This window comes from Lepus europaeus, chromosome 1 (assembly GCF_033115175.1).
Source record: "Lepus europaeus isolate LE1 chromosome 1, mLepTim1.pri, whole genome shotgun sequence".
NCBI classification, from domain to species: Eukaryota; Metazoa; Chordata; class Mammalia; order Lagomorpha; family Leporidae; genus Lepus; species Lepus europaeus.
Window position 1 is genome coordinate 95,204,215 of NC_084827.1, and position 72,089 is coordinate 95,276,303.

General features: G+C 39.0%; 1 pseudogene; it reads left to right on the plus strand.

Moving 5' to 3' along the window:
• Nucleotides 1–27,512: 27,512 nt before the first annotated feature.
• Nucleotides 27,513–28,064, plus strand: LOC133762968 (putative ribosomal protein uL13-like; annotated as a pseudogene).
• The last annotated feature ends 44,025 nt before the right edge of the window (nt 28,065–72,089 follow it).

Here is a 72,089-nt window from a genome sequence, read left to right on the forward strand (position 1 = left end):
TGACTCTGGGCTGTGTTAAAATAGAATACCAAACTTCTTATCAGGTACACATGACTATTTGTGATGTTATGCTATAGACTTTCTAGGCTCATCTCTTGCCATATTCCCCTCCAATCTCTAGAGCAAGCTTGTCCTGGCAATGAAGGGCTTTCCAGCGTTTTCTGAAAGGGCCATGTTTGATCATGCTGCTACTTCTCTATTCTCACTGACAAAGGCAAGGTTTAATAGCTATGGGGTCAGGGAAAATTTCCATTACGTGAAGGAGAAGAAAAGCTCTTACGAGGAGACTAAAGACAGAATTAAACACAGTCAACACTGACAGCTCTAACATTTAAGGGTTTACTTATAAATGGTCACACATTCTTTATTTTAAAAAACAATTATAGAAAGGAGTATTTGATCCCAGTCACTTTGATAAGAATCAGATGCTGCAATGGCTTCATTAATCCATATAATCAAAAAAGCTAGCATCGTAAGTTCAGGTTGGAAATCAGCCTGTTCAACATTCCTATTAGTAATTGTGTCTTACTTTTTCGATATAACCATGGCAACCGATTCTCTGCAAGTTACTTAGATATAGTTCACATAGGGTCTCTTTCATAGAAAAGCTTGAACCTTTCGTTTCCCTTAAAAAATGAACTGAGATAAATGAGATTATGCAATATGAATCTATCAAATTGTATTATGTAAATGAAAATAAAATAAAATATATTAGCTCTGAAGTGCCATTGGGTGTGAGAAAAGCCTAATGGGATTCACATGAACTTTCATAAATAAACCTCCTCAGGTTACTCCAGTACTCAGATATGAGGCAAAGGACAGCAAACTGCAGTCTTTGACATTTTATGAGAGCATAATCTTAAAATTATTTATACAGAATTCACTTAAAATTATTCTCATAAAATGGTAGAAAAATCTTAAAAGATTGTTGCTTCAGCTATCAATGTTTTGTTTTGCATATGAATTTTATTTGACCCAGTTGGATTTCACTGGTCAGGGCATATAGTGGGTCATTCCAAGGGCAGTGTTGAATAGTCAAATTGTGCCAGGTCCTGTCATTGAAAAATGATAGTAATATTGTCTCTCATTTAATTGAAAACTATGGATAAAATGTAATCCCACACAAATTAGAGGATCCATTGGATAAAAAAATTGCAATATGTAGCATTCTGTATTTTATTCAGTAGACAAGGTAGGAAAGTCATTCTGGCATTGGGATTCTGAATTTTGAATGCTGATTTCTGGAGTGACCTTTTCCCTTGAGTAATTTGGACAGTATAAATCATATGTGTGTGTGTATGTGTGTATTACATATCAGCTTTGTCATTTTGTTACAGTATATATGTATATATTATTAATTTATTTGAAAATTTATTTTCACTTTACTTGAAAGAGAGAGAGGTCTTCCATCTGCTACTTCACTCTCGAAAGGTCCACAAAACCCCAGGCTGAACCAGGAAGAAGCTAGTAGCCCAGAAACCAATTCTGATCTCTCTGAATTGGCAGGGACTGAGATACTTGAGGCTTCACCTCCTTTCTTTGATAAACTACATTTAGCAGGAAGCTGGATCAGAAGTAGAAGTAGGATTCGAACCAGACACTTTGATATGGGATGTAGGCATCCAAAATGGCTTCCTAACGGCTGATCCAAACACCCTATGTGTAGGCAGATAAGTAGAAAGACAGAGAAAGAGAGCCCTGCAACTGCTGGCTCACTCCCAAAATACAATATTTGGTTCTGGTCCAGGGCGGCTAAACCCAGGTCTCTTGTGTAGGTTGCAGGGACCCAAACACTTGAGCCATTACCTGCTATCTCCTAGTGTCTGCACTGATGAAAAGTTCAAATTGGGAGCTGGAGCCAGCACTTGAAACCAGGCAATCCACCGTGGGATTCCAGAGTCTTAATTGGCATCTTAACTGCTGAGCCAATGCTGGCCTGAAGGTCAGTGCTGAGATTTTTTATTGTTTTGTTCAGTTCTTTTTCAGTTGCGTTGTTTCTGCCTATTTAATCTGTGATCCATTACTTTTCTCTGTATTCATATAAATGAAAGTGTAATATGTATAAAGTAAAACTAGTCGATCAATTTACTCAAATTTTTAGTTTTTTTGTTATTGTAGACATTGTTTAATATGTTTCATAACATTTATGGGGGTGAAGGGAAGCCATAATTTTAATATTTGCCAATTTCCATGGTGTAAATACTTATCCATGCTGGTTTCAAGATTTCAAAGTGATATCATTGAATAAAGAATTGGAAAGAGAGGTACAGTAGCTCAACATTGTATCTGTCTGTCATACTGATATGATAGGCATAACTCTTGAGAGCAGATAATAATAAAATGTAATAGCAAAATTATAAGGTGATGTTTTTTGAATACTTATTACCTTTGTTTTGACAGAATCTTTTAAATTTCAAGTTAGTATAATTAAATTTTTAGTATTTTTAGTAATTAACTAGCTCATGAGATTCTTGTAATTTAGCAACCTGTTTGCATGTCTTTGTCAGAGCCTGGCTGTAATACACTGCTGATTATGGGCAGTGTACCATGGTCTTTCAGTGGTTAAGGTTTGAATATGTTTATCAACTTGTCTGTTCCTTTCAGAAATCAGAAAGCAAAAACTTAACTAGATGAAAGAGAACTGCCCTTAGTCTGGCTGAAACACCTAAATCTTGCATTATCATACTTTGATTCTTGGATATCTTCCCTATGCCGGTTGGAGAAATCTCTGAAATTGGGATGCATCTTATACTTGAACTGCACATTTTCTCATAGTTTACTTTGCAGAGGTTTTCTATGGTACCTAAAATAGTGCATCCTAAGAAGTGATGGCACCTTAAATTTGAAAATATTGCATTTTAACAGATGAGAAATGATTTGACTAATACACCATTACATTTTTTTTCTTATTAGTAAAAAAAAAAAATCTCTTCATGTTCCAGGGGATGGGTATCTAAACATTAATTCAAAATACCTAAGTACTGTTTTAGTAAGAACAAGAAAGGCTCAATCTATCAAATGAAGGGGGTTAACAATAAAATGTTCCAACTGGTAAATTAAAGTCAAAACTATCATGTTCTGTGTAGAAAATCTCTATTTTTCCCCTCATCATAGCTTCAATATTAGCATCCTTTGTGTGAAGAATGAAGCATGTGTTAAGCTATTTTTATAATTGTTCATATCTATTATGTATTTTAAAGGTGGTAAACAAGGAGCTGTTAATGTGGAAAAAAACTATTTGTGACATTTGAATCATTAATGAGGTATTAAGGCCCAGAGAGATAGAAAATTGCCTCCAGTTTAGTTCTGCTGCCAAATCATTTCGTCTTCTGATTTTAGTGAAAAATCATGTTGTATTCTTGTTTAAACAAGGAAGCAAACACTTGAACTTCTTCACTTGAACTGTGTGGCAAATTACTTTACCTGTGCTGTCCTCATAGCTGCCAATGGAATGAAGGCAGGACAAGCAAAGGCATGGTGCTTCTCTTGTGGAGATTTGTTGTTTGTTCCTGTTTTATCTCTTTTTTTTTCTTCATCAGATAACTTTTATTTAGTAAATAGAAATTTCCAAAGCACAGTTTATGGATTACAATGGCTTCCCCCGCCCCCATAACTTCCCTCCCACCCGCAACCATCCCATCTCCTGCTCCCTCTCCCATTCCATTCACATCAAGATTCATTTTCAATTATCTTTATATACAGAAGATCAATTATGTATATATTAAGTAAAGATTTCATCAGTTTGCACCCACACAGGACATAAAGTGTAAAATACGGTTTCAGTACTAGTAATAGCATTAATTCACATTGAAAAACACATGAAGGACAGAGATCCTCTACATAAGGAGTAAGTACAGAGTGACTCCTGTTGTTGACTTAACAATTTGACACTCCTGTTTATGGCGTCAGTAATCTCCCTAGGCTCTAGTCATGAGTTGCCAAGGCTATGGAAGCCTTTTGAGTTTGCCAACTTCGATCTTATTCCGACAGGGTCATAGTCAAAGTGGAAGTTCTCTCCTCCCTTCAGAGAAAGGTACCTCCTTCTTTGATGACCTGTTCTTTCCACTGGGATCTCACTCACAGAGATCTTTTATTTAGGGTTTTTTTTTTTTTTTTTTTTTTTTTTTTTTTTTTTTTTTTGCCAGAGTGTCTTGGCTTTCCATGCCTACAATACTCTCATAGGCTTTTCAGCTGGATCCGAATGCCTTAAGGGCTGATTCTGAGGCCAGAGTGCTATTTAGGACATCTGCCATTCTATGAGTCTGCTGTGTCTCCCACTTCCCATGTTGGATTGTTCTCTCCCTTTTTGATTTTATCAGTTAGTATTAGCAGACACTTGTCTTGTTTGTGTGATCCCTTTGACTCTTAGACCTATCAGTGTGATCAATTGTGAACTGAAATTGATCACATGGACTAGTGAGATGGCATTGGTACATGCCACCTTGATGGGATTGTATTGGAATCCCCTGGCACATTTCTAACTCCATCATTCGGAGCAAGTCTGATTGAGCATGTCCCAAATTGTACATCTCCTCCCTCTCTTATTCCCACTCTTATATTTAACAGGGATCACTTTTCAGTTAAAATTTAAACACCTAAGAATAATTGTGTGTTAATTACAGAGTTCAACCACTAGTACTAGAACAAAAAAATACTAAAAGGGATAAAGTATTAAATTGTACATCGATAGTCAGGACAAGGGCTGATCAAGTCATTGTTTCTCATAGTGTCCATTTCACTTCCACAGGTTTCCCCTTTGGTGCTCAGTTAGTTGTCACTGATCAGGGAGAAAATATGATATTTGTCTCTTTGGGACTGGCTTAATTCACTCAGCATAATGCTTTCCAGATTCCTCCATTTTGTTGCAAATGACTGGATTTCATTGTTTTTGACTGCTGTATAGTATTCTATAGAGTACATGTCCCATAATTTCTTTATCCAGTCTACTGTTGATGGGCATTTGAGTTGATTCCAGGTCTTAGCTATTGTGAATTGAGCTGCAATAAACATTAATGTGCAGACAGCTTTTCTGTTTGCCAAATTAATTTCCTTTGGGTAAATTCCAAGGAGTGGTATGGCTGGGTTGTATGGTAGGGTTATATTCAGGTTTCTGAGGAATCTCCAGACTGACTTCCATAGTGGATTTACCAGTTTGCATTCCCACCAACAGTGGGTTAGTGTCCCTTTTTCCTCACATCGTCTCCAGCATCTATTGTTGGTAGATTTCTGAATGTGAGCCATAAACAAAGCCGGAGGCATCACAATACCAGATTTCAGGACATACTACAGGGCAGTTGTTATCAAAACAGCATGGTACTGGTACAGAAACAGATGGATAGACCAATGGAACAGAATAGAAACACCAGAAATCAATCCAAACATCTACAGCCAACTTACATTTGATCAAGGATCCAAAACCAATCCCTGGAGCAAGGACAGTATATTCAATAAATGGTGCTGGGAAAATTGGATTTCCACGTGCAGAAGCATGAAGCAAGACCCCTACCTTTCACCTTACACAAAAATCCACTCAACATGGATTAAAGACTTAAATCTACGACCCGAAACCATCAAATTATTAGAGAGCATTGGAGAAACCCTGCAAGATATAGGTACTGGCAAAGACTTCTTGGAAAAGACCCCGGAAGCACAGGCAGTCAAAGCCAAAATTAACATTTGGGATTGCATCAAATTGAGAAGTTTCTGTACTGCAAATGAAACAGTCAGGATGTGAAGAGGCAACCGACAGAATGGGAAAAATATTTGCAAACTATGCAACAGGTAAAGGGTTAATAACCAGAATCTACAAAGAGATCAAGAAGCTCCACAACATTAAAACAAACAACCCACTTAAGAGATGGGCCAAAGACCTCAACAGACATTTTTCCAAAGAGGAAATCCAAATGGCCAACAGACACATGAAAAAAATGTTCAAGATCACTAGCAATCAGAGAAATGCAAATCAAAACCACAATGAGGTTTCACTCACCCCGGTTAGAATGTTCATGTTTTATCTCTTAAAATAGAAAATAACTTTTATGCTAGTTTTTTCTGTTTATAGTGGTTCTCCATATTTACTGAAAATTCTCAAAAACTACAGAAAATTATAAAAATCATGCATAATCCCATCACTGAGAAATAATAATTTCATTCAGAAGTTAAATAATAAAATGGACACCAGTTGTTAAATCAACAAGAGGAGTCACTGTGCACTTACTCCCCGTGTAGGACCTCTGTCCTTAATCAATTGTACTATGAGAATTAATGGTAAAATTTGTCTTAAACTGTACTTTATACTTTGTGTGTCTGTGTGGGTGCAAACTGTTGAAATCTTTACTTAGTATAGAGTTGATCTTCTGTTTTTAAAGATAATTAAAAATGAATCTTTATGAAGAATGTGATGGGAGAGAGAGTAGGAGGTGGAGATGGGGTGGGAGGGCAGGTATGGGGGGAAGAACTGCTATATTCCTAAAGCTGTACCTATGAAATTTGTATTTTTTTTTTAATTTGACAGAGTCAGACAGTGAGAGAGAGACAGAGAGAAAGGTCTTTCTTCTGTTGGTTCATCCCCCAAATGGCCGCTACGGTTGGCACACTGTGCCGATTCAAAGCCAGGAGCCAGGTGCTTCCTCCTGGTCTCCCATGTGGGTGCAGGAGCCCAAGCACTTGGGCCATCCTACTCTGCCTTCCTGGGCCACAGCAGAGAGCTGGACTGGACGAGGAGCAACCGGAACTAGAACCCGGCGCCCATATGGGATGCCGGTGCTGCAGGCGGAGGATTAACCAAGTGAGCCACGGCGCCGGCCCAAAATTTGTATGTATTTAATAAAAATATCCAAAAAAAGAAAATAATACAATGGACACAACTCTGCACTTTTGTGTAGAATTTTTGTGTCTCTGATTTTTCCAGTGAAAATTCCGTTGAGTTATGTCATCATGTCAAGACAATACACATTTATGAGGTTTTGTGAAAGGTTTTCAGGAAACTGCACCAGTTTACATTCCTAATAATAGTATGTGAGGGTACCTATTTCTCTGCACCAATTATAATTTAATTTGCCAATTTAATACCAAAAAATGGCACCTCATTGCTCTAATTTGTATCTATTTGAATACTGATATTCTTGTGCTTATCCTTTGAGATTAGGGTTGAATTGCCTTGCAGAAGTTAGTAGATGTTTATATTCGTTTCATTAATATCTTGTTTATGTCCTTTGTCCACTCTTATTTTCCAGTGTTTACATATTGTACATATTGATGTGAAAAAAGTCTCTATACAAAGGATAAGAATTTTGCCAGATATGAAGATACTTAAGATATTTTCCACTACTCAACTTAAATTTTTTTTCAAATTTCAAAAATAATAAAATACAAAATTATTAAAAATGAAAAAAGCTTAGAAATAATGAAATGTATAAAGATGAAAATAAAAATCATGATAATCCCTCCACTATGAAGAGATTGCTTGTGCTTCCCTTGCCTTCGTAAATTGAAATTCTAAACTCTAAGATGATGCCATTAGCAGGTAGGGCCTTGGGAGGTGGTGAGGTCATCAGGTGAAACCATGAAATGGGATTTGTGCTCTTATGAAAGTGTCCTGAGGGAGACCCTCTCCCTCTTCCACCATGTGAAGCCTCAGGGAAACCTCACCAGACACTGAATCTGTCAGTACCATGACCTTGGACTTCTAGCCTATGAATCATGAGGAATAAAGCTGTGTTGTTTATAAGCTACTCACTCTAAGGGGTTTTCTTATAGCAGTCACTAAGAAAGGCCTTTCAGGTGTAAGTAGTTTTTGCATTTTGGGAAGTTTTCCTTTTGCCCCTTCTCTTCTTTGTTTTCATGCCTTCACATATGAAATCATGCTCTATTTACAAATTCAAATTCATACAGTGTGCTATGTTTATATCTTCAATTTGTATTTAAAATCATAATGTGACATTGTAAAAGTGGTGTGCTCATATGTTTATCTTAGTTTTGGTTCCTCTAAATGCATGCCCAGTACAAGGACTTGGAGCAGGCATCAAACTGATATGTACAAAGCATAGTACAGCCAAAGCCTGATGGATTCAATGGTAAACATACAATGAACGACATTTAGATTTAGATAGTTCATTACTTACACAGTGAAAAGAACAGCAAGCCAAGGGGCCATCCCCTGATTCTTATCCCACACACTGAGGACTGAGGTCAAGGATGCAACACCACTTGAAAACTCAATCTAGATTAACATTGGTGCTTTTATGTTTTCAGCTCTGCTCTGATGGGGCACCTTATTAGAACTGGGGGGTGATGTGATATCACTCCATGATAGTCAACAGGGAGGCATGTCGGGATGATATTCCATGCCCCTAGTGTTATGATTGAGTTTTCAATGACTGTTCTCGCTTGTATAACTGCCCTGCCTCTTATTTTTCCTTTCTACACACTAAAACTTGTATGATGAAGGACCTCTTTAGCTTTAATATTTTCAAGTGAGAGATTATTGGACCGACTTTCTATACATATCTAAGTGGTAATACTTAAAGTAGATAATGTGCCACAAATAATATGATCAGTGGATTTGGGAATCTGGTATACACAGAGACACATGAGATGGATGTGATGAAAGGCTTCATCTGGAGGGGAAATGGAAACTGCTGAAGGAGACAGTTTGAGAGTTCACAAGTAAGTTGTCAGCTAACAAAGGATCTCAGATCCTGTAGGGAAAGGTTAATTAACCTGATTGTCTCAGCTTCAGTTAGAGCTTCTCATTCTGTCCTGCTATGTTTTTAATACTGCTGTTCCATCTATCTCTGAGGTGTACTATAAAACTTTCTTCAAATTTACCATCTCATGAATTCTGTTTAAACCACTACTGTGTTTTGCTTTAAACAATGAAGTAAAATTGTCAAAGTTTTACTGGGTTCTTTTTGAATTTGCTTCTTATTTCACACTTTTTCCCGTTCTATTTCTTTTCTATTTTTTTAGGTTTATTTTATTTTTTAATTTTTTTGAACTTTTATTTAGTGAATATAAATTTCCAAAGTACAGTTTATGGATTACAATGGCTTCCCCCCCATAACTTCCCTCCCACTCGCACCCCCCCCATCTCCCGCTCTCTCTCCCATTCCATTCACATCAAGATTCATTTTCAATTATCTTTAAATACAGAAGATTGATTTAGTATGTATTAAGTAAAGATTTCATCAGTTTGCACCCACACAGAAACACAAAGTGTAAAATACTGGTTCAGTACTAGTTATATCATTACTTCACATTGGACAACACATTAAGAACAGTACCCACATGAGAGGAAAGTACACAGTGACTCCTGTTGTTGACTTAACAATTTGACACTCTTGTTTATGGCGTCAGTAATCTCCCTAGGCTCTAGTCATGAGTTGCCAAGGCTATGGAAGCCTTTTGAGTTTGCCGACTTCGATCTTATTCCTTCCGACAGGGTCATAGTCAAAGTGGAAGTTCTTTCCTCCTTTCAGAGAAAGATAGCTCCTTCTTTGATGGCCCCGTTCTTTCCACTGGGATCTCACTCGCAGAGATCTTTTTCTTTCATTTAGGTTTTTTTTTTTTTTTTTTTTTTTTTTTGCCAGAGTGTTTTGGCTTTCCATGCCTACAATACTCTCATGGGCTCTTCAGCCAGATCCGAATGCCTTAAGGGCTGATTCTGAGGCCAGAGTGCTATTCAGGACATCTGCCATTCTATGAGTCTGCAGTGTCTCCCACTTCCCATGTTGGATCGTTCTCTCCCTTTTTGATTTTATCAGTTAGTATTAGCAGACACTAGTCTTGTTTGTGTGATCCCTTTGACTCTTAGACCTATCAGTGTGATCAATTGTGAACTAAAATTGATCACATGGACTAGTGAGATGGCATTGGTACATGCCACCTTGATGGGATTGTATTGAAATCCCCTGGCACATTTCTAACTCCATCATTCGGAGCAAGTCTGATTGAGCATGTCCCCAATTGTACATCTCCTCCCCCTCTTTTTCTCATTCTTATATTTAACAGGGATCACTTTTCAGTTAAAATTTAAACACCTAAGAATAATTGTGTGTTAATTACAGAGTTCAACCACTAGTACTAGAATAAAAAAAATACTGTAAGGGATAAAGTATTACATTGTACAACAACAGCACAAGAGCTGATCAAGTTACTGTTTCTCATAGTGTCCATTTCACTTCCACAGGTTTCCCCTTTGGTGCTCAGTTAGTTGTCGCCAATCAGGGAAAACAAATGATATTTGTCTCTTTGGGACTGGCTTAATTCACTCAGCATGATATTTTCCAGATTCCTCCATTTTGTTGCAAATGACTGGATTTCATTGTTTTTGACTGCTGTATAGTATTCTATAGAGTACATGTCCCATAATTTCTTTATCCAGTCTACTGTTGATGGGCATTTGAGTTGATTCCAGGTCTTAGCTATTGTGAATTGAGCTGCAATAAACATTAATGTGCAGACAGCTTTTCTGTTTGCCAAATTAATTTCCTTTGGGTAAATTCCAAGGAGTGGTATGGCTGGGTTGTATGGTAGGGTTATATTCAGGTTTCTGAGGAATCTCCAGACTGACTTCCATAGTGGATTTACCAGTTTGCATTCCCACCAACAGTGGGTTAGTGTCCCTTTTTCCCCACATCTTCTCCAGCATCTGTTGTTGGTAGATTTCTGAATGTGAGCCATTCTAACCGGGGTGAGGTGAAACCTCATTGTGTTTTTGATTTGCATTTCTCTGATTGCTAGTGATCTTGAACATTTTTTCATGTGTCTGTTGGCCATTTGGATTTCCTCTTTGGAAAGATGTCTGTTGAGGTCTTTGGCCCATCTCTTCAGTGGGTTGTTTGTTTTGATGTTGTGGAGTTTCTTGATTTCTTTGTAGATTCTGGTTATTAACCCTTTATCCGTTGCATAGTTTGCAAATATTTTTTCCCAAATAAAATGAATCTTAAAAAAAGAATGCAGGTGTTTTTACTAGTGAGGATTTATATCATTTTGAACAGACCATTTACCTTTGTTTATTAGATTGTCCATGTTTACCTTCAGTGTTGGGTTTTGTGGATTCTATATGCATTTGACACACTGCCCCATCTACTAGATAATTGCTGGGAGCTCTCCTGGATTTCTAAAGCATTGATTTTGTGTGTGTGTGTGTCTTCCGAAATATTCCAGACATAGACCCCAAAGGTAAAGCCTCTTTCTGATTTTTTAAAAAGTTATTTATTTATTTATTTGAAAGGCAGAGTTACAGAGAGGCAGAGGCAGAGAGAGAGAGAAAGGTCTTCTGTTCACTGGTTCACTCCCCAGAGAGCCGCAAATGCCAGAGCTGCGCTGATCTGAAGCCAGGATCTGGAAGCTTCTTCAAGGTCTCCCACGCGGATGCAGGGGCCCAAGGACTCCTGCCATTGTCCATTGCATTCCCAGGCTACAGCAGAGTGTTGTGAACCAGCACTCAAATTGGATGCCGGCATTGCAGGCAGAGGCTTTACCAGCTATGCCAGAGCGCCAGCCTCTCTTTCTGGTTTAATAGGGGTGTTTTGCTCAACCTGAACAGTTTGTTGTACTTCTGTTTTCATTTTTTTGTTGATGGTGTTCCTCCTTCATCACCAACAGATACATCAAAGAAAAAGGATTGATTTGGCGAAACGTAGTTAGCTTGGATTATCTGAATTAATTTCACATAGGGAGGAAGGCTCTTTGACTATTTGTCTCTCTGTGCAGCTGGTTACATCAGTGCTATTCTGTAGCTGGAGAGGTGGGAAGGGAAATTGGGTTTAAGCACATCTCAGCATTCAGCCAGAGCTATTGGGAAGCCCCCCTTCCCTTGCTGCTGTGAAAGATATTTAGGTTGTTTCCCCTTTGACCTTAAGCCTCAGGGAGGTGTGTGCTGCCTTTGAAACTCCTCTGCTGTCTTGGAAGCCGAGTGACTCACCGTGGGTTAGACACTGCTACCACCATGCTTTTCCTTTGAGAAAGGTTTGGGTCCTCTCTTATGATGCTTAACTACGTTTTTGTTTATAGGGCTTCCTTACTTAAACACATTCTCTATATGAGTCCTCCTTGACCCCATCTTACCTAGGAAGAGTGCTCAGGGTGGAAGTGGGGTGGTAAAGGAGTTAGGATGGGGAGCCAATCAAGGAATAATGTCATTATCATAGCAGCAACATAGTAAACCTTTTCAAGGTTTGAAAGCATTTCCTCATGGATTACCTTTATCTCATCTATCCAATTCAATCTCCTTTGACCCCCAGAATTATTCTTTGAGTCAGGAGGAGCAGTATTTTTTCAAAACTACAGAGGAAGAGTGACTCAGTGAAATCACAGAGCTATTAAGTGGCTGAACAGGGACTAGTGTCTTGCGCTTGTTCTAGCAATATTTGCTGAGATATGAGCTGTATAAAGTGAGCTCCATTATAAGAAGGTGATGTCCTGCAAATAGCACAGATATAATTGAGAATGGTCATTTTCTTATTTCCTGGAGTCCATTTGCAAATGAACACATCTTTGAAAATAGGCAGATAACATTTATTGCTTTTATGTTCCCCAGCCCTGGTGATGCAAGCATCTTAATCATAACCTGGAGTAAGAAATGATGAACATTAACTATATTTCCACCATTTTCTATTATCTTGTGGATGCTATTATGTTTGGAAATCCTACCAAGCAAAATTATGCAGTAACTTCTTATATGAAGAACCTGTAGAAATAACTTTTGACAGATAAATATTTACCCTGCTGGTAAACTCACTTTTAAAAAAAATATTTATTTATTTATTTATTTGGAAGTCAGAGTTACATAGAGAGAGAAGGAGAGGCAGAGAAAGAGGGAGAGATAGGTCTTCCATCCACTGATTCACTCCCCAATTGGCTGTAGCAGCCAGAGCTGTGGCAATCCAAAGCCAAGAGCCAGGAGCTTCTTCCGGGTCTCCCATGCGGGTGCAGGGGCCCAAGGACTTGGGCAATCTTCTACTGATTTCCCAGGCTATAGCAGAGAGTTGGACTGCAAGTGGAGCAGCCTGGACTTGAACCAGTGCCCATTGGGGATGCTGGCATTGCAGCCGGAGGCTTTACCCCCTACGCCACAGCACTGGCCCCTAAACTCACTTTTTCACTCTGGGTTATTTAACATCTTTTAAGAAATATCTTTTATGATTTTATAATTTTAAACATGGCAACTTAAAGTCTTTTGTCATCCACAGTTATATATGATTTGCTGCTCATAAAACTAAAGTGTTGTTGGTTCTGTGTTTAGCTGTCCTCCTATAGGTTCCTATGGACTTTTTCCAGCCGCTTCTATTGTATTCAGTACTTTGGGATGGCTCTGTAAACAGATGAAGCCAATAATGTATTAACAGTACCAACTGAGAGAAAGTATGGTTAACTGAGGTTACTAAAAACAAAAAGCAATTCAAATCAATTGGCAATCTACAAAAAGAGTTAAAGATTTTAAAAGCTATTATTAAAATTGCTATATTGGTCTATTATGTTATATGTGTGTACATATTGTATGTCCACATGGGAAAATTGATCTTCTGTACATAAAGATAATTGAAAATGAATCTTGATGTGAATGGAAGGGGAGAGGGAGCGGGAGAGGGGAGGGTTGCGGGTGGGAGGGAAGTTATGGGAGGGGGAAGCCATTGTAATCCATAAGCTCTACTTTTGAAATTTATATTCATTAAATAAAAGTTGAAAAAAAAGAAATATCTTTTAACAAATATCTTTTATAATTTAGAGAATTACCTCTTCTGCTCTTTAAAAAGAGCTAGACAGAGGCCGGCGCCGCGGCTCACTAGGCTAATCCTCCGCTTTGCGGCGCCGGCACACCGGGTTCTAGTCCCGGTCGCGGCGCCGGATTCTGTCCCGGTTGCCCCTCTTCCAGGCCAGCTCTCTGCTGTGGCCCGGGAAGGCAGTGGAGGATGGCCCAAGTGCTTGGGCCCTGTACCCCATGGGAGACCAGGAGAAGCACCTGGCTCCTGCCATCGGATCAGCGCGGTGCGCCGGCCGCAGCGTGCCTACCATGGCGGCCATTGGAGGGTGAGCCAACGGCAAAAGGAAGACCTTTCTCTCTGTCTCTCTCTCACTGTCCACTCTGCCTGTCAAAAATAAAAAAAAATAATAAAAATTAAAAAAATTAAAAAAAAGAGCCTGACAGAAATAATGGGCCATCAAAGAAGGAGGTACCTTTCTCTGGAGGGAGAACTTTTGCTTTGAATATTGCCTTGTCCAAATAAGATCAGAGTTGGTGAACTCAAGAGGCTTCCATAGCCTTGGCAGCTCATGACAAGAGCCTTGGGTGATTACTGACATCATAAACAAGAGTGTCAATTGTTAAATCAACAACAGGAGTCACTGTGCACCTGCTCCCCATGTAGGACCTCTGTCCTTAATGTGTTGTACTATGCAAATTAATGGTAAAACTACTACTCAAACAGTACTCTATACTTTGTGTGTCTGTGTGGGTGTAGTCTGTTGAAATCTTTACTTAGTATATACTAAGTTGATCTTCTGTATAAAGGATAATTGAAAATGAATCATGATGAAGAATGGGATGGGAGAGGGAATGGGAGATGAGATGGTTGCGGGTGGGAGGGAAGTTATGGGGGGAAAAGCTGCTATAATTCAAAAGTTGTACTTTGGAAATTTATATTTATTAAATAAAAGTTGGAAAAAATAAAAAAAATAAAAAGAGCTAGAGATAAGATGTTTTCAAGTCAGGAAAAAATACAGAGAAACCTTAAGTGAATATTGCTAAGTGAAAAAACTGGTATGAAAATATTTTATCATGATCCCAATCATGTAGCATCATGGAGAACGCAGAGCTATGGAATTAATAGAATGACTGTGGTTGCTACGGTTTCATGGGGAAAGAGGGTAGGACGATCAAGAGGAGCACAGACTCTTTGTATGACTGTAAAACATCTCTGCATGATATTGTAATGATGGATACCAGGTATTACTGATTTGTCAAAGCCACATAGAGTGGATTCTTTTTTTTTTTTTTTTTTGACAGGCAGAGTTAGAGAGAGAGAGACAAAGTTCTTCCTTTTTTCGTTGGTTCACCCCCCAAATGGCCACTACAGCCAGTGTGCTGTGCCAATCCGAAGCCAGGAGCCAAGTGCCTCTTCCTGGTCTCCCATGTGGGTGCAGGGCCCAAGGACTTGGGCCATCCTCCACTGTACTCCCGGGCCACAGCAGAGAGCTGGCCTGGAAGAGGAGCAACTGGGACAGAATCCAGTGCCCCAACCGGGACTAGAACCCGGGGTGCTGGGTGCCACAGGCAGAGGATTAGCCAAGTAAGCCACGGCACCGGCCAGTTCATTTGTTGTAACAAATGTAACACAAATGCAAGATGTTAATAACTGGCAAAACCAAGTGTTTGAAGGAGAGGAAGTTTGTGGGAATCTTCATACTTTGTCCTCAATTTTTGTTTAAGTCTAAAGCTTCTCTAAAGCCAAGTATGCATGTGTTTATATATTTGTGTGCATATGTGTGTGCGTGTGTGTGTGTGTGTAAGAGCTGGCTATTGTGAATGGTGCTATAATGAGCATGAGAATGTAGATGTCTCTTCCACAGGCTGATATCTTCCCCATGAATACACTCAGTAGTGGAAATACTGGATCCTATGGTAGTTCCATTTTTAGTTTTTTGAGGAGCCTCCATACTATTTTCCACAATGACTAATTTGTTTTCCCACCAACAGTGTGCAGAAGTTCCCTTTTTTTCTACTTTCTCACCAGTGCTTGTTATCTTTTGTCTTTTTTTTTTTTTTTTGACAGGCAGAGTGGACAGTGAGAGAGAGAGAGACAGAGAGAAAGGTCTTCCTTTTGCCGTTGGTTCACCCTCCAATGGCCACCGCGGTTGGCGAGCTGCGGCCGGCGCACCGCGCTGATCCGATGGCAGGAGCCAGGTGCTTCTCCTGGTCTCCCATGGGGTGCAGGGCCCAAACACTTGGGCCATCCTCCACTGCACTCCCGGGCCACAGCAGAGAGCTGGCCTGGAAGAGGGGCAACCGGGACAGGATCGGTGCCCCACCAGGACTAGAACCCGGTGTGCCGGCGCCGCAAGGCGGAGGATTAGCCTAGTGAGCCGCGGCGCCGGCTTCTTTTGTCTTTTTGATAGGCAGTCTCATTGGAGTCAGGTGACACCTCACTGAGATATTTCTTAACCCATATCACCTGATTTGATTGCAGCATTATTCAGAATAGCCAAGAAATGGGAACAACCTAAGTGTCCATCAACCAATGAATGGATAAAGAAAATGTGGTCCATTTATACAACTACTAGTCAGACATAGAAAAGATAACATCTTGTTTTGTTAAGTGACGAAAGCCAAGAGAAGACAAGAATCTTGTGATCTCACACATCAGTGAGGAAAAAATGATGATCTCATAGAAGTTAAAAGTACAATGGTGGTTAGCAGAGGCTGGGAATGAGAGGGAAGATGAGATGGAGAAAAGTTGATTAATGTGTACTAAGTTATAGCTAGGAAGGAGTAAGAAGTCCTGGGGTTCAGCTGCACAGTGCGATGACTAGAGAAACTGGCAGGGTACTGTACACTTCTCTATTAAAAGACATGATAATCAGAAGGTAGGCAGGATTTTAAAATGTTTTCATTATGAAAAATATTAAATATTTGAGGCAGTAAATATGTTTATCCTGAATGGACACTATACAATGTGTACATGTATTAAAACATCATAGTTCCCCTTAAATATGTGCAACTTTTATGTGTCTGTTTAAAATTTTTAAAAAAACTGGTATTTGTTGTCCTATAATACAATACAGACATTGGCAGCACTAAGGAGCCCTTCTCTGCAGTGGGCTTTTTGTCTCTTAAAGAGAACCTATACACAAAGGACTCTGTGTATATATATTAAGGTTACAAATGTTTCATGGTAGAAATCTCCTTTGTTCGTCTCTACTTATGAACAGCAGTTTCCCTTTCTTTAATCTGAAATATCTGTAATCTTGGTTTTAGCCCAAGGGTGAGTTTTTAAGGCAATGTAAAATTCAATTTCTCTGTATATGACTTACGAGACTGACTGAGGAATAAGAACACTGATATCTTTATTTTTTGTATTTAGCCCCTAGGCATTTCAACACTCATAAATCATAACTAGCCAGAGCTAAGTATCCCATTTTGTAGGGTTCAAGTCCCCTAGAAAGACTATGGCTGAGGAGAAAACAATTCACATCCTCTGGAACAGGTTTATCTGGTTCTTTGTTATCTATAGGTGGAAAGTATAGTTGTGTAAGAGATGAGACTACTTTAAAATTTCTGTGAATGAAAATACGAAGAATTTAATAGTTTACATCTGGCTTGATATCAAAATTTTATTTATATTAAACACATAGTTGGCAGAAGAAAATGTCATGTTTATGCTTTTCTGCATTTTCATCTCTTCTGTAGTATGTAGCCTTTTTTACTTTTAATTTGAACCAGTAGATAGATTAGAATTTTCACACAGCATATCACAGCACAGCACAGCACAGCACAACACCAGGTGCTGTGTGTTAGCCGTCACAAAACACACCGAACACCAGAGTGAGGGAAAGGGTTTATTGGGTAAAACTCAGTAGACCGGAGGGAAGGGGCGAAGAGGGAAAAAGAGAGGAGACTGTAAGAGAGACAGAGAGGAGAGAGAAGAGAGATGAGAGGAGGAGAGGAGCCAAGAGAGAGCCAAGAGAGGGAAGAGCCAAGAGAGAGAGCCAAGAGAGCAGGAGAGAAGAGCCAAGAGAGCACGTGTTCAGGAACAGGCCCTTTTAAAACTTTGCCCCAGGGAGGGCAGGGAAGCAGGAGCAGCGAATCTCATTAGGATGGGGGTGGAGCTTAACAATAGAGGTTGGGCCATGTGGCCACCTGGCTTCCAGCAATGGCGGCTGGGGCTAGAGCTTGGGATGTAAATCAGAGTATAGATCGCGCCATAGGTAAAACTGTGCCAGTTTCCTAACACTCTGTTTAGTAGGTAACAAAAGGGATGAAGATTTCCTAGCAGAGCAACGTGCACACACAGGCTGCCCGTATTCTTCATTAGATTGAGCAATTAGCAGTTTGGCTTTTACATGTATGTAGAGGCCTTGTAAGCATTGGAAGACTAACTCTATTACTAGTCAAGGGTCCTAGCTCTAGAATGCTTTTTAAGCAACTGTACTTATTGTAGAAATTGGCTAACTTGTGTTTACCGAAATTTATTTTGTAATTTTTGCATCAACATACTCTCTTGTTCATGTGCTGAACACACTTATTTTGACCCACGAATGGCTTTTAAACTTTTAAAGGGTTAAGAAATATAACAAGAACTGATGTGGTCCAGAAAGTCCAAATTATTACTGTATAGTCCTTTACAGAGGAAGTTTGCAAACCCGTACCTTAAAAGATAGAAAAAAGTAGGTCCAATCTATTATGCCTTCTTTCCTATAATAGGTTTGCTTAATTAGCTCTTATCTTTACTTCTTCCACACAAAACAGCTGGGGTAATTTACCTAAATCATTTGTATCTCCTCTATTGACAAATCTTTAGTATGTTTCTGATGCTTATATTCTTCTCAGTCTAAGTTCTGAACACAGTGGTCGGTAAAGCAGCTGGGTGGTAAATGAAGGCTTTCACCTACAGAGGTTGTTGGGAGCATAGCTTTGCGTGAGGGCGAAGGGGACCCTTACAACCCCAACACATTCTGGGACTTGCCCTACAGGTAGCCTCTCTCAAGCACAAATAAAAAGGGAGGGGGAGGACAGAACCGTGCTGAATATTCTCAATTTTTAATCTGCCAACTACATAGTTCACTCTCCTTCCAAAAGGAAGAACCAAATGCTAGGATGCTGTAAGGAGCAGAGAATTAAACAACTTCACCATAATAGTAACAATAAAAAGCAAGAGCCAAGCTGACTGCAGGAGATCTACATGGGCTTGATAAGAACCACCCATGGCCTGAGCACGCCTTTCTTGGGTCCTTATCAACCCTACACTGACGGTCCAAAAATATATAAAAACACAGACTGAGGAGGCCAGTGGGGACTCTGAACAGATTCTTCTGAGTATGGTTGAGCGGAAGCTCCTAGTTGACCCATTGCATTCAGATCTTCCTGTGAGAGTTCTCCCAGCCTGCCCTGCGATCCCCGGGGATGGAGGCTCTGCTTGCCCAGAGCTGAGATTCCTCCCGCTAGAAGCCCAACAACCAGCCAGATGCTGAGACTGGATCGCCCCTGAAAACCTGTGCTTTCTGGCTCAGAGGCACCACCCCTGCGGACGCCCTATAACTGCCCTCTGTAGCTAAGACACGTCAGGAGGAACACCTTGGGAACCTTGGGCGGTTGGTTTATCCAGTGTGTTGTATTATACAAATTAAAACGTGTGATTTCCCTATTGCATAATAAAAAAGGGATCAATGCTGCCTCTGTGCCATTACTATGCCCATGACAGATGCTTGACTCACTTTGGAGAACAACTCCAGGGGAGGGAAGTTACACATCTCACTAAATATTAATTTTCAGATGCATTGTTGGTAATGATTAGGTTACATGGATTTTACTGATATCTGGATTTTGTCACCTTGGTGTTCCCTTGGTGACATTTCGATAGGAAAGCACTAAACTATCAAAATAGATGCAAACTCCAGTGTTCATCACTGCATTATTCCCAATCATCAAGATATGTCTTATTCAGCCATAAAAAAGTGAAATTCTGTCATTTGCATGAACGTGGATGAAACTGAAGAATCTTATGTTAAGTGGTGGGAGGGGAAGGAGAGAGGGAGGGGGGTGGGTGGTTAACAAATACCTGGTACAGTTGGATATAAGAAATAACCTCTAATGGTCTGTAGCACAGCAAGGTGAACTATGGCTAATAACTCTTAACTGAATATTTCAAAATAGCTGTAGAGAGGATTTCAAACACTCCTGTAGAAACAAATGATCAGTGATAATGATGTTTGAAGTGATGGATGTGAATTAACCTGATCTGATCATTTTACATATTATATATATATGTATCAAAATATTCTGTACCCCAAAAATATGTACTATTTTGTACCAAATTAAAGTGAAAAATATCAAAAAAGATTACATAATCTCAATAAGTGTTATACTTTGGATTATTTAGGAACTTGAGCTACACATAGGTCAAAAGTTCTAAGGAGTCTTATGGAAATGTAGGATACAGAAGTAATTCAAAGATTTGTGGAAAGTGGAATTAAAAGATTATGGTACAGTATTTTCCCTACACTATGCATTTTCTTGAACTCTTTGAAGACCCTTTGTATATACAAATTTCAAAATTTTTTATGCCAAAATAAAGATATCTTTTAATTCAATGTTCCACAAGCTTTTTGACATACCCTCGTATTTTGTTCTGATAAGTTTGAATTGTTGAGAATAAGGTTGATTTGCCATTGTCCATTTTTTGATTATGGCAGGCAAATAAAACCTGGAGAAAGATAACATTTAAATGTTATAATTTAAGTATGCTGAAGGAAGAAACATTCTACTGGTTGATTGAGCATTTTATTTCATGTAAAGTACTACAATATGCAAAGATATAATTAGGAAGAACTCTAATGTTCAATGCTTTGCATTGTTCTTTGCTTATTTAATGTATTATCTATTTAAGAGATGAGATGTTGTAGATATATTAATTTTAGTTTCTGTTTACTCTTTTGTATAACACATAAATTAGGTAGTAGGTAATGATTACTGAATAATTCTTCCAATATGTTCCTATATTATACAGCAAATCTAAAGTCAAAACTGTGGGACTGACGAGGATTGGAGTTGAGCTTCACAAATATTTCTGAGGACAGTTGAAAAGGTTACAGAAGATATCTCAGTGATTAAGTGTAAGTTGAAGAAACATATTTTTATAACTGAATGCCTATTTTAAATGGAATTAGCTATTGGGAAAAGGAGAGCTACCATGGTAAAATTATCCTATGATACTCACTTATTATAAGCATACTTATAAATATAAACAGTAAATGGAAAATTTGAAAAAGGTTATTTTGAAGGAATCAAATGGTTTCTAGAAGTATGTCCTTATCATTTCAAATCCAAGTTCAATGAACAATGAAAAAATAGGCAAGTTTAAATAAATAAAAACTAAAACAAAAAATAAAGCTTCCAGACTCTGCTTTCTCCGCAGAAGACAGCAGAACTTAGTGTGTGGAGTTCCCAGCTGATGAGCACATGCTATTAATTGATGTGCCTCCTGCGCACAGAACCCACAATGAATGATGAGTAGAAAAGCATTCCTTTCTTATCAGGCCAGAGACAATAGCAGGTGTAATTACAGCATTCTGTCAGCTGTCCGTGGAAATGAATGTATACTTGGAGCTGTACAGAGAAGCCTATTGTGTCTGCTTGGGGACTCCTAGACAGGCGTACTTGGGGAAAATTGTTCTGGAGGAAATAAGGAATTACTCTTCTTAAATGTGACCCAAGAGGTTTGTGGTTCTTGTAGGACTATCAGTCTCATTATTTCATGCTCCACTGAAAATAAGAGTCTCTTCTTTGTTCACCTTCATTTTATTTTACTTATATAAATGTTTTTCTTAACAACTGAAGGGCAGGTACATCGACTAACCATTCCAAAAGGTTTGTAATATTTAATATTCATGTAATTTATTTATATTGATGTACATTCTATATAACATAATTTATGCATATTTGTGTAAAGTAGTCAGTGCAAATAATTATCTTCCCATCAACTCTTGCCTGTTTCCATGGTGTACCATAGCTATTCCAGCTACCAACACTCTTTTTTTTTACTGAATGTGGAGTCAAAAAAAGATGTTGCCTCCAGTATGCCTTTTATCCCTATTTTTTTAGAAAATTGAAACATAATGAAGGAATATGGCTTGCTAAAATAGTAGAGCTTATATGCTGAGGAATCTACTTGAGCTCTGATTATTTCCCCAAATACCTTTCTTTCCACTAAACTTCTGTGTAATTAGCTCATACAATAATTACTAGAGTAGAAAGATTGCACATTTACCTTCTTGGTATCATGATTCTCTCTCCCTCTTCCCTGTACAGACTTATCCTTTTAGTATAGGGATGTCCTGTGCAATATAATAAGCTGAACACAGTATTTGAGGTAGACAAATACTAAAAAAAATTGGCACTTAATAGAAATTCAGATTTAACTAGGTGCCCTGGTTTGTATCTGGTAACTCCGGGTACACCTGATAAAAGCAAAGTTTAACTTGGGATGAAAAGGGCCATGTTCATGATGAAAGAAGAGAATGGGTGAAGACTTAGAAGGAGAATTGAACATGATGTGCTCATGAAACCCCAAGAAAACTCTTGTGCCAGAATAGGACTCTCTAAATAGAGGAGCAGGAACTGTGTTTTATATACTGTCATAGCTCCTGAATCCAGCAAGGTGCCTGATTATCATAGACTGAGTAATCATAAATACTGTTCAATGCTTAAAAGCATAATTACTCTGCAGAAAAGAGAAATAACATGAATGGTGGAGTTAGACCAGATTGTAGATGAATTTGAAATCCAAGAAGTGGGCATTTCAGGGAGACAGAACTGAGGACCATGTTTGATTGGATTTGATCAGAATCTCAAATAGCCATGGATCAAGTAGAACCCTTAAAACGCATTCATACATTCACACCCAGGAAACAGCAAATTCTTTGATGACTTTATGTGGGCTTTGCTCATGTTACCAGAGAAAGAAACAGGAAAAAAGAAAGAACATTTTTAGGATAGTGAAAGAATATAGGAAGTTTTAAGAACTTTGTAGAATCAGTTCACAGGGTTTCTTTCAAAAGTGACTAATAAATGATATGGATGGGCTTCCTTTTACCTTAGATTTCCAATCTGTCTGAAAGATTGGTGAAACATTCCAAGAGCGTGAGCCATGCACCTGCGGAGGCTGAGGCTGGCTTGTATCTGACTTCAAAAAATCCTCAGGCCCTGTCCCAGGCACTTGAATGAAGCCTGGGAGGAAGAGGACAGGAATGAGAGGGGAGTAGGCTCTGAGATTTTGAAATTGAAGTTTACATTTTTGGTTGCCAGTGAGGGACAAAGATATCACGGCAGTTTATAGCTGTAACAGTTCATTGTGCATATTTATACATCACTTTTAGATGTGAGGTTGTTTATAGCTCTCTTTTATTTTTTTCAATTACAAGTATTGCTTGAATAAACATTTTTGTGCGTGTGCATATGTGAGAGTTCCTTGACGTCAGCCATGCCCTGGGTGTAGATGACATTCGCAGTGGTCTTGATGTGGCAAGTCCTGGACGTCAGCAGCAGAGGCACCTGCCTAGTTTGGTGGTGGTAGCAACAGCAGCCTTTCATGGCATTGTAACTGCTCGTTTGGAAATGAGCAGATACAAGAAGCATCACCACTGTGAGCTGGAGCAGGAAATGGGGAGAGCTGGGGTCTTGCAGAGAGGAACTGTGAAAGGTACAGAAAAATCTATTTTGTGTTTCGCTGACCCTGTCCTTTATCCCTTTCTTCTGAACCTGGCAGGGCTGCCATGTTCCGGGCAGCATCAGTGGTTTAGCCTGTGTTACTTATTATGTGTGTCCAAATTACAAGCATCTAAATAAATACAATGGTATTGCCCCCACTGAGGTCCACAGGATACTTATTCGTAGGGTAATCAGGAGGTTTTACCTATTACCCTCATAAAAATAATTACTGTTTAGATAAATTTGAGGATTCATGAGTTAAAACTAACAGTTTTCTCAATAGTAAGGCTTTTCAGAACCTTAAAAGGCTAAAATAATCATTATAAATGTCCAAGAGGCAGGTTTAGAATTTACATTTCCTGGATTTAATTGCCCACTGCAAATGGTATTTCTCTGCGGTCCATCTTTTAAGACCGGTGTTCCCAGGAACACACATTAGGAAAACGTTCTTTCTATTCCTAATGATGTGCAGGTTATAGGTTCATTGCAATATTACTCCAGAGGACATAATCACTTTCCTTGTGTAAATCTTACATTGGTAAGTTATTTTAGAGGGTTAGAGGGCAGCATCATTTAACCTATGCTTACAAACTGTGAAGTGCACCTACATTCTCCTGCGGCACTGTTTCATGAGCTAAAAGAGCGTCAGTCCACTTGCTGTTGGAAAACCGTGTTTCGCCAACATCAGATCCAAGATTCCACTTTTTATGGACATTTTTCGAGGTTGGCCATCAGTGGGGAATGTCAGACATAAACATTGGGTATTTGTTATCACCTGTTCTGATTTTACTGCTGGAGAGAGGATCTGACTTTTAGCACTTTGAGATATCATCCCCCTTGCCTTCCATTTTGTCAAATTTGATATACACCATTCTGGTTTTTTTTAGTCTCGAGACATTTGAGGATCAACAACGGAAGAGAGTGGGGAATTTTGCAACTGGCTCGCTACAGTTGAGACATTAGTCCCTTCCCAAACTCAAGATAAAATGTGTTTGCCATAGTGGAAGTATTATGAGGCGGTCTCTTTCAGAAATGAGGAGGACGAAGAGCTCCACCCTCATGAATGTATTGGTGCCCCTTCTTGTTCTCTTCCATCCTCTCTGTGCCCCTCTGCCATGGGATGCCTTCAAGTTACAACCCAGCAAGAAGATTTTGCCAGATGCCAACATTTTCCATGGATTTCCCAGCCTCTAGACCTGTAGGACATTTCTGTTCTTTATCAATTACCCATGTCAGGTATTCTATTGTAATAGCACAAAATGGACTCAGAGTTTCTTGTCAGACAACCAATAAATTCTTCAAAAGTATCCTAGCTACCCACTGGTTTTTCTTACTATCACCCCCCTCCCAAAAGATACAAAGAAGACTACCACAAAAATATAATAGCTCTATTTTCAACTATAAGTGTTGATAACATCTTAGTTTTTTTCCCCCCACACATACAGCATAACGTATATGTGCACATCTGTCTCCAGATAGAGAAAATGTTTACCTCAGCCATCCACCAATTTCATTCTTTTTTATTTTCAGAGGTAACCAAGTGTCAGGAATTTGGTGAGTATCCCTCCATTGTTATCTTCTTCTATGTATATATATATCCATCACATTTATCCCCAGGATCTTCAAAAAGTCCATGGAAGGTTTGTGTTATGAGAACACTGTACATAGTTTTCAAAATAAACTTACCTTTTAATTTCACATTCCATGAACTTTGTAAGTGCCTCTTAAAAAGGATGTATATGTATATGAACACCATATGTATATAAACAATCATACCTATTTTATGGTTTTACAGTAATTATTGTGAATATGTATCATATTTTCTTTTTATTCATTTATTTTAATCAGCACATAACATTTCATTATGCATATACATCACTTTGACCATGAAGCTGTTTGTACTTATTTTTTAATTACAAATATTACTTGAATAAACATTTTTCATGTGCATGCGTATGAGTTCCTTGAGGTCAAGCAGCCAGGACTGTGGACACTGGGGTATAGAGCAAGCACATCCCAAAGTAGCTGCGATAATGGGTATTTTTTTTTACTTCCCATTTTATTTAAATGAGAAGTGAAGAAAGAAAAAGCAAGAGAGTGAATGAGCACTTCTATCTACTCCCCAAGTGCCTGTATCAACCTAGCCTGGGCCAAGCTGAATCCAGGAACCCAGAACTCAGTTTGGGTCCCCATCATGAATGACAGGAACACAAATAATTGAGCCATCGCTGCTGCCTCCTAGGGTGCACATCAGCAGGAAGCTGATGTGAGTCTTCCGAAGTGGTATCAAATGCCCGCCGCAAGCTGCGTTAATTTTAGTTCCTCAGTCGTGTGTGAGAGTCCAGTTTCACCCACTTCTAGGCAACTTTCACCTGATGACTGCATAAAGAAGTTGTGGCACATATACATGATGGAAGTTAGAGATAATGTGGGCCTGGTAGAATGAGCCAGTCCCCAAATGACAAATATCGTATGTTTTCCCTGATTTGTGGTAACTAACATACAGAGTATAGAAAAATGTAATGTAAATGAGCAAAATTGACATTTTGAGATTTGGTCATTGTTCATAGCCCTTGTCTATACTCCTGAGGAACAGTGGTTTCTCTATGTGTTACTTGTTGAATTCTTTATTTACTGGAAGGTTAAGCTTATGATTATAAATTGAAAGTATGTCATTGCAAAAATTAGAAGAAAAATAGGAAAGGAAGGAGGTGGGAGGGAGGGTAGAAAAAAACCTTTTCTTAGTGTCATGGAAGAAAAATAACACTATTGTAATTTAATTTTTGTTTCCTTGACAACTGAGAGAGAACTAGCATATTTTTATATTTGCATTTGAGTTATATTTTATGAATTATTTGTTCTGATATTTTTGCCTATTTTATTCTGAGGTTTGACTTTTTCTCATTAGTTGAAGTCTTTTGTATAGTCAGGATACCATTTCTTTTTTGAATAATATACTTCAAAATATTCTTTTATCTGATTAATTTTTAACTTAATAATTGAAATTTGTTCATTTAAAATTTAAAATTATATGTACTTCATCTGTCTAATTTAGTTGATTATGATGTTCTAAATATATTTTCCCAAAAGCTTAGAGGTTTGCTTCTCACATCTAGATATTTAATTTAATTGGGGTTGAGCCTTGTTTATATTGTGAAAAAGTAAATTAAATTTTTCTTTTCCTTAGAAGCATTTCTTCTCCTAACATAATTCATTATAAACTCTGTTTTTTCCTCCCAGATTCACATACCAAATATATCATGCGCCATATTATTCTGTATTTATGAGTCAGTTTCTGGGCTCGCTCTGTCCATTGATTTATCTGACAATTCCGATATCAGTCCTGCACGTTTTAACTGACAGAGCACTACATTTGTTAGACAGGATTTCTCTCTCTTCCTTTTCTATATTTGCCTTGGTGGTTTTGATTCTTACTTTGCATACAAAGATTAGAATCAGTTAACACTGCATGAAAATGCCATTGCAATTTTAAGTGCAGTTGCATTAAATTTTAAATCAATTTTGAGAGAAAATATTTGTATTTTGCTGGGTCTTCTCAGTCATTCAGGTCTTTATGATTCTCAAAAATCTTCATTATTTTTTTTAAAGTAATTTTAGGAAGGATTATTTACAGGTTAATAATGCTGCTACTGTGAATGGTATCTTTTTTTCTTTGCATTTTTCTAAGCATAAACGTACTAGCATAAATGCAACACTATTGATTTTTTAATGCTTATCTTGTATCTAGAAGCCTTAATAAAACTTGCTCATTTTTTTTTTCAGAATTCTTGATTGCAGGAGTATGTATGTGTGTGTGTGGGGCGGGGGTTGGAGAGGTATCCAAAGAATGACAGTATTTAAAGTCTTTCTGTGACAGACAGAGACCAGTAGTATTCCCGTAACGTCCTTTTTTCCTCTAGAAGAAAAAAACTTGAATTTTAACTGGACACATGGCTATACCTGTTCTGCATGTCCTAGGTATTTTAGTGTTCGTGGTAGCCATGTGATGAAGTTTTAATCACGAGAATGCAACTTCAAGGAAGGATGTTTAACGAGAAAATCCAGTTTTCCAGGGCAGCTGCTGAAGATGGCGGACAGGCAGGCCCTGGTGCTGATGGCAGGGGCCTTTTCTTGAGTTGCCTCTCAGCCTTCGTGGCCAGGCAGGTCCTGCTGAGCCAGAAGGTGGTGATCATGTACTACATGCGCACTAATATTTCCAGCAATTTCTGCAGAAACAAGTTAAAGTACCTGGCCTTCTCTGCAAGTGGATGAACACCTACCCTACCACTAATGGGTCCCTAGCTGCATATTTTGTTGAGGCGTGTTGCTCCACAAGACCAAGTGGGGCCAGATTGCCCTAGACTGCCTCAAGATGTTCAATGGGATCCTGCTATCCTATGACAAAAAAATAAAACGGCAGATGATAGTTCCCGTGGCCCTCAAGGTTGTGTGTCTGAAATCTGCAGGAAAGTTTCCCTACCTGGGGTGCCTGAGGTTGGATGGAATTACCAGGCAGTGACAGCCATGCTGGAGAAAAAGGAAGAAGCCCAAGATCCATTACCAGAAGAAAAAGCAGCTGAAGAGGCTATGGGAACATGCCAAAAGGGACATGAAGAATTATTGTTTTATGTTTTTTTAATCTCAAGTATTGTATAATTATCTTATTGGCTACATTTGAAGTTACATTATTCTATTGAATAATCTTTATCCATTAGGGAAATGATATTTGCTGTATTAGGATTCTCCAATTTTCCCTTTAAAAATTAAGCTATTGCTACTTCCATGGAGGAACACACAATCTTCATTATAAAAACCACATGATAAAAATCTGGCTACAGTATGATGTGAATTGCTATGCATTTTATGCAATATTATTTAAATAGTCTGTAAGAAACCCAAAGGTGTTCATAGCAAGATTAGGGGCATCATATAATATCATCTCAATTTCTTGCTGTCCATTAACCATTCCCCCAGTCAGCCATTATCTTTTTTTGTTAACATCCTCAAATTAAGTCAGTTCCCTAACTTAGGGTTATCAGTTGGTATGCTGTGCCACATGGAACCAAAAACCCTTCACAAGCATGCCATCAGGTCTTCGTTATAGGAAAATGTACTGTTGCTAATATTCTTAGTGTCCTTCAGAGGGATCATTGAATATCAGTTAATATATAGTATAACACCATATGATAAGTGCTGGAGACAACCTCCTTTACATAACGGAGAGAGGCATAGCCCACTGGCAGGAGTGACGGCATGTTCACTAAAACACATTCCACCATCTTCACTGCTGAAACTCCTCCTGACTGGTACGCCTACATGCAGGCTTGTCCCTCCCTCTCCTCCATACATCTTAAAGACCAACTAGACTGACCATTCTAAAGCTTAAATCAGAGCATGTTACTTTCCTATTTAAATTCCGCCAGTGATTTTGTTGTGCAACCAGAGGAAAATCAAACTGCATACCATAACCTAAAATACTTGCTGCTGTCTGTTTCCCTGACCTCAACCTCTCTGTGCTACGTCTTGTTCATGGTTCTTGCCGTACTGGCCTTCTTTGTGTTCTTGAAACTAGACCTTCTCTGCCTAGTTCTCACTGTTTGTTCTGCATACCTTCCAGAACCACTAACGTCTGGCTTTCAACATCAACTGCAATTTCTCCAGAGACCTTTTTCCTCCCATCCTCCCTAGGCCTCTCAGTTCCTCTCTATCTCATTACCGCATGTGTGATTTTCATAGTGCTGTAGGTGTCATGGCAACAGACCATTTGAGAAGACAGATTTTCTTTGTGGTGAAGGATATTGAATTTTAAGGAGATTAACACAACCTGTATTCAGATGTTGGATTGGCTTTTCAGAGGCCAGGGGCTACACAGAGTGAATGATACCACCTCTAAACACGGATGAGGGAGGCCTGCTTTGGAATCTTCATGATTTTCTTCCTAGCGCTTTCTCTACTTGAGATAGAGTCTTTTTGTTTGCTTTCTTATATATTATTTGTGACTCCACATTAAAATCTGGGCTCTTTGGGGCAGGATGTGTTGTGCCTTATCCATCACTCTGTCTCATACTAGAGTCTGCCTGAGAGTGTGCATTCATAGGTATTTATCTGCCTTTGGCTAACAATCTGCTGCTTTCCAGTTCACTCACACTTCCAAAGAACTTTCTGTGTTTTCAATCCAAGTAGAAGTTCTCTTTTCTTTAAAACCTTACATCCACCCTCTAGTGACACGTCATACACTTCCCATATTCTTACTGTTTCTGTTAATTTCCTGCCCTCTGCACTAAAATTTAAATTCCTTTCTTCTATTAAAAAATGTTTATTTGAAAGGCAGTGTTGCAGAGAGAGGGATAGACAGAGAGATCTTTCATTTGCTGGTTCACTTCCCAAATGGCTGTGTTGGTTGGGGCTGGGCCAGACTGAAATCACGAGCCTGGAACTCCATCCAGGTCTCCCATGTGGGTGGCAGGTGCCCAAGCACTTGGGCCATCTTCTACTGCTTTTCCAGGCACATGAGCATGAACTGGATTAGAAGTGGAACAGATAAGACTTGAACTGGTGCTTATGTGAGTTGCTTGTGTCACAGGTGACAGCTTAACCTGTTGTACCACAATGCCAGCCCCTAAAGTTTAAAATTTATTTCTAAGGAGTTGGGACTGGTGCTGTGGTGTAACAGGTGAAGCCGCTGCCTACAGTACCAGCATCCCATATGGGCGCTGGTTCAAGTCTTGGCTGCTCTACTTCTGATCTAGCTCTCTGCTATGACCTGGGAAAGCAGTGGAGGATGGCCCAAGTCCTTGGGTCTCTGTACCCACATGGGAGACCTAGAAGAGGCTCCTGGCTTTGGATTGGCACAGCTCTATCCATTGCAGCCATCTGGGGAGTGAACCAGTGGATGGAGGACCTCTCTCTCTCTCTCTCTCTTTCTCTGCCTCTGCCTCTTTGTAACTCTGCCTTTCAAATAAAATAAAAAATAAATCTTTAATGAATAAATAAATTAATTAAAATTTCTAAGGATAATGTAAAATGCATCTTTATCTTTTTTATGACATTTATTTCAGTGCCTTGCACACTTTATTATTAGAGCATATTTATCAAATTAATGTGCTAATTTTCTATTATTTTGAGTTTTCAAAATTTGAAATGTAAAATTAATGCTGAAAATAAATGCTGAAAATGCTTGTCTTTGGGTCACCGTAGTTCTTCTGGTCTTGCCTCATTATTTGTAGTCCATGATTGGACTCTGCATTTGGAGTTTATGACTTTGGCTCTGTACTGTTCCTACAATGTTCATGTGGTTTCAGTTAGTAACAGTCCAATAATTAATTAAACTTAGCTATTACACTGCAGTCGCAATCTTTGTTATCTACTGTATTTGACTAAATCTATTAACATGCAAGACTCTACAAGAAAATGGAATTATATATCCTACAGAAGTTTCCATTTGCTTTCTAGTCCCAGTTGGGGTGCCAGATTCTGTTTCGGTTGCTCCTCTTCCTGTCCAGCTCTCTGCTGTGGCCTGAGAGTGCAGTAGAGGATGGGAGACCAGGAAAAGCACCTGGCTCCTGGCTTTGGATCAGCACAGTGCACCGGCCGCAGCGCGACGGCCACAGCGGCCAGTGCGGGGTGAACCAACGGAAAAGGAAGACTTTTCTCTCTGTCTCTCTCTCTCTCTCACTGTCCACTCTGCCTGTCAAAAAAAAAAAAAGTTTCCATTTGCTTAGAAGTGAGAAGAGGTAGATTTATAGAGAAATTAAAACGCTTCTATTAGCGCCCTTCACAGACTGATAGTCTGATCATTTCAACACTTTGGGCTATAGTTCTTCCTCTGCATAGTAGAAAAGATGTGTATTGATTCCTCAGATTACTTGTAGCTTTTATCATCTATGCTTTTTTGTTTTGGAAAAAGTTGCTAAATGTTTTCTTAATAGGTTGATTTCTGTTATTATCTATGGCATACACAAAGCTGACAAGTCTCTGTTCACTTGACATTTGTTCATAGGGCATTGTCTTTTCTGTGTTATGCACACCTGTTTGATGCTTTCTAGGCACCCCATGGATGCTCAGAAGTGCTAATTAAATTGAATGTCATTATTCAAATAGCTCCCCCAAAGATTACCTTTGACAGAGCTGAGCTACGTGATTACATTTCCCATGACATACACTTAGATTTTGAAATGAAAGGGGAAAGTTCATGGTGAAATGTGTTTTGGCTTTCAAAAAAATGATGATGAATTATGCATGGCTCCCAACCTGAACAGTTGGCATATCTCAGGATGCAGATCACTTGGCCTGTGCTCGGGAGGACTGTGGCCTTTTTATGAACTTAACCCATCTGAATTCCTCCTTGAATCATGGGTCATGTCCTCCCCTTCCCCTTCCCCATGTGGATCTCCATCAGGAATGAACAAGTGAGCCCTGTACCTTTATGGTTACTCCACAGAAGCACAGAGTAGCTAATCAGCAACCTCCAGCCTTCCTTGCTTCTTAGATAAATATTTCCTTAATAAAGAATCAAATCAAAGTACTCCACAGATTGGGTGTGAAAGAAATCTGAGATATCTTCTTACTTTTTAATGGTTAAGATAGAGATGATTATTAGCAGGTCCCTGTGTGAGGTGATGTGTACCCAAATATTTAACACCAAAGAAACGTAGGTCTGAACCTATAGGATTAGAAGGGAGGATGCAGGATATTTTTTCTTTAAATATTTATTGTATTTATTTGAAAGAGATACAGAGAGATGTAGACACACACACACACACATACCCAGAGGTCTTCCATTTGCTGGAACAGCTGGGACTCAAACCAGCACCCATATGGGAAGCTGGTGCTGCAGGCCAGGGCTTTAACCCTACACACCACAGAGCCAGCCCTGCAGGATATTCTTTATTAGCTGCAAATCAATGCTGAAAAAAATATATTCTTTTCCCATTGATGTGAGTCATGGAAATTACCGCTTACCTGCTATTTACAGAAACTCTTTTGTTAAAAGCGCTGGGATATTTTTTTTCCCTGAGAAAGACATTTGTAGGTATAATTAAGAAATCTGTTTAAATTGTGCTGATAATTATACTAATTGGCATGGAAATCTGATTGAATACTTAAAGAAATAAATTGTTGCTGCTGAGTTTTATAAAGCATTACACTTTTCAAAAGGGAGCTAAAGTAGGTAAATAGGTTTCAAAAAAGAAAGAGGCTGCTATCTGTAAATAGGTTACATTTAGAAGTGCTCTTTGTTGTCTGTTTATCTTAATTTGGGTAACTTGATGGCCTTGAAATATTTATATCCAGGGCTAAAATAAGTCCTAAGCAAAGTACAGTTGAATTACTTGAGATTTGAGACAAAAATTTCTCATTGGCAAGACGTAGACACTAATGGCTCCCTAACACACCACAGGGTTGACAATGTCCACCTGAATGCTCAGATTTAGAGATTCAAGTGTGGGTCTCTCTCTATCTGCTTGAGACAAGTGGTTTTCCAAATGTGCCAAAGGAACATCTGTAATATCCATTAAAATGTGTACCCCGAATCTTTTGTCTAGACACATATCTGGGAGAAAGACATGAGGATCTGTTTTCAAAACATGATCCTTAAGTGACTGTTTTTAATTCACTTTATGTTTGAGATGATCACTGTACTAATTTGGCCAAAATGTGTATACAATTCAAGCAACAGAAAAGAAGGCAAACTAAAGGCAAACACGTATGAACCAAAAGGATGAAGTAGATTAAATTCCTGGAGAAGAGTAGAGAAAGAGGTAAAAGTAGATGCCCTCAAATAATTTATATTTTCCTTTGGAAGGCATTTCATGTTTTGACAGAAGGTTTACTGTCATAACTTAGTTTTTCATAGGATAATAACAAATACACATTCAACATGTTTGTTGGTGAGGAAAAATTTCATTGCAAGGGAATGGCAAAGCCAGTTTATTTAAAGTTTGCCACAGAAAATCCACAAAATGAACAATAAAATATAGATTATTCAGTAGTATTTATTTATAGACTAAACACCCTCTCTAATACATACAATTATCCTAAAGTATACAGTCTTATATGTGGATCATAGCATTGTGACTTTTGGTACTACTACAACTACAACCAAATTAAATACAATAAATATCCATAAGAATTAAGTTTTTCATATGCTAGTTACTTTATAACAATGCACTCTGAACTGTATGCTATATTTATTACAATTGGGGAGAGGTGCTATGAACATGATGGACAATTTGATTTTTTGATAACTTTTAACTTTTTTTAAGAAAGTTTTTTTAAGATTTATTTTTATGTATTTGAAAGGCAGAGTGACAGAAAGAGGGACAGACAGAGGGGTCTTCCATCCCCTGGTTTACTCCTCAAACAATTGCAATGGCTGGGGATGGGCCAGGCTGAAACCAGGAGCCGGGAGCTTCTTTCAGGTCTCCTATGTTGGTGCAGAGGCCCAACTACTTGGGCCATCTTCCCCTGCTTTCCCAAGCCATCAGCAGGGAGTTGGATGGGAAGTGAAGCAACTGGGACTGGAACTGGCACTCATATGGGATGCTGGTGTCAGGCAGTAGCCTCATCTGCTATGTCACAATGCCAGTCCCTGTTTTTCAGCTCTTAATCTGTCTTCCTAATTTAGAAATACTATCACCTATTCATTCATCAATGCAAAACAAAGCATTCAGGAACTTGGGATAGGAAGGTGAAGACAAGGTTCCATTTTCTTTTACTTATTTTGCTTTAAACTTTGTGTAGAGCATTGCATTAAAGTTTTATACATGCCACTTTACATCAGTGACCCAAATCTACCTCTTTATCAGGCAGGAATGGATCCGTTACCTGAAGATACCCTCTAATTCCACAAGTGGCTTAGAAGCTTCAGCTTCAGATTGAGTAATTCCTAGTGGGAAAAAGGAATTCTAGAATCCAACATCTATCAGTTCTTAAAGCTGTAATCTGTATAACACTAAGCCAAAAAAAGTTATTTCTATTAATTTAATAAGTAAGAATGGAGAGGTTGTAGGCTTCCCTCTGTTTCATTTCTTGATGCTCCATGCTGACATATAATTTCTAGCAAAGTACCCACATTCAGACATTTTATTAGATAATGTAGTATATATGAGAGCCACAATTTTGAGCCAATTATAAATGCATTAATAGATATATTAAAATATATCTAGAACCATAAATGAAGTGGGTACTGTTTATTAGGTGATGAAAGCAAAATAATAACATGGTGATAAACTTTGGGTGTTCATGTCCTGTGGAATACTAGGGATTCCTAAATTTGACTTGCTATAGGATTATTTCTTAATTTATCTATTGTTATGTTTTATTCCCTTTTGTGTCATGGGATTTTGATAATTCATGCATGTCATTGACTGGCGGAATCAATTCTAAAGATGAGAAACCAAGACTCAGAGAGGAGACGTTTATATGACTATGCAATGGTCAAACCAAGGCTCGAAAGCAGATCCTCCTTCTCTACGCCCAGTGTCTCAGAAAGAACTTTCTTTCTTTAAGATTTTATTTGTTTATTTGAAAAGTAAAGTTACAGCTAGGGAGAGAGAGATCTTCCATCTGTTGATTCACTTTCCAAATGGCTGCAGTGGCAGGAGCTGGGCGGAACTGAAGCCAGGAGCCGGGAACTTCTTCCGGGTCTCCCACGCAGGTGCAGAGGCCCAGGCATTTGGTCCATCTTCCACTGCTTTCCCAGGCCATAGCAGAGAGCTGGATTGAAAGTGGAGCAGCCGGGACTCAAACCAGTGCCCATATAGGATGCCAGCGTTGCAGGCATAGGTTTAACCTACTGTGCCCCCAGAAGGAGCTTTAAGGTGATGTTTAATCATGCTCCTCATCATTATTGATCCACACACACGTTATTAATCCATACATTATTAATCCACACACAGGATCCACACACACATGAGTATTGACATCATTATTTTTGGAAGCAGGGAACTGGAATATCTGGTCTTGTTCTGATGTCAGATACACTATTATGGAAAACAGAACACAAGACTGTACAGAGTTCTATATGTTCTATCAACATTGAGGGAAAGGGAATTTCTTTTAGATTGAAAATTTTATTGAAGCATAATGTATCTATTTATGGAGTATGATATAATTAGATACATATATATATAATATATATATAGTGATCAAATAAGGATAACTGACATATTTTCTTAAACATTTATCTTTTTTTTTTGTTTTGGGAGCCTTTGAATTACTCTATTATGATTTTTTGTAAGATAATAGAAGTGTCCTTCAAAAACGTTAATGGAAAATATATATATATATATAGTGAAAAAACTATACAAGAGTTTTAAACATTTTGTGCTACAGTAAACATCACTAATTCCATTTTTCCATAAACTACTTGCAGTTCCCTGTATAACTGATTGTTGAAAGGTAGAATCCCCTTACTGTGATGTGGAAGACTAGAACTTACTCCTCCTTTCTCACTGTACTTTAGCACCCATTATCCAACCTCCCTTTCTTCTCTCTTCTCCAAAACCTTTCTAGCCTCTGGCAATCACTATGCTCTGAGAAAGAAACTTTCCAATCTACTCTTGAAGAAAAGGCCTTCCAGTGTTTCACAAATAATAGGGAGAAAGCGAAAGTCTGCCTGTAGGTGAGCTTGTGGAAGCAGCTCTGTCTTCAGACCACAAATTCTAACAGGCCTGCATTACTGATCCCTGTAAGCTGTGGCCTAGGGAGGTCAGTGAGTCTCACCGTCTGCTGACTCTGTTCCTCTCCTGCAGACCCTGCTGTTCACTGTCATCTCAGGACGATGAGCTGACATTTTTCAGTAATCCCCAATCAATTTTAATTCTTTCAAAGTGTTAGAAATAAAGGTTCAATGATGATGTATGTAGAAAGCAGGGTGGCTTGGGGCTGTATGAGGTTTGAAAGTTAAACCGTTTTATTTATAGACTTTTGTTCTGCATGAAATATTAAACTATAAAAGCACAAGTAAACAGATTTATTTTTAATTTGTGTATATGACATCCCAGACATCTTATCAAGCTTCAGAGTAGGCTGAACGATTCTGTGGCTTGGGGTTAAGTGTACATCTGCTTTCTCTCTGTGTTTAGGAGACAACTCATAAAAATTCATTTTCAACAGATGGTAGTAAATGAAGACAGAAGTACCTTATTTGGATTAATACACATTCATGAAGAGCCTGTTACTTTCCAATGAAACCAAATCATCCCATAAATCCTATCAATAAACCAATCTAGAATTGCCTTAAAATGTCCAAAACATAAGTAACGAGGAGATGGAATGTTTTGCTCCACCTTCTGTTCCTGTCCTTGGGCCTCAGGTTTCCCACATTTGGTCACTCTTAACTTTATAGTGGAGAGAAGACTTTGTTCTAAGTGATTTGGTATAGGCCTGCTTCACTGAGATTGGAAAAATGGAATCATACTATAGACATTTTCAGGTATCCAACAGCTACCATCCAAACATAAACTTGAAATCCTTGGTAAATGGCTGTTACTGGAAAAGCTGTTCTTGTGTCTATTTTTCTAGTGCTCAAACCTCAGCTCTTCGCTCCGGCCATTAAAATAAAAAAGGACACTGGATTTGAATCAAGAGCCCTGTATGGAGCTCTGGCTCTCACGGAGTTTGTGAACTCAGGCAGGAGAGCAGTGTCTGGGAACTTCGATTTCACATCTCTCAAGTGAGGGGCCAGGCTGCAGTCTACCACCACAGCCTTGATGTGCCACGGTTGTGTGTGGGATTGTAGCTGAAGGATGGGATTTCAGCCTTGCCTCCTTTAGATGTGTTCTACTTTCAACTTTGGAGCTGTCCTCAGTGAGACTACTGAATCATATGTAGGATCAATTAGAATTTTGGAAGAAATCACATTTCCTTCTGTTTCCTCAGCAAGAATCTTTTTCATGTATGTCCATGTTCTCAGGGTGCACCTGTTGCATCTGGAACCAGGGTGCACACTCACACCCCACCTGAGTTGTATATCTGATTGGGGTACCATTCCTTTCGTTATAAAAAGAAGTGGAGGTACTTGTAAGTACCACTCTCGTTTTCTCTCTTTCCATCCTGGTCTTGGATGGACCTCTCCTGCTCAGAGGTTCTGTTTTTGGTTCTTTCCTCCCTCCCTTGTTTACGGGCAACTCTTTGGCCCACTCATGTTGGGTATTTCTGCATGGGATGGCCACACTCGTGTATCAATGTGTATTTATTCCGTCACTGCTAAATAAATCCTGTTTCTATTTGTACACAAACACACACACACACACCACACACACACACCACACAAGAATCTTTCATGTAGTGTAGGGGAAGAAGCAACTGGTTAAAGCATGCATGTATACCTATGACTTTGAGATTGAAATGACCCAGTACAAGTTTGTGTCTTTTGCTCATCTACTCTACCTTCTTCCATAATTGATCCTTGATAACAGAGAGATAAAGATTAATGTAAATCTCCTTTATAAATGGCAGATTATTTACTTTCCACAATTTAATGGGGATTTCCAAATTTTTATTTCTTGTGATTAAAAGTATGCATTTTATGTTAAAGGAATCTATCTTTTAGGAGATCATGAACTATTATTTCTTATAAATCCTGGAGGAATATTAAGCAATAATATGTTAGAAATTCTTTTAAATATTTTTGGTAACAAATCAGAGATACTGGGATGGCAGTCAAAAACAAACTATTGTTTCTATTAAAATATAGCACCTGTCATAATGATGGGAACCCTCTTGATTGGAAATTCCATGTGAATTATCTGAAGAAGGTCTTGCAGATGAGTTTTGTTATATTAACAGGTAGGAAAGTGGCTATGACTAATTTAAGCCTAAATTATTTAAGAACAAAAATTCACCCACTGAGAGAGGAACAATTTGGAGAATCAACAGGATGAGGAAATGTGATTTTATAGCAGCATCTCTATGCATGGAAATTGTTTGTTACCCAGATTGCTAACATGAATAATTCTCAACTTTGGGCACAAGTCAACTTTCTCACAATCCACATGAGTATCATAGGGAAAAGAAGATAATTTTAGTAGGCTTTCCTAAGAATGTCTTTATCATCATGAAGCATTCTAACACTATCCTTTTCCCTGAAATTTGAGTCCTTCTTCTTTTTCCTTTTGGCCATCAGGTATATTGCCAACACAGACAATTGTAAACTTCTTCCCACACGTAAACACCCCCGATTTTATCTGCTTCTGAAAGTTGACCATTGTGTTCTGAGAAATCTAATGGTTATTATCTTAATTGGTAATTTACTTGGAATATTTTTCTCTTACTTGTTTGAAAGCTTGCACTAGACAGTAAAGAATATGAATTTGCTCCTTTCCCCCAGCCTCAAGCCAGGTGACTGCCTGATTAAGGAGCAACGCTTGCTCCCCATTCCTATACTTCCTTCCCCATGGAGGTGACAGAGTGTGATATTTGTAACCTCACTCTGCCTTTTCGCTGACCAGTTTCCAAGGGGAACTGAGTCCTTATATATTTGACAAGTATGGCTAGAATAAACTAGGCTTGCTTGAATCTGTTCTTTCTTGTATTGCCATTGGAAACTAACTGCATTCAAGCAGTTAATGTTGCAGTCTTCCCAATGAAGACATTTTTGCCTTCAGTGGTTGGGTATGAAACAAGAACCCTGTCTTGCCTAGCAGTGCCCAGTCTGGGTGTATTATCAGGAAACACTCTACTCTTGTGATCTAAGCAACATTTGCCTATGCAGTTATTTTAGTACAGATGATCCCATCTGCTTATTCTTTCACTTTATCTTTCAACTTCCTATTCAATGGAGAAGAGTAGTGTTTTTACTAGTCTCTAGAAAATACCAAGATTATGTACATAGATTCTGACCACATTAATCTTCTGTTCCCAAGCTAATGTTTTGTTAGAGAACAAATAAGCATTAGGATTTAGAAAATAAAAGAGAGTGTTGCATTAAGCTTACATTGACACTCTTAATTAGAAGAAGACATTTTAACACTTTCATTTGAAGTGTTAACTTCCCTTTTTAAAGACAAACAACTCATTTATTTGTTTGATCCAGCTGTACTTAGAATAGTTCTCACCACTAAGTTTTTAATGTGCTGTTCACTGTTAGAAGTTTGTTGACTGTGGCTTAGCTTTAATCTATGTACCTAAGCAGGGAAAAAATATACACAGAACAAGTTGTCAGCATCTAAACTTTTGCTCTCACAGGTTCCAATCAGATAATCTGCAGTTGAAAATAGGAGCTGGGAATGACACATTTCACTGAAATTTACATTCTTTCAGATCCAAATATGTTTTAAAATGCCAGAAGAGAAACTAATGCAGATGTTTGAACATCATGTTGGTATCTGTGTTCTTATTTTGATTCAATCTATCATGGAAATTTATGGTGCTTATGTATACTAAGAGACTATTTGTTGAGGAACTTAATGTGCCTCTCTGTTGTGGCAACACTGTTGACGTATTGGTGTTTTTGGTTTTGACTCTACCCTCTACTGCTTTCACAGAGTGTACGGGATTTTCAGTGTCCTTCAGATGGGAGATTCAGTGGCCTCTTTCCATCTAGGCAGGAGGAGAACTTCCAACTCTGTGTATTCTTGAAGGGTTTATGTTTGTGTGTGTGTATGTGTGTGTGTGTGTGTGTGTCCTTTCATACTGGATTCCATACAGCAAGCTTAAGATTTCCAAATCTTAGCAGAGGCTCCTAGGTTTTCTGTTTTTCCTATAAGTAGTGAGCTGTTAAAACATTTCAGCTCATGTACAGTCAAATAAGAGTATTTCATAATCTTATATTCCACCGTTTCATAACCTTTAGGCAAATATGAATGAAATATCAATGTTATATTGGCAGGATGGAATCCTATAGACTCAGAGCATCTGCAGTATTACAGGGACACTGATGGAGTTTTGAAGATAGCTGGCTACAGAGAGCATAAGATTTTAATAGAACTGTCCCTGTGTAATCCATCATTTTCTAATTAAAAGATTTGTGCTTTACATGCCAGGAAAATTGATTTTATAGTGGTCAAATACATGATATACATACCACTCAGAATAAAGCAAAATAAAAACATATCAAACACATCTTGAGAGGATCTAGGAAATCACTGTTACACTCCTCACGATATATTTGAGGAATAAATTGAGAAATAAGATATGTGGTTTTCCCAGGTTTGGGTGGTGGCCAATTCAGGATTAGAAATGTAGAATTCCGGTTCAATCCCTATGTTTTCCATTATGTTGCAATAAATATAAAGGGAAAACACTGCTATTTAGATGTGTTTTTGGACCAAGTTAAGAGGTTCTTTCCAAATTTTTTTTTTTCTGACCACCTTAGTTCATTTTTGCTGCTATGACAGAATACCTGAGACTTTATTGGGTAATTTATAAAGTGCTGAGATATATTTCTTATGGTTCTGGAGGTTGGCAAGTTTAAGATCAAGAAGCTGGGCTTTGATGTGCGCTTCTTGCTACCTGATCCCACTGCAGGACAAGAGAGAGATAGCAGGGATGAGGGGTAAGAAAGAAAGGGAAGAACTGAAATTGTTTTTATAATGAATCCACTCCTGTGTAATACATTGATACATTTATAAAGGTGGAGTCCTCATAGTCTAATCACCTTTCATTTGGCCCCACTTCCTAACACTTGCTTTGGGGATTAAGTTTTTATTTTAGTTTTTTTTTTTTTTAAATTTTTGACAGGCAGAGTGGACAGTGAGAGAGAGACAGAGAGAAAGGTCTTCCTTTTTGCCGTTGGTTCACCCTCCAATGGCCGCCGCGGTAGGCGTGCTGCGGCCGGTGCACCACGCTGATCCGATGGCAGGAGCCAGGTGCTTCTCCTGGTCTCCCATGGGGTGCAGGGCCCATTGTCTTGGGCCATCCTCCACTGCACTCCCGGGCCACAGCAGAGAGCTGGCCTGGAAGAGGGGCAACCGGGACAGGATCGGTGCCCCGACCGGGACTAGAACCCAGTGTGCCGGCGCCGCAAGGCGGAGGATTAGCCTAGTGAGCCGCGGTGCCGGCCTTTTATTTTAGTTTTTAAAAGATTTATTTATTTGACAGGCAGAGTTACAGATAGAGGGAGGGAGAGACAGAGAGAGAGGTCTGCCATCCACTGGTTTACTCTTCAAATGGCTGCAACAGCTGGAGCTGAGCTGATCCGAAGCCAGGAACAAGGAGCTTCTGGGTCTCCCACACAGGTGCAGGGGCCGCTTGGGCCATCTTCCACTGCTTTTCCAGGCCATTAGCAGGGAACTGGACTGGAAGTGGAAGAGCAGGGACTCCAGTTGGTGCCCATATGGGATGCCAGCACTTCAGGCAGAGACTTAACCTACTATGCCACAGTGCTGGCGCCTTGGGTTAAGTTTTCAACACATGTATTTTGGTGGACATATTTAAACAATAGCACTGCTTCTTGTGCTTATCTCAAGTGGAGACAGCAGTAGGCAGGCACGATAGAGAAATAGTGTTTGTCTTATAGTGAAGAAAAAATGTACTTGTCACTAGGTTCATGACTGAAGTCTCTAAGAAGGAGGGAAACCTGAATATTTTTATGCTAAGTTTTATTGAGTGGATAGTCATGGAAAAGCAGGATTGGACAAAAGAGTTATGGTCCATTGATAATAAGCCAGGAAAAACTTAGCAAGCCTGGTTGTTGGGATTCTTTTTAGCATTTCTAAGTCTTCGGTTTCTTCTGTCCAGGTATTGTGTACTTTTGAATGAGGGTCTCCTGACCTGCTTTAATGGAGAAAGTATGAGGGGAATGTGAGAGTGAACTTCTTGTTTCTGTTGTTTTCTCAGGTTCCAGTGTTTCATATTCTGGGGTAGCATGTCTTGAACTTAAATTGCCTATTGAAAAAGATGAAATACGTAACCCTTCTCATGGTGTACTACTCTTACCTTTGTGTCCCTTCCTAACACTTAGTGCTGCTAAGGCATTTTGTGGGCAAAGTTCAAGTGCTTAAGCATGTAAAATAGTAGACCAGATCCTCTGGATTATTATCTTAGCTGTGCCACTGATGGGTCATATAAGGTATGCTATGTAAACCTTGGCTTTCCCATCTAATACATGAAGGTGATACTTATAGCATTGTCAGGTTTAAATACACTTAAAGTTGTCTGTCAAAGGGCCTACTATTGGAATTTTGATTTTGATTCTTCATTGTGTAGGACTATTTAGTATCCCTGTCCCTGACCCCAGATATTATTGCAACTCAAAATACTCACAGAAATTCCTAAGTGGACCTGATGGAGAACCATCAAGCTAACATATATATCCACAGTGCTTGTTACATATTAAGTAATTACTCTGGGAAAACATCATCTGAATCATCCTAGAAATTGCCAGAAGACAGTGTTTAAGTTCTTCTAAGAGTCTCAACTTTTCAAGTTAGTGCTTGTGCAATGGATATCTATGAGCTTCTTTTGTGCCGTGAGAGCTATTTCAGCACAAAAAAATCTGGGTCAGGTTTTGAGGGATAATTAATCTTGTTATCCAGAGTAGTTTGGTTTGTTTAGTGACTGGATATGACTGTTTAGCTTCCTGAATCTGGGCACACCCATGGGCCAGAATGGGATACCGTATGTAATCTGTAGTTACTGGTGAAACTGGGCTTTCTGTACTATTTGTTCTCTTTTAAACCAGTTTCCCTCATATAAGATTCTTGAACCCATAATCTCAGACATTTAGTTCGACCTACCCCTTTCCTGCTAGGCTTCCCTAAGGATTATACTGCTGCCTTGGCATCAAGCTACCACATGGGTCAATGCTATGGAAAGGGCCCAATGGCCGCATTGTCCATTCTGAACTTTTAGAGGTCATGCTTGTCCTGTTTCACTGGAAATGCCAGGATTTTCTTAGATAGTTTTATAGTCCTCTATTCTTGTTTGACCTTGAATTTAGTTGGTCAGCTCCTCTCTGGGTCTGGGACTTGTGAGCTTTTTCTCTCTATGTAGAGACTCTCTTTCTATCATGCTGAGCAACCAGCCCCATGGTTTCACCCCCCTCAACCCCAGCTCTTGCTCCATGGCCTAGCACTTTTGCTGGAGAAGACATCAGTCAATTCCAGTTCCTGGAAGTAGTCTGATGAAAGGTGCAAGAATCAGGAGTAGAAACTACCGGTAAAATAATTTAATTTATCCTTCTCATTCTCAATTAATTTGAAGTCTACTTCAAAGAGATTAATAAGCTTTGGATCTCAGTGTGTAGCCAAATGTGAACAGATCTGAGAACTGCCACCAGTGAGGATTTGATATTCAGATTGCTTTTGACAGCTCAATATGGGAAAGAGATAACAATTAAGATGACAGACTAATGGGAAGCCAGAACCTACCTGGGGGTGTAATGTTGATTCAGATATGAGAAACTACTTCTTCACTCTCTTTTTGTTGTAACTGATGTTTCAATGAGCTTAAACAAAATGGTAAAAATTGACTTTACCAACAAAATTCAGCAATGACTGTTATTTACATTTGTTTTTTCCCTTTTTCTTCCTTCCCTCCTTCCCAACCACCCCCCAATCTAGTTATAGAGGAATACAGCATAGTGGTTAAGAACTGGACTTTAAAATGAGATAGGCCTGAATTTAAGTAGAATTTCAGATAACTGAAAGCTGTGTGATATTAGGTAAACTGCTTCAGCTCTAAGCCTTGACTTCATCATCTGTCAGGTAATGACAATAATACCTACCTGATGGGGTGGTTGTGGAAGTTAAATGAAATGTATGTAAAGTGCTAAGCAGGATGACGTCTTCATAGAGAGTGCTGAAAACAAAGAAGGTAAAGCCACCATAGTTCTAAATATCTATTCAGATGCTTTATTAACCAACTAGGGAATGAAGTAGTGATCCTCATGCCTGAGAACATGCCTGGGCATTTTCTCCCGCCCCCCTTTCTTTTTTTTTTTTTTTTTGATTCATACTTCAAACAAGTTTGGAAGTTTTCCATATCCAGGAAGAATGGGATAAGACAGTGAAAATAACAATAAAATACAAGATCAAGAACATCTGCTTATGATTCTGAAATGAAACAAAGCAATGACACTCAGAAGAGAAATGATAGTAAGACATCAAGCAAGTGCTGTCATCAAACCTGCCCATGCTTTTTTTTTTTTTTTTTTTTTTGACAGGCAGAGTGGATAGTGAGAGAGAGAGACAGAGAGAAAGGTCTTCCTTTGCCGTTGGTTCACCCTCCAATGGCCGCCGCGGTAGGCGTGCTGCGGCCGGCACACCACGCTGATCCGAAGCCAGGAGCCAGGTGCTTCTCCTGGTCTCCCATGTGGGTGCAGGGCCCAAGGACTTGGGCAATCCTCCACTGCCTTCCCGGGCCATAGCAGAGAGCTGGCCTGGAAGAGGGGCAACCGGGATAGAATCTGGCGCCCCAACCGGGACTAGAACCCGGTGTGCCGGCGCCACAAGGCGGAGGATTAGCCTGTTAAGCCATGGCGCCGGCCTGCCCATGCTTTTATTATGTGAAGACCAGTTAAGATTTTTCTCAGATTCTTATTTGATTTTGGTGATCATATTCTAAGCTTTCATCACAATAAATGTATGTGATATTGTTCCTTGTCAGTATTCCCTTTAGTGCACAAAGGAGGTATGGCAACCTGTGTAGAATCAGAAGTTGTTCAAGACATTGTTCCAAGATCATAAACTCTTTGAAAATCAAGATCTTACCCAGTCTCTCTTGTTTTCCTTTTATTTTTAATACCCAGCATTATGCATTGCACATAGTAGGTACAAAATGACTACCTACTTTGTATATAATTGTGTATTTATGAAGTTGTTTGTGAGAAATCCAAAGATGACATTCAGCTAACAGTTTGTGTCAGATTTGCCTAATAAGACTTCTTTTATGTTGAACCAATTAAACTTAGGTCATTGCTCTGCCTTAAGGGAATAGCATTCAGTCATGATAAATTTGTGTGACTCTTTTCCAAAGGGTATTTTATTTTTAATGAAAAATTTGATCAGTGGTTTTTTTTTTTTAGACTTGTTCATTAACATTTTAGCTGTGTTATCTGAAACATTGATGTATGGTTAAATTAAGGTTTTGGTTTTAGGGGATTAAAAAATACCAGAATGTTATATTACATATAAAGGACAAGGAGATTTAAAATAATAATAATAAAACAATCTAAACTGGGTTGTCTTGGAAATCTTTGATTATTATTATGCTGAGGACTAATGATAACATATTTCTAAAACATTTCAACATCTGTTGAAATTTCAGTGACACTGATTTCTTTGGTGAGAATTATAGTTGAAAGTTTTTATTTAAATATTAAAAGTAGTAAAGTACTGAGATTTTAAAAACTAAGTAATATGATTGGTCTTTTTCATTGCCAGCCATGAATACATAATTTGATGAGTGCATTTCCTTAAAAGTGATAATTTATTCCCATTATACAGTCAGGTTTTAGCTTTTGTATTTGGAATTTGCTTCAGACATAGAAAATTAGAAAACTATCATAATTATTTTATAATTATACTTTACTCCTGAACTTACTTATATAACTTAATAACTTTTGCTCTATTTGCCTGCAAATGACATTTGTTCATGAAGTTTAATTCAACTTTAACAGATAATAATTTGTTGTCATTGAATACATTAAAAGTGGCAGACTTTGGGATTCTTGCAGAATTCTAATGTTTTGGGAAGTGGCAGCATCACTGGGGGGAGAAAACTAACCTTCTAAAATGACTACCACATTGAAGATAAAACACATGGAGATGTGTGTGCTGTATCTTTTTCAGGGAAAACTGGTCTTATTTTTTAAAAGTTCTGGCAGGAGAACACAATTAAAGTAGGATGCTTGTTTAAGACACACACAGGCCTCATTTATCTAAGAAAGTCTTTGTTGACAGTACAACCTTAGGATAAATATGTGTTTATCAGGCTAAAAATAAGAGAAAGAGAACTCCTTCTCAGTTAAATACTTCGAGAAATCTACTGATTGCTAACAGAGTAACTCCAGATTGACCACTTAATGATCAGGGCTCGTATATTCAAGATTTGACTTTCCTTGTTAAGTTTAGGGTGGATATGTTGAATTCAGCATCATAAATTGGTATGACCAACACGTTTTATAGGAAACATGAAAGAGATATGGTGATTTCCAAATAAGATTTCCCAACTGAAAAACTGGGAATGGGAGATGTTAGCTTAATAGATGTAGCCATTCCATGTCGGCTCTGAGACATCATGGCATCATCTAATTTTTCTAAATGGAGTATAATATCTGAATGAGTTAATGTACTGACATACTCATATGCTGTTATTTCCTAAATCTGAAGATACTCAAACAAATACTTGCGTCTTAATTTACTGTAGGTGCCTCAGATTTACCTTATTATTATATAAAGTCATCGTGGTCTCCCAGGGTCCACTAACTTGATTGTCTTCTGTTTTTCGTGTGTCTGTCAACAGCTCCACCTAGTCACTAACCCCAGAAGTGTACAGGAACGTATCATTTGCTCTTTGTCCTCACTGCCCCAGCTTTGGTTTTCCTTATTATTTTCTACTTAAACTGTGGCCACAATAGGTTTTTTCTTCCTTAATTCCAGTCTACCCTTCACATTGATGACTGGATTCTCTCTCAAAAAAACACATTTGCAATGTCACTTCCTACAAAAACAAAACCAAAACACCACCTTTCGCTTCTCCTTGTCAGAAGAAAAGTCAATAGCTTCTACCTGAAGCTCAAAGTCCTTTAATTCTTAGTTATACCCTCACACTTCTTCACACACAACACCTTGAATTTCATTTGCACTTGATTTCCTTCATTGCATGGTGTCAGCTCACAAGTCTTCTTCCTGTTCCTAGGGAATCTATCAACTCTTTCTATCTCACGGGACCTATTTTTCCTGTAACACTGATGCCAAGGGCAAATTTGACTGGCTTCACCCAAGCATGTAGTTGCTGTTTTTCTCTGCTCTCATGGACCGTAGTGCATGGTGACAGTTATTGTTCAATCATACTTTGTCCATCCACTAGTGGTTGCTAATAATTTTTACTAGTTGTTGAGACTAGAGGACTGCAATATGTCTTACTGATCTGTATAGCTCTAGGGTCAAAAAAGCCCCTGATAAACAGTATATATATGTTCCATATGTGGTTGTTTAATAAAAAAAAAAAAAGAAGAACTAACAGCTAACACTTACATGGTACCCGTTATGATTCAGAAACTATTCTAGGCTATTTATATTAACTGATGAAAAATTTATTACAGTGCTACAATGAAGGAAGAATATATTATCTTAATGTTATTGGTAAAATGACATTGAAGTACAGAGAGGCTAAGTGACTTCCTCAAGGCGCCCAACGTGTAAGTAGCTGAGGACAATATTGAGCCCAGGCCGTCTGGCTTCAGGCCTGAGATTCCTAATAACTATGCCTTAACACCTCTCAATGTAGCCTAAGACCTCAAATTAATTAGTTTTTGTGAAATCCTTTTAGGGGAAAAAAGGAAATTATAGTTTGCAATCTATGAAAGGCAGTTTCTAGCTTAAATGAGAGAACAGGATCTAAAATCATTTGTGCACTATCACTGTGACATATATTATTAAATGAGTTGTATATGAAATTATCATTAAAATAACACTGCCAGTGTGCCCCAGATAACTTTCAATGGATAGTATCTGCATCTATTTCTGAGACTGAGAATTTTCTGAAACCGGGGAGAGCCATGCAGCCTGCACACATGCCAGGCTGGAAATGCCAGGGAATTAACATGTTTTGAAAGTAGCTTCAGAATAGTATATAAATACCCCAGCTGTCTTGCTCTTTGAATGGAACAATTCTGAGATGTGTATTTTGCATAATTTCCAGGATCTCTCTGAGGGATTCAATTTCATGGATCACTGTGGTACACTCTTTTATGATGTATTCTTTATATTCTGGCTTCCCTTCCCTATGTGGCTTTTTCCTGTTTTTTTTTTTTTTTGTTTGTTTGTTTTGTTTTGTTTGTTTGATTTTAAATATTACCCTCAAATCCCCTATATGTTTCCTGTCTTCTCTCAGAATCTACTTATGGAAAACTAGACTAACTGATGTTTATAATTATTATCTTGGTTGCAAAATGTTGAGTAAACAAAGTTTCAAATGTGTTAATATATTAAAGTTATAGAGAATAGGGGAGTATTTTTTTTTAAAACCATTGGTTATAAACTCGCTTCAAAGCTTTGCTCTGGGCCTCTGGTATCAGTTTATTGATTGAATTCTGCTTAAACCAAGAAGACAAAACAACAACCTTCATACAAGTAAGGATTCCACCCAACTGACTCTCCTCTTCACATGATAGATCCTTTCCAGTATAAAGAAAAATATATCTTCCCCTCAGGTCAGACACCGCATGCAAGATTTACCACTGAGAGTTGCCTTTTGTCTACTAAGGGTTGAAATGACTACAACTACAGAGAAATGTAGACCTTTCAAACGCTCCTCTGAGTTGACCATGGGATCATGGGTGAGAGTTGTCTGTGGGCAAAATTTTTCTTACTTGTGACCCTTAGGCATCTGGAGACAAAATAATCAGAGTAAAAATAATTACTCTTAAAAGAATTATTAATTTTGTTTTATTTGAAAGAGAGACCAGAGAGAAATCTTACATCTGTTGATTCATTTCCCAAATTTCCTCATCAGCCAAGGCTGACTAGGACCAAAGCTGAGAGCCTGGAACTTAATCTAGACTTCCCACATAAGTGGGTGGCATGGACCCAAGTACTTCCGTGATCACCTGCTGCCACCCAGGGTATGTATTGGCAGGAATCTGAATTGGAAGCAGAGAATCCAGTACTTAAAACAGGCACTCAGATATTAGATGCCAGTGTCCCAAGTGGTATCTTAACTGGTAATACCAAACACCTGCACCTAGTAGTTATTTTTATTATTGCTAAAATCTAATTTACCTAAAATAATCATGCTCATGACAACAACAGGGTTAAATATACTTTCAGTTGGAATTTTACTACCTCATATTTGCTGAAAACTAGGACTGGAGGTTAACTTTTATATTTAATAACAGAACAGATGGTTGTTATTTCGTAAAAGCAGTTTTGTAGAATCAGATCCCAGGGAGGAGTGAGAGTGAGAGAGGCTTTGAAAATCAGAAAGTTGGTAGCAGTCTTTCTCTCCTTGCAGGCTCACAGTCCAAGATGCCAGAGAGATGGCTGCAGGTTAATGACAATGAAGCCAAAAGTAGTATGTCTGGGAAAAATTATCCAAACTATTATTGCCTTATCTGCTCCATAGTATCAGTAATGATTAGGAAAAGAAATTTGAACCATTTAGGGCTTCTCTGTTTGATCCTACTGTCATAAGTTTAGTTCCTTCTGTTAGTTTAAGGTGCTGCTTCAGTTGGAGACTGCTAAATGCTAGGCCTCATCAGAAGGATACTGGAGAGAAAAGGAAACATGATGGTGGGCCTGTATGTTGCAAGACAGAGCTGCAAAGCTGGGGACTCTGGATCCACCTGACATTTGCAGACTCACTGTCTGCCAGGCACTGTAACCAGATACTTCCAACTACTTTAAAGGCATATACTCCCCCCCCCCCAATTTCTAAAGCAATCCATTCCCTCAGTAGACACTTTTTGCTTCTATTTAGTGATTACTCTGTCAATTTAAATGCTATCCTGTTTCTGATTTGAAGCTTCCAACAATACTAAAATATATAAAATAGTAATAGTCCTTACTAATCCATTTGCCTCAGACAGCTATTAATGGATGGGTATAGATTGTTCCCTCTCTAAATATCATACAAATAGATTTTAAAAATATTGAAAATAGAGAAGAGTCACTCTTACTGTTATCACATTATCTTAACTACTTTTATTTTGGTCAATTTTATTCCAGTTTTCTCTCCAAGAAATATGTCTGTAATCATGGTATACATATATTTTGTTTTAAAATTTATTTCTTTTGAAAGTCAGTTACAGAGAGAGTGGAGAGACACATGTGTGCATGCACACATATGCAGATATATATGTATGTATACACACAAATATAAATATACATACATATATATATATATATATATATATAGAGAGAGAGAGAGAGAGAGAATGATCTTCCAACCACTAATGTACTCCCAAGATAACTACAAAGGCCAGTGATGGGCCAGGCCAAAACCAGGGACCAGGAGCTTCATCCAGGTCTCCCATGTAGATGGCAAGGGTCCAGATACTTGGGACACCAACATTACCAATGGATGGGATAAAGATGCCGCATCTTTATCCAGCACCCCAGTGTGTGGTGAACTGTTGCTCAAGTCTATTGAAATCTTAATCCCTGGTACCTGTGAATGTGACCTTTTCTAGAAATAAGTTCATTGTACTGCAATTAAGTTAGAATGAGATCACACTGGACTAGGGTAGGACCTGGTCTGATAACTCATATCTATAAGATGAGGGACAGAGAAGCATGCAGTGTAAAGATGCAGAGGTTGGAGTGATGCATCTACAAGCCGAAGAGTGCCAAGGATCACAGTAAGCACTAGAACCAAAGAAAGAATCTCCTCTAGAGCCAATAGAGAGAACACGGTCCTCTGTGCCACCTGGTTTGGGGGCACTTTATTATGGCAGCACTAAGACAGTAATACCCCAAATTCTCTGCATGTTTAAATGTGAGACCTACTAGTTAAATTTGACTGACTCTAAAGGCTGAGTCAACTGATAATTAACCAAAAACAGTAATTTATAACGAGAAAGACATGAAGGGCAAGACTGTGTTACATCATCACTGGAAACAAAACCAAATAAATGTAGTAAGTTTAGGTCCATACAGAAAGTGACATTTTAGTACATTCAAACTGGAAAAGCAGCAGATATATTTGAGATTGTTAGAAGAAAGTTATAAATTTTTCCTAAGACATTTATTTATTTTGAAAGTGTTACAGAGAGAGGGGGAAAGACAGAGTTCTTCCATCTGCTGGTTCATTTTTCAGATGGCCACAACAGCCAGAGCTGGGCCAGGCTGAAGCCAGGAGTCAGGAGCTTCATCCAGGTCTCCAGCATGAGTACAGGGCCTCAAGCACTTGGGCCATCTTCCACAGCTTTCCTAGGCCATTAGCAGGGAACTCGGGAAGACATAGAGCAGCCGGTACACAAACTGGTGCCCATATGAGATGCCTGCGTCACAAGAGCCACTTTATCTGCTATGCCACTAGGTCAGCCCTAGCTCTGTGTCTTTCATGGGATGTACATACAGTAATCATTCATTATTTTGCTAGAAAGCCTGATATCTTTTTTTTTTAAGATTCATTTTATTTAATTGAAAGAGTTAGAGGTAGAGCCAGAGAGAGAGAGAGCGAGGTCTTCTATCCGCTGGTTCACTCCCCAAATGACTGCAACGGCCAGAGCTGAACTGATCCAAAGCCAGGAGCCAGGAGCTTCTTCCTGGTCTCCCACGTGGGTGTAGGAGCCCAAGGACTTGGGCCGTCTTCCACTGCTTTCCCAGGCCATAGCAGAGAGCTGGATCAGAAGTGGAGCAGCTGGGACTCATACCGGCGCCCATATGGGATACCGGAGCTGCAGGCTGTGCCTTTAACCTGCTGCGCCATAGTGCCGGCCCAAAAGCCTGATATCTTTAACATTAGCCACCTTTTTTTTTTTTTTTTAAAGAACAAATACAGAGTCTCTCTATTTATTGATGATAAATTACACTTATCTAGGAGTTGTTTAGTCATTTTTCCAGAACCACTTTTAAAAGTATAGTGATCAGTGTATAAATTGTTTCCAGTAATCCCCATTCATTGCTATTCACATCTCCTCATTTGTGGGTTGGGTCTACTGGTTTACTTCAAAGAAATACAATATGCTAAATGTGATAGCATACGTCTGGGGTTAGATTTTGCAAGGCTGTGGCTCCCATCTCACATTTGCTCTTGTTTTGCTCACTTGCTTGCTTCAATGAAGCAAGCTACCGTTTTGTGATCTGTGCTCAGGAGAGACTCGAGTAGTAGGCAACTGAGGCCCTTGGTCTAATAACCTGCAAGCTGCTGAGTCCAGTTAACAACCACACGTGTAAGTCTCGACGTGTGTCCTCTCTGGTGCACAGACATTTTTCAAAGCCACATTATGCATGTGTTCAGGATCTATTATCCATAACCTCATCTTGAGAGGATTCTGGGTCTAGGTGAATCTTTCATTGTAGTCTTGTCAGAGCCTGAGCCAGACAGCTCCAGCTGTGCATGGGTTCCTGAAAATGTGAGATAATAAATGTCCTTTTAAGCCCCTACTTGTTGGGGGTAATTTGTTATGCAACAATAGATAACAAACACAAATTCTATTAAAATGTTTAAGCTTCCTTTTTCTCCATGTTTGAAATTTTACACAAATGTTGTATCCTTCTTGGTCATTGGACTAGCAGCTTAGCTTGCTTGGTTTTGAATGTGAGTTTTTTTAAAATGAATCTCTGCTTAATAATTAGAGAAGACATGGCAAGTTTTGCCTCTTTGTTTACCCATGACCTATAAACCCAATGTTTTTGTTTTTAATAGTGTTTCACTTAAAGGTCATTTTGTCCAACCCTTGCACTTCTCAAATGATATATCTGTCATTTTAACCTGACCAAACGTGGCTACCATTCTTAGCAGATAAAAGTATAGGATGCTCAGTTACAGCTGAATTTCAGATAATCAATCATTATAGTTACAGGAGTGTTCCATCAAATATGAAAATTTGAGGCATATTTATACTAAAATATAATTAGAAATTTAGATTTAGCTGGTGCACTGTGTTTTTAATGGAACCTTATGGCAATGCATGTGATCAGTTAGGAAACATGGTCTGCACCAGCAGCAAAGTTCCCAGGCCATTATTTCCTCTCCTGTGACCCTGCAATGCTGAGGAAAGTGTTGCTTTAGAAACTCATCTTGTGGTTTTGCATGCTTGAAGTTTTAATGTAGTAACCATTACTGAACTGCTTTTCAAAGGAGCTTATGGGTCATTAAAAGACAAAACTGATGTTCTTTGACACGATCAATGGTTCTCATTCTGCACATGAAAGGTCACGTGATAACATTAATGGAAGGCGGCTGTTCCCATAATAGCAAGCAGTATTAAATTATGTTAGTTTCCAATTTGATTGCACTAATATAATGATTTTAGGTATGCAGACAAAAGGGGATAATTTGTGGGGGGGAAATGATTTAATTTTAAGGGGTTTTTACATTTATACACTTAACATATGCATATCTACAAGCATTGAAGTAATTATGTGAGATACATAAATGTACATAGTAGGCAGGAAGAAGCCCCTTGCTAACTGGTACAAAGAGACTTTAAGCCTGTGTGTGATTGCTCTCTAAGTGGAATTAGTTTCTTTTTGCTGGTGTTCTTGAACTTAGAATAATTGTGTGGTTTTTAATTGTTTAAGTACATTTAAATGGAAAATATATATAGTCTATTCTTGTTGATAATGAGTTAATGTAGAGATTGTCTTTTGAAAATAACAAGTGCAAAGAGAAAATAGAGACTTGTAGAGTTTAAGAACCAAGACAGATAAGCCCAGTGCTACGGAGTTTGGATGGATGCCACTCAGATTTCCTGTGTACATTTATTCCATCTAAAACTTCAAATTGTATCTTATGGATTAAATAAAATTAATTATTATTTTCCTTATGTTCCACTGATAATCCATCAACAATTTGTCTTCTTTTGGGACAAATAACAAAGTATAAAGAATAACTTGTAATTCAATGAAATGTTATGAATCTCATTTAACAGTGAAAGATTATATTTATATTTCTTTTGTAATCAAATACTAGACTAAGTGCACAATACTGTTTACATATATTTGTGATGATAAGGAAAATTCATAAATGTTAAAATAATTTCCTTACATTTAATACTTATGCGTAAATAAACAGTGCTCTGTTTTTGATGAAATATTTTCAAGTGTCTCTCATATCTCCAAAACAACCCTGAAAACAGACTTAACGAAAAAGTGATTTGCCTGAAACCACTCTGATAGAATGTGGAGGAGACTGATTTCAACACACACTCTCTGACTCTAAGTTTAGGTCTTCCCTCTATGTGACACTGCCTCTGGATGTGTGATACTGTTCTTTTAAAACTGTATTCACTTTGCAAAAATAGAACCAGTGTGGTAATAAAATCAAGATTTATTTATCAGATACTCTAAAGCCTTGTTTCCTGGAATTTAGTGCTCAAAACCTTTTGAAGTTTGGAAATGACTTATTTAGAAATACTAAAGGAGGAGGAATGGAAATTCACTTTTTCCATTTTGAATTCTCTTGGTTGATCTCATCCCTATTCGGAGTGGTGCATCTCTCTGAATATTTTATTAGTTCTGTTGCAGCTGAGTTAAAGTTATACCTGACCCACTGCCCTGAGCCAGTCCATGGATATGCCCCATCATTTTTTGTTGACTGGCTGACCTAAGGCTTTTGGGGTACATGTGAAGAGTGCTGAGGCAGCTAAGAGAAAATACAGAGCATGCTGAGGACCAAGAAATGAACCAGAAACTAACATATAAAATATACTCTCTGAAGAAATTAACAGCTATGCAAAAGTCTTTGAATTATCTGTCTGTGTCAGTGTTTGAATTTGTTTGCATGGATAATGCAGAATTGAGTGTGTGTGTGTGCGCACGTGCATGTACATTTAATGGTAGCACAATGCATTATGAATTGATAATTCTATGAATTTATCCTCCATTCTAAAATAACCCATAGACTTTACAACAGAGGTCCCAAACCCTAGTTAACTATATAAGTGCAAATTCCCTTATTGAGATGAAGTCTCAGAAGAATATAACCACTATTTTCCTCCCCTAATTAATTTCTTTTTTTTAAATTACTTATTTCTTTGAGAGGTAGAGCTACAGAGAGAGGCAGGGAGAGAGAGAAAGAGAAAGAGAGAAAGAGAGAAAGAGAGAGAGAGAGAGAGGTCTTCCATCTACTGGTTCACTCCTCCGATGGCCGAAACAGCTGGAGCTGGGCCATCCGAAGCCGGAGCCAGGAGTTTCTTCTGGATCTCCCAGGCTGGTGCAGGAGTGCAAGCACTTGGACCGTCTTCTACTGTTTTCCCAAGCCATAAACAGAGAGCTAGATAGGAAGAGGAGCAGCTGGGACAAGCACCAGTGCCCATATGGGATGCCAGCAATGCAGGCAGAGGCTTAAGCTACTAGGCCACAGTGCCCCTCCCCTCTATGTATTGCTTCAGCGTCACCTCTCCCTCCCCAGTCTGCTTTCCTACCTGCTCACACACACAAAGACATTTCAGTACCATTACTGCTCCTATGTCCTGATGAGCTTGGGAATCTTCATCTTAGTGGTAACCAAGCACCAGTTTTTGTGATCTTTTTGATTTGTCTTTTTACTTGTAATTTTTATTTTTTCACTTATCTTGGAATCCTGGATTCACAATACAGACCTAAAATATCTTTTTTGGACCATCTTCAGGTCTTTATACCGAGCTTGTTGTATAAAACTTTGCCACATTTTTGATCTATGCTTTTTGATCTCATAGTGAATTGCTGTTTCCCTAGGCCTCTTATAGTTTTGTAGAACAGATTCTTTTTGAATGCAATCTGAGATAGCTCTACCTGATCAAAGTACTAATGGGAAAGCTGAAGTTCCTTTGACCATTTCAATAACAGACATTCACTGAGAATTTACTATGTGTAAATGCCACACTCTGTGTTCAATACCCACTTAATGATTGCAACAGTTGGAAGAGTTTATTGTGTAGAGTATCATTCATAAACTTTTATAGACATAGGGTGACTTATCCAAAGTCAACATAAAAGCAAAAGAAAGAGCCAGGCTTTAGATCCATGTCTTTATGATTCTAAGGATAATGATCTTCACTGTTGACTTGCAATGTCCTTTCTCTGGCATACTGTTTCTGTTGAGTATGGGGTTCCTAGTTAGGAAAGGCACTTGCCTTAAAGCAATCACAACCAATATATAGTTGGCATCATTCAAAGACAGTCTTCTATTTATTTGTTAATGGCAGCAGTCTATGTATCTTCTCCATGTATGTAAAAGCATGAGTGTATGCAGAGAGTGTGTCTATGGGAATTTCTTAGATAAGAATGGGCTCTGAGCACATATGTAGGGAATTCATTTATATGGGCTCTGGTTTCTTGTAGACATTACACCTGCACAATCATTTATCTTGCACTTTCAGCTTACCAGGGTGAAGGCTATATTTCAAAAAGCAGTTCTACTTATATATGAGGGAAATTTAATCTGGTCTTGCTTGAGAGTTTGATTTGAGAAAGAAAGACTACAAGAGGCTAATCAAGGTCCTTCCCATCATAATTTTCCAGTGACCCTTGTGCAGGGCTTTTTCTCTAGTAAAATGAAAGTCCTGACCCAAGGCAAGCCAGGTGATTTTTAGAAATGATTCATTACTTTTCACAGATGCAGGCCTGAATTGCTTACAATGTGTTTTAGCTAGTAGCAAGCAATGGGAAGTGAATCAGATTGGAGATATATGTAGAGAACAACCATTTATTAAGAACTATTTTGATAAGGTTGAATAGCAACTAAAAATATAGAATCCAGGAAAATGCCTCAGGACCTGGTGCATTAACAGTACTAAATATAAGTTTATGAGAGAACAAATTAATAAAAGAAAAAGATCAAAAGCTGTGTTTAAGGCTAGAGTCTAGTTATGGATTTATAGAATGGGGATTGAAAGAGATTTCTTCTTTGTAGTAATTTTCTCTTATTCAAGGCTTCAAAGAATATATCCTGTATCAATAAGTAATCAGAATGTAATGATCAGTATGTAATTTTTCCCTAGTGTTTTTTAGAGGCAAAAAACAAAAAAGTAAAATGGTCGAAAACATTATAGCTTTTTCACTCTATGAAATAATGTGTAGCTCTTTATAGTTAGGAGCTAGATCTATGTTTTCTGAGAGAGAGCTAAATCAAATCTTAGCATACAAGATAAGTTATACTATGATTATGCATACATATATATATAAATATGAGGGAGCTTAAAAAAGTATGCAGATATGCATATTATGAAAAAACTATATATTTAAAATTTATATTGTATCAAAATAACTTCAAATTTAATTTCTCTATGAGCTTTTTCAAGTACCTTCATACAGACATATACGTACATACAAATGTACATGTGGATATCACCCATCTTTTGAAAAAATAACAATCACATGTATATCTATGTGTGTTGTGAAAATGTGTGACCACAGAGGAAGTTGTTTATCCAAGGGGGTAGGAAGGAGGAGGTAAGGAAATTATTAACTTGTTCTGTGTATAAGCTTTCCTTGTTTCACTAGTTTTTCACATTTTTAATAAAGGGAAGCTTAAAAATTTTAAAGGAAGAAGACTAATGTATAGTTAAGAGATGGCTGATGCTTGATGTTTAAATGGATTTCCATTATACTTTATGCCTTAAGAGCTTGAGTTTTGTTGCAGTAATAAAACACCCTTCTAAAAAACCTTAAATATCTTGGAATAAATTTAACCAAAGATGTGAAAGAGCTCTACAATGAAAATTACAAAGCATTAAAGAAAAAAAAAATAGAAGACATTAAAAAACAGAAGAATCTTTCATGTTTGTGAATTGGAAGAATATAAAAATGTCCATGATACCAATAGCAATTTACAGATTCATTGTGATCCTAATCAAAATACTAACGACATTCTTCTGAGATCTAGAAATATTGATACTAAAATTCATATGAAAACAAAAGAGACCCTGAATAGCTAAAGCAATTTTAAACAACAAAAATGTAGCCAGAGGCATCACAAAACTGACTTCAAGGGCAGTTATATTAAAAATATCCTGGTACTGGCACAAAAATAGACATGTAGACCAAGGAAACAGAATAGAAACCTCAGAAATTAATCCATGTGTCTATATCCAACTGATCTCTGACGAGCTAGCTAAAATGAATCCCTGGAGAAAGGACAGTCTCTTCAATAAATGGTGCTGGGAAAATTGGATTTACACATGCAGAAGTATGAAACAAGACCCCTGCAGTATACCTTATGCAAAAATCAACTAAAAATGGGTCAAGGATCTGAATATATGACCTGACACCATCACATTTCTAGAGGAAAACATAGCTGAAACTCTGCAAGACATTAGCATAGGCAAAGACTTCTTGGAGAAGACGCCAGGAGCACAGAGAATAAAGATAAAAATAGGCAGATGAGATTACACCTACCTAAGAAGCTTCTGTTCTGCAAAGGAAACACTCAGCGAAGTGAAGAGGCAACCAACAGAATGGGAGAAGCTATTTTCAAACTATGTAATTGATAGAGGATTAATATCCAGGATCTATAAAGAACTCAAAAAACTCAACAACAACCAAACAATCCAGTTAAGAAATGGGCAAAGGACATAAAAAGGCAGTTTCCAAAGGATGAAATATAAATGGCCAACAGACACATGAGAACATGCTTAGGATCACTAACCATGAAGGAAGTGCAAATCAGAACCACAATGATGTTTCAACCACAGTTAGGATGGTTATCATTTAAAAATCAAAAAATAATAAATGCTGTTGAGGATATGGGGAAAAAGGTATCCTAATCCACTGTTGTTGGGAATGTAAACTAGTACAACCATTATGGAAGACAGTATAGAGAGTCCTCAGAAATCTAAAAATAGATCTACCATATGTCCCTACCACCCCACCCCTGGAAATTTACCCAAGTGAAATCATCATATGAGTTATTTGTACCCCCCATGTTTATTGCAACTGAATTCAATAGCTAAGATATATAATCAACCCAGATGTCCATGAATTGATGACTAGATAAAGAAATTATGATAGATAAACATGATGGGATACTGCTCAAGCATAAAGAATAATGAAGTCTTGTCTTTTGCAACAAAATGAATGCAACTGGAAGCCTTTATTTTCAGTGAAATAAGGCAGTGTCACAAAGACAAGTATCATGTTTTCTCTGATATGTGGCAGTTACTATAGAATATGAAAAAAATTTTTGGGAACAAAATGGTCATTTTGGATTATGATTGTCATTTTTAGCCCTTGTTTATACTCCTGTGAAACTGTGGTCTCCCTACTTTTTACTTGTTGAGTATTATGATTAGTGGTGAGTTAAACCTGTGACTATGGAGTGGCTTTGCAAAAAACTGATGAAGAGAGAGGAGAGAGGGAGGGAGATTAGGGGGTGGGGAAGCAAAAGACACACACACACACACACACAGGAAAAAAACAAACAAACAAAAAGAAAAACACACCCTCCTATCAAGTTTAGCCATGGATCCTTATTAGCCTCTTCAAGGCTCAGAGTCCTTTTCTGGAGACTTAGAAATTGGAAACAGATGCTTACTGAGATCTCTCCATAACAGATGTTACTTTAGTACTTGGAAATAATATTGCAGAGTTATAGAGACTAAATAAAGATAATTGATGATGACAAGCTAAGATACCTTCTTTTCCTCTAATGGAACTACCAGTCATCTACAAACTACTACAAGTAGGCCTATGATCTAAAGGAAAACAGAGGGCTTGTTATCCAAATTAAGCATCAGGCTCCCTCCCTTATCCCTGCTGCTGTCTCTAATACCCCCTTCTCCCCTTTAAAGTAGAAGTTCTAGATCTTCTACTTTAGGATTTGCTCTGTAGAATAGAACAACATATATGATTAGGATCAGAATATGAATATAATTATGCAGTTTAAAACCCTATAAGAGTGATATTTTGAGAAGTAAATGGCAGTGTGGAGAGGAAAGGGGTATGGAGGGAAAGGGATAACCACAGAGAGCAGAGAAGAATCAAGGAGAGCTATCTTAGAGATGACTAGCACTTGTGCAGCTTGCCAGAGGAAAGAATGTACTTGCGTCAACAGCCTTTTGGACCTTCCTTGGCTTCTGTTTTTCTCTCCTATTTCATACAAATGTATTAGTAAATCCTGTCAGTTTTTCCTTCAAGTATATCCAGAACCGTACCTTACATCACTACTGTACCCACTGTGGACCACACCACCATCATCTGTTATTGCAAAGGCATTCTGAGACTGATTCCTGCCTCTGCCCTCCCAATCTGTTCTCAGCACAGTAATGGCCAGAGAGATAGTTTGGAATACAGCCATTCCTTGGCTCAAAGCCACTATTCTTTTTGCCGTTGGTTCACCTTCCAATGGCCGCTGTGGCTGGCGCATCTCGCTGATCCGAAGCCAGGAGCCAGGTGCTTCTCCTGGTCTCCCAGGCCGGTGCAGGGCCCAAGGACTTGGGCCATCCTCCACTACACTCCTGGGCCACAGCAGAGAGCTGGTCTGGAAGAGGGGCAACCGGGACAGAATCTGGTGCCCCAAACGGGACTAGAACCCGGTGTGCCAGCACTGCAAGGTGGAGGATTAGCCTGTTAAGCACTGTCAAAGCCACTATTCTAATGATTTCTAATTCCCTGAAAGTCAGAGTCAAGTCACCTGCATGGTGCTACAAGAGATTCTCTACCCTGACTCGCAGAAGGCTCATTCTAGTGAGCTCTAAAGAAATGCTGATACTGTGACAGATTTCTAAAATACTGATTCCATTGCTTTTTTGTGGATAGAACCTTGGTATTTGCTGAAAGCTCCCTTAGTGATTCAAGTGGGCATGCAGGGTTGAGAACAAGGGCCCTTCACAATCTGCTAGCCCCCCTACCTTTCTTATGCTTTACCCTCTCTTCAGCTCCTTTCCCTCTATCCTTAGACATACAGGACTCCTGGCTGTTTCTCAAACACAGCAGACCTCAGGGTCTTTGTGTTGGCTTCTGCTCCTCTGAGTGCATTGTGAATCTCCTTTAGATCTTCAAAATGTTGGGTACCCTGCACAAGGATTCTTAGAATATTATAAGAAGGACCTTCACTGGTCTTACGTTTTTTTCTCCAGAATCAAACTCTTTAAGCTAGACAGTACTGCATTTGCCTCCCATATGTCTGCTGTATGATAATCTAGCCTTTACCCTGGTGAATTGAGGGTACATGAAAATGGTGTGCAGTCCAAGCAATTGCTGAAAGGAATCAGAGGCAGCACTGGTGGATTTTCTTCATGTACTTTCTTATCTAAAAAGTCTCCCATGGACATGTGTATGTGACCTCACATGCATGTACACACACAGGAGAGATTAGTACAAAGAAACTTGGGCCAGATAACTTCTGAGGTCTCTTCTAGCACTAATATTCCATGATTACACATAGAAAGTAATATTGAAATAGAATTATAAATATTAAAGATATGAAAACCGACCTGAGGACTAGCTTGGGGGGATAGGGTTGCCCTTTTTTTCCTTGTAATCCATACACTATTGCCTATGTATACTTCTGGGACTTTCTCTGTTGTCTTTAAAAATGTAAGTACTCTTGGGAAAGATATACTTAAGCCTGATTACTCATTTTTATTTCAGCATATGTATGTTTTCAAGAGTGTTTTGTATATAATAGAAGCTCAATGAACTTTTGGAGACTGATTACAAATACAGTAAATTCACTAGAGAGAGAGTATGGATTCCATATTTTGAAAGAGACCTGATCTGGTTTTATTTTATCCAAGAAGACATCTAGAAGAGTGACCTCTTACAGAGTAATCTGAATGTATTGTGGGTTAGCTTTATTAATTATTTTAATATTAATATTTTGAGGGTTCTTGCCATCTATGCAGATAAGAATTCTGAATATTGGCTCAAATAAAATAGGTGACATGGTAAGTTTTAACATTTATGCAGTGAGAGAAATACATAGGAAAGTGAGGGTTTTATTTAAGGGAGAGAGGAGTCTAGAAGCATATGCTGGGCCCATACCAGACAGAGAGCAGGCCAGGAGCCACGTGGAGCAAAGTGTGCAGTTAGGAATAACCACAGGTAGCACAGTGGGCGGGCAGAAAAGCAGAGAGAGGGGCGTCCAGAAGGGGACAACAAAAAGGGAGTGGTTGTGTAATCTAATCAACAAGTGGGCTTGTACAGGTAGGGGCATGAGATCAGAATGGGGTAGGGGGCATGGTTTTTTCAGCTAATTAGTCTAATTGATTTAATCCTATCTGCCTGCTTATATCAAAGGGATGCTACATCCCTATAGAGGGAAGGGCTTGAGCTGATGTTATAGAGAAGAGTGCATCTCCTGTGCTAAGGGCACTGTAACTGGGATATCTCCAGCATTGTTTATTTGGGTGAGTTTGTGCATGGGTGATTTCAGAAGAAGCATTACAACATTCTCACCTTGAAACATTTGACAGACCTGGAGGGAACCAACACTAGCTCATAAGAGTATCAGAAATGATCTTTTTGGAACCTCCCATCTTCTTTCCAGGTTTCAGATTTCCACTGAGAGTGGAGAAATAGAAACACAAAGTGAACAGAGAGAAGACTATTGGCAGGGCTGGTGTAGCAGCGCAGTGGGGTTAACTGCTGCCTTGGATACCCTCATCCCCTATCTGAATACCAGTTTCAGCACCCTTGTCTCTGCTTCAGATCTACCTCCCTGCCAAAGTGCCTGGGAAAGATAACAAAGATGACCCAGGTACTTGACCCCTGCCACCAATGTGGGAGACCAGGGTGGAATTCCTGGCTCAAGTCTTTGGCCTGGCCCACTGCTGGCCATCATAACCATCTGGGGAGTGAACCAGTGGATGGAAGAGATTCTCTGTCTCTCTCAAATTCTCTCTCTCTCTTTCTCTCTCTGCCTTTCAAATAAAATAAATCTTAAAAAAATTTGCCCTTGCTCAACTGCAGGTTTTCTACCAACTTTAAGGGGAAGGAGAAGCTTTGGCCTTAACTCAGGTTTGCACTTTTGATTTATTATAGAAATAAAACATTTTGTGATTTAAAATGATGCTAGGACTTTTTATTGCCTAACAGCACCCAGCGAAAGTAATGGTGGCTGCCCAGATTTTCATCTGGCAGCAATGGAAGCACTAACTCAACAGAATAAATGTGAAGAGACAGTGAGAGATAAAGATGAAGTTGTTGATAATTCTGTCCCGTGAGTCATGTTCGTTACGTATGTCTACTTCACAGTGCCGCTCCGATTGGTATGATATTGATTCTATCAGCTTGAAAATAGTTCTTTAGCAGCTCAAGCACATTTTTGTTGCTGAAATTTCTCACAAACTTTGTTTTTATATCCTGGAATTTAAAGTATGGAATTTAGAGTACGGAATTATTAAACGGGGTTAATTTGTTTAGTCTTTTAAAAGAAAGCATATCAAGCAAGTCTTTGCTCTGCAATGGTGAAAGGACTGGAGTAAAACCCATCCCTGGGGTGAGTGGGACAGGCTCAGGGCTCCATTTCTGAAATCTCAGTCACACGAAGAATACCTTATGCTGGTTTGACCTGTGGGTATTACCTGTGGGGTTAACCCCTGGAATTGTAAAGGTACTAAGTTACTATTCTTTTTAAATATTTATAGTCTTTTTAAAACTGTTTATTTATTTTCATCTACTTAAAAATCAGAGTAGGCTGGCACCGTGGCTTAACAGGCTAATCCTCCGCCTTGCGGCGCCGGCACACCGGGTTCTAGTCCCAGTCGGGGTGCCGGATTCTATCCCGGTGGCCCCTCTTCCAGACCAGCTCTCTGCTATGGCCTGGGAAGGCAGTGGAGGATGGCCCAAGTCCTTGTGCCCTGCACCCTCATGGGAGACCAGGAGAAGCACCTGGCTCCTGGCTTCGGATCAGCACGATGCATTGGCCACGGCGGCCATTGGAGGGTGAACCAACGGCAAAAAGGAAAACCTTTCTCTCTGTCTCTCTCTCACTGTCCACTCTGCCTGTCAAAAAAAAAAAAAAATCAGAGCAAAATTGAGAGAAAAAGATCTTCCTTCTGTTACCGGTGAATGGCAGGGTTCTTGTCTTCGTGCAAGAAAGAATTCAGGCATGAGACAGAGTAGTGGAAAGTAAAATAGCAAGGTTTATTAGGGCAGGGACATCTGTAAGAACGGATGGGCACCTCTCCGGACAGAACCTGAGAGAGTACCCAGTCGTTCAGACTGGGGGAGAGTGAGGTTACGTGGTTGATTGGAGAGAGTACACCTGGCCAGGCCAGGCAGGTGGCTCAACATAAAGGCAGAGGCTGAGCGCGCAGTCTGGTTGAGGCTGGAGGTTTTTAAGGGGATGGGCCTTGCCTTGCCGCCTCTTCTCCTCCTGGAACAAAGGACTTTTTGGATGTAAATACGGAAAATTCCTATCTGAGTTTTCCCCCAGAAGTTATCAGACAGGAAGAAGCCTGGCTGGCAGTTGCCCTTGTTAGAGGAAGGATGGGCAGGACCCCCTGGAAGATCAGTAAGATGTTTGAAGTGCACATATTGGGCTGCACCTGGAAGGTTATCAGGCAGAAGGGGTGGGGACCCCCACCTGGCAGGTTATTGGGTAGAAGGAGCAGGGTAGGATGCAAATACTGGGCTGCCCCTGGAAGGTTATCGGGATGACTTTGAGATGCATATGCTGGACCTAAATGTCTCCTTAGGCCTTTGTCACACACACATAAGCTCATATCTGACTTCCTACATAATACATTCACTGGTCAATACCCAAGTGTTTGCAACAGCCAGGGCTGGCCCAAGCTGAAGCCAGGAGCCCCAATATCCAACTGAGTCTTGCATGTGGATGGCAGGGGCCCAAACCCTTGAGTCATCATCCACTCCTTCCCCAGATGCACTACCAGGAAGCCAGATAGGAACAGAGTGTTGCACAGGAAATCTGTTGTAGGATGCCAACACCCCAAGAGCAGCTTCACCTGTAGCACCAGAAAACCCTAAGGAACTGTGTATTTTTTCTAAGATCGATTTATTTATTTGGAAGTCAGAGTGACTGAAACAGAAAGAGAGCTACATACACAGAGAGATCTCCCATATGCTGGTTTGCTCCCCAAATAGCTTCAATGGCATGGGCTGGGCCAGGCTGAATCCAGGAGCCCATAACTCTCTCTGGGTCTCCCATGTGGATGGCAGAGGCCTTGAGCACTTGGGTCATCTTCCATAGCTTCCCAGTCACATTAGCAGGGGGCTGGATTGGGAGGGGAGCAGCTGGGATTAGAAATGATGTTCTTATGGGATATCAGCATTGCAGGCGGTGGTTTTACCTGCAGTAACAAAATGCTGCCCTCAGGAACTGTCTTAATGGACTGTATAGTTTCCTGATGGAGTCACACCAGACAACAGACAAAATTGAGATTTTCCTGAAAGAGAGAAGGAAAGAATCAACATCCCCTGAAATCACTGTTATGTTTAAATTTAGAGCCACCCAACTTTACATTTGTGTATGACAGTGATACAGTTTCAGTCCTTAACAATTGTCCCTGAAAGTCTAGTAAAATGGTCTCTTCTTGTTGGCATGGCTTCAGCATTCCCAGAGTCTTGGTGTATTGAGACCTGCAGCCTTGTAAACTGGAAGATAAGGGCTGTCTTGGGTTTCTTTTATGTCTTTAGACAGCTGCCAGCCATGGTGCTTGGCACACAATAGGTGTCAAAGAATGCTATTGAGTAAATGTCTGGGTGTTTCTGTCATTTGGAATGCGTATCACTGCCCATTGTTCATATGTGAAACACAAACAGCATTAATACTCGGGGGCCTCTGGCTTCCGAGTCCCTTTCACAGAGCACTCCTCCTTCACACTAATTACTGTGATGAGCAGAGCATCCTTTCTATTTTCGCAGTTAGGATGGAGGAAATTGGAAAGAAAAAACTTCGAAGGACATACTCTCAAAAGAAACTGTGAAAGTTATCTCAAATCCTCAGCATCTGAGGACTCTTAACTTAAAATTTCCCATTTTGTTAGAGCATAAATGCAGTGCCTTCTTTTTTTCCTCCCGAAGATCACAAAAACCATTTCATTTTGGAGACAGTCCCCTTACCATTGTGTGTAAGTGCGCTTAACATTGTATACAGATGTATCTTTCCCTTTGTCAGTTCTGGAAGTGAATTTTCTCCTTGTGTCCTTGGAAAAGATGAATAGAGGAAAGGCAGATAAGGAGCTGGTAAGTGGGACTGTTTATCGGTCTACTGTAAGATTAATAACACGCTAAGCAATTCTCCCAGTTATTATATTTATGAGCAGGAATAGCCTTAGGCAAAATCAAGGAAGCAGTCTATGCCACCAACCCATCTTTATTTTCTTTACCTGATTTGTCAGCCTCCTTCACAAACTCCAGGACTCAGTGCCCAACCTTGCTGCTGCCCTGTAGATGTCCAAGTTCAAATCCAACCCTAGGAATGCACTTCAGTGTTCCCTTCCGGAAGCTTTGTGTCAGACTTTTCTCGACTCTTTTCTCTTTGTTCCAGTTTGCTTTTAGGTGTTCCATCCTCCCAGGATTTGCTTGATAACTGACTAATCAGTGTGATTAACTCCTCTATTTAAGGTAGCAGGGACCAAGTGTGATCCAATGTTTTTCAGAAGAGCTACATCAAGTGCACATTTAAATAAATCAAGCATGAGAACAAGATTTAGAAGTTAAGGAAGATGAGGGAGAGAGAGAATGATGAGAGAAACAAGATGGTTTTCATTATTCAAATCAAGCTGACAGAACAAAACACCATAGACTGGGTGGCCTAAGCAACAAATTTATTTTCTCGTTTTTCTGGAGGCTAGAATATTTAGGTGCCAGCATATTTAGGTTCTGGTGAGGGCTCTATACCTAAACTTGCAAAGGACCACCTTCTCATTGTGTCCTAATGTGACAGAGAGAAAGAGAGAGGGAGAGAGAGAAGGGCTAGGGGAGGGGGGCTGGCATTGTGGTATAGCAGGCAAAGCCACTGCCTGAGACACCAGCATCTCATATACTTACCTGTGTGTCCCAGCTTCTCCACTTCCAATTCAGCTCCCAGTTAATGGCCTGGGAAAAGCAGTGGGAGATGGTCCAAATACTTGGGCCCTTGCCACCCATGTGGGAGACTCAGATGAAGTTCCTGGCTCCTGGGTTTGGCTTGGCCCATTGCTGGTTGTTGTGGCCATCTGGGGAGTGAACCAGTAGATGGAAGGCCTCTCTCTTTCTCTGTCTCCCTTACTCTCTCTGTAACTCTGACTTTCAAATAAGTAAAGCTTTATTAAAAAAAGAGTACCTGCAAGAGAATGTTCTCTTTATATAAGACCCCCACTTTTATGACCTCATTTAATCTTAACTTCCACCCAAAACTATATCTCCGAATACAGTTCACAGCTTCAATATGAATTTTGGGAGAACACAGTTATGTCCATAGCACTCATTCTGCTCCATCTATGTGTGGCCAGGACTGAACAAGATGATGGAAACAGATTTGTTTTCCCTTGGTCAGTCTCAGTTTCTGCTTTGTTTTATGAATGTCTTATTGGGTTGAGTTTGAGTCTAAAATATAAGCATACCTAGACTGTGGCCAATGGCTTCACCTGGTGATCAACTGAAGAAATAATTCTCTCTGTTCCAATAGCATTGAAGAAGAAAAAGGAATCATGTCTGATTTAATAAGAACACATGCTATACTTCATGCACGAGTTAGGAGACTTTAGCAGTAATATTGTCTGTGTGTGATTGTGATTTTAGGCATTACCTTTAGAACTGAATAGAACTTCATTATAAACTTGGAAATTAAGGGGCTTGTGTACAGTGTAACCGAAGATCATATATAGTTTGGGGTTTACAGGTACTTATTAGGGTGTTTTGGGTAAGGACCCTGAGGGATACTTTGAAAACATGCGTAGGTGTTCTACTCTGGCTGTGGATTATAATATATTAATTGTTACATATGAACTTGTGATATACAAAATGCTTTTAGAACCCTTGCATAAAAATAACATGAAGTAAAGTACAAAATCTCCAGGTGACTTGTTTATTATACTTTATTTTATTTTTAAAGATTATATTTATTCATCCGAGAGGCAGAGTTACAGATAGAGAGAGAGAGAGGTCTTCCATCCATTGGTTCACTTCCCAAATGACCAGATGGCTGGAGCTGGCCTGATCCACAGCCAGGAGCCAGGAGCTTGCTCTGGATCTCCCACGTAGGTGCGGTGGCCCAAGAACTTAGGCCATTTTCCATTCCTTTCTCAGGCCATCAGCAGAGAGCTGTATTGGGAGAGGAGCAGCAGGGGCACAAACTGGCAGCCATATGGGATGCTGGTGCCACAGGCAGAGGCTTACCCGCAAGTGCTGGCCCCCAAGTAACCTGTTTACCAGTTCAGGAGGATGTTTATTTTACATGGGAGTGGTCAATGAGTAACTATACAATGGCAGAATCATTTTCAGTTGTACTTCCCTGGACATTTCTCTCTTCTTGTGAAAAGCTGAATTTGAAACAAATAATTCCCAGATAGACCATACTTGCAGAACAATTTATTTAACTTCACTTACTCAGGAAATAGTTGAATGCTGACTAAATGTCAGCACTGTTCTAGGTTCTACAGAACACTGGATCACAAGACTGACATCTTTATTTTAATGGCGTTTACATAGGCTTGGGGCAATGAACAAATGTAATAAACACAATACTAGCTAACAATAAATTGAGCTGACAAGACAGCATGTCTAGACTGCTGGTTTAGGGTTAGCTAAGGGAAACAATTCAGACTTAAGGTGAGCTACGAATGACAAGGAGTCAGTCATGCAAAGTGAAAAGAAAGAGCATTGCTACCAAAAGGCATAGTCAGTGCCAAGGCCTATGGTGTGAATGAATCTCTGTGTTTGAGGACCAGATACAAACCAGCATGTCTATCTGTAACAAAAACGAAAAGGGGAGAGTGGGAGAAATGAACAAGGGAGTCCTTATCGTGAAGAGTTCTGTCAGTGAAAGTGCTAATCTTCTTAATGAGGTCGTCAAGAGTTTGGTCAGTGAGAAACTAGAGATGCCATTAAATTAAACTTTGAAATGTAGTCAGTAAGGATTCTGTGTTCAAACAGTGGGACACAATGCAAGTGTAACGAGATGAACAATTCTTTGAAGTTAGTATAAAAGCTCTGATATGAAGAATAATATCAAGGTAGATAGTCCTGGAGACTGGCAAAATGAGCACAAAATATGGTCTGTAGGAACAGAATTTGAAGAGTTATTGTTAGGGCAAGACTTTTCTGGTAGCAGCAAGACCCTGCTTGCTGATCTCACTGGCAGTTCATCTTAGCATGCTGTACTAGTACCGTCCTTTGTTATTGGTGTCATGGCAGAGGAAATATGTAACACATGACCGAGAATTATTTCACCAGTTCCTCGGTGGTACTTGGTCCTGGCACTGCCATCACATTGTCCACCATCTGGAATGTGAGAGTGCTCTGTGTGTCTGTATTTATCATGTGTGCATTATGTATGTGTTGTGCATTTTATGTATCATATATATTACATGTGAGATACTTATATACATCATACACACATACACACACAAAAACACGTTCATTCCATTTTTCCAATTTGGCTATTCTAAACTAAACTCATGTTGTTACTATATCAGTTAATTCCTTCAGGGATTGCAAATGACAAATACTTGAATTTGGTTGAACTCACCTGAAAAGAATAACTTTGTAAAATAAGCAAAAACCCCCCAAACTACCAAAAGCCATTAACCTCTTACAGTTATCTTGGTTTAGAAACAACATCCTTTTCCACTTGTACAAACGTTATTTCACATAGGCAGGAATCCTAAGCCTATTCTGAAGTTGTGGGTTCTTGGTACAGAGGTGCTTGTCTTTAAAAATAAACTACCATATCCTCCATATGCCTCATTTCAAAATCCTGAGAGCATCTGCTTGACTAATGAATATGCTGCCTTGTGTCCAATACTCCGGAGTTGGTCATCTATGACTGGGGAAGAGGAGGTTGGTAGAATCATGACTGAGGGCATGAGTTGTAGCTATTCATAGAAGATGGAATCCAGATTACGGCAAAGTATAATCAATATGCTCTCAAGTAAGGCATGGTGTGAATATACTGTTTTTTTTTTTTTTAGAAAAAGATTTATGTATTTGCAAGTCAGAGTTGCACAGAAAGAGGAGAGGCAGAGAGAGAGAGAGAGAGAGAGAGAGAGAGGTCTTCCATCCGATGGTTCACTCCCCAGTTAGCTACAACAGCCGGGGATGCACTGATCCGAAGCCAGGAGCCAAGAACTTCTTCTGGGTCTCCTACGTGGGGCAAGTCCTTGGGCCATCTTCTACTGCTTTTCCAGGCAAAAGTAGAAAGCCGGATCGGAAGTGGAGCAGTCAAGTCTCTAACTGGCACCCATATGGGATACTGGGGCTTCAGGCCAGGGCTTTAACCCATTGTGCCACAGCACCAGCCCCTGGATATACTGTTAACTACACAGTTAAAAGAAAGAAAATCTATTTCAAGAGGTAGGTTCAAAACAACAGCAAGAGTTTTTAATTAGAATCAGAGTTATTGTAAAAATTTGCATAACTAAAACTATACTTGGTCAGTTTTTGTTCTCTTGAAAGATGAAGAGTGTACAATATGTGTCCTTGGATATTTCAAATCGATTAAGAACAAATTCCTAAAATAGAAAGGTTGTATTGGTTATTCTGTTATTGTTTGACTCCTTGTTCAAACTGTGGTTTGCACACCAGGCTTACACTTACATCTAGGATCTGTAACACGGCGAAATGTGCAGCATAGCACCAGTGGCTTCTCCAAATGGAGACAGACCTACATCTGCCTGCCCTGAGGATATTGCTGTTAGTTAAGACTCTCTCCCAAAGTATACAACTTTCACTTTGTTAATGGGTTATCGAATGCAAGGGGCCGAAAAATATACTAGGAGAGAAAATTTCAAAGAAAAAAAATTAAAATAGGTCTGTGTTTATTTTCTTAGCAGCTATACTAGCAAGTGTAATAGTAAGGATAAAGGAAAATGATAAGCAGGGTAGAAAAAGTTCAAAATTTAATATAAAGATGGGGTCTACTCACTGTGATGTTTAAGTTCCAACAAAGTGGTAACAGCTGGACTCCTTTTTAAAATATGCCCAAATGTGGAGGTAAGAGATGGCCTTATGGAAGTCCCCAAGAAAAGCAAGCATGTCTGGAAAATTAACGACAATGTCTCCAGACCTATGGTCTTTGAGCTTTAAGGGTCTGTCTTTAACTCATTATTCCAGGTCTTTCCTCCAATGGACCCAAACTGTCTGGGACATGGAACTACTGCATAAGAGTGGTGGTATAATCAATAGTAGAAGCAAAGCTTTTAAAGCTATCATCTTTGAATGAAGGCAGGTTTGGGATCCATATCTAATCTTGGGTAAATTACTTTACTATTCTATGTCTGAATTTCTTTTTCCTAATGATGACAATTATCTCATTCGGTAAGTATTGTTGGAAAGCCCATATGAGATAATACATGTTATATTCTGAATAATTCGCAATGGAAGTGCAAAAAAAAAAATGGTGTCTATTACTATCATCTGGTTGAATTTCTTTCTAGGATGACAGCCACCAAGGTTTGTGTCGAAAGTCCTATGTCCTAGAAACCTTTAAGTCCTGGGAAAATTGGGATGGTGGTCACCCTAGGCATTTATCTTTTGGCCAGCTAGCTCTTCAGTCAATCCTTTTTGATTCCTACGTGCATTCCTTGTGCTCTTTATTCTCTCTTTGGTACTTCACTACCATGTTTATTCCTTTAATAGATCATTACATAATGCTTAGTATGTGTCAGATTTTTAAAATATATACTTCTATAATCCTAATAAAAACTCTCAGAGGCAGATACTACTATCATTCTAATGTCTAGATGAGGATGCTGAAACAGAGAGCAGTCATGTAAAATTATGGAGGGTCACACAGCTATTACATG